Here is a 66878-nt window from a genome sequence, read left to right as displayed (position 1 = left end):
CCTCGTTTCATTAAATTTACCTATCTTAAATTTTCATGAGTATTTGTGTGTGCAAATGCACAATATGTGGTGTTGACGAGGTGCATATCAACTATTACATATGCATGCCACCCATGCTATGATTGGCATGCATGTGTGCATTCATGCCTGTCATGTAAATAAATGTAAGTAGCACAGGCTCCATACAGTGGCCAGAGAGCGCTGCGGAGCAGCACTGCTTTCAGCACTACCGTGGCAGGTATGACGATACTGGGAAGGCGAACACGCTGGCAGCACTACTTGCTCTCAAGTTTTTGCTGCGTTTTGTACATGACCGCCGGCCGTGTTCTTGCTGCATCATGCGCTGTGCTTTCCAATGTCGCAAGTGGCCTTTTCTGGTTTTATGCCTATTAAAGGCTTTTAACAATGCGTTGTTCCCACCGCTCTGAAGGGCTTAATTCAGTTGCTCTTTATTTTATTGCGGAAATTCACTCTTTGGCATCAGTGGAATGTAGGACTCCAATGAGTAGTGCATACCATGGTTGTTAAGGAACGATTATGGTGTATGAAACATGTCAGATACCTATCATCTCTTGAAGGTCTCTTGGTTGCATAGACTCGGCTAACTGTAGTAATTGGCATGCGTTCAAATTGCACTTTTTTGCATATTTTCACGAGGTGGTTAGTGTAGATGCTTGTTGACTAATTCGACACAAATTTGCAGCCATCGCTCTGAATATAAAATAAGATGAAATAAAGCGACAACAGCTAATTTGCACTATGGCGCGGTATGCGTAAGCCGCGCAACACAGGCAAACACTAAAGTTTATGGGACATACAGATTTAAAAAAAGCCCAATTGCTTGGCACTCGATCTAAGCATGCAGCCACAAACTGGAACATGTTCGTTACACTTCCCTGCACGAACTGCACAGTGCACCCCTCCTCCAGCAGGCGAGGAAATCCAGCTTTTTCGTGATTTCGATATTCAGAAAACTTGTGGGCGTCAGTACGTGCTATTGGCAGCAAAGGTTACAGGACGCAAGTTCTCGGATTTAAAAAGAAGTTGTAGCGCTACCTCTTACCCAGTCGCTAGGTAGTATTACCAGTGGAAGGAACGCCCCGTCATGCATTCGTACATTTCAGGTGATATGCTTGCGTGCTGAAATAATCCCACAGTGCTGAAATAATCCCACCCCCTCCTCGCATTACGTTAGCTTCTGATTCCGACAGCACGTACGTGTTTGATATGATCACAAACATCAAAGAAACTAAAGCACGGTGAGAAGCCACACAAACACCGAAAGTGCGGTTAGATGCCCACAATTAGAAAGTAGCTCTAGCGCTATCAAAATTCTAAATGCATGTTGCAGGAGTTGTAACGTGTATGCAATTTGAAAATGTAGCTTTAAATGCGCGGCAGTATGACTGACGTTGAACTTGACAGAGGTTGTTGACTTGACTCTCCGTACTGCTACAGTCCACCTCTCGGTCGTGCAGCCTACCAGAAAACTTGCACATTTTGATGCCAAGCTTCCTGCCCGGCTGTAATAATTCTGGACGCAGCATAACCGGCAGTAGTGTATTTTGCTTCCTGAAATTTCTTAGGTCGTTTCCGCTAGTACTCGCAATAGTTGCAGTGCCGTGAAAGCATCTGAGAGAGTGCTGCAGCACACGGCGCTTCCGCTCCCCCGCCCCACAGTTTTGTGAAAGCTGCGCTAGTTGGCGCAGGGCTCGTGACCAAACTTGACTGTACGGAGCCTATAAGTAGTGAACTAGGCGTGGTGTCAAAATGTGTGTAAAGCAAAAAATTCTCGTGTTTACATGTGCTGATGAGTCATTTTCATTGTAATGGCAAGCATGATTATGTTGAAGATTGCAGCAATATATCAGCACACTATGATTTTGAATGGTCAAATCTTTTGACTTGCATCTGTTGCAGTGTAAAGTACACATTACTGCCAATTAACATGATTAGTGTGAGTGGTTTTATTGTACACTGTTGGGAGTGAGGCTTCCAGTCCATCCGAAGTGCTCTGATGAAAAGTACCTTTTATAATGGTACTTGTGGTTGCTTCATGTCATTGAAACTAAACTCGAATAACAAATAATGTGATTTTGAGCCGTATAAGTGAAAATTATGTGACCGCTTTGTTCATGACACTACATTTGGTTTGGTTCTATCCGCTACAATGATAGAAGACTGTGCTGCTTTGAAACAGCAAAGAGACATGCACTGAAGCCTTGGATGCGCAGCAAGAGACAAAGCGTGCATATTGTTGACCATGCAATGTTGACCCTTTTGTGTCGTACGTTTCCAGCTCCTATTAGTTTTTTTTGCTTAATTTTCTTATGGGCCGATTTAGAAAGCTGCTAAACATGGTCGCACGTCTCAGCTTTAGTCTAACCAGGCAGCTTTGGAGAAAGCGCACATATTTATAATGTTTTGGTTTTATTTTCGTGAATGACACTGCTGTATCAATTTTATTGGCGCTTCCTTTCAATGAGTGTTGATTATCGACAGCTGCATAAGTGACTATCTTATTTATAATGTAAATTCTAACTCATTGTTTTTTTTTCTAGTTTATTCCCAATATAGGCTATTTTTATTTGCGCCTCTTTGAGGAAGATCGCGATGATGATGATGTTAGCGCTCTTAAAGCGTCCCCTACAGTCAGTGACTGAGCTAAGAAGAAAAAAAACAACATGGCGGTTGTTTACGTGTTTGGAATCGCGGTCGGCGGTCGTTGCGAGTGAAGAATTCGCCGGCGTCGCGTCTTTGTGGCCTGTGTAGATTTAAATTTGCCCTTTTTGTTTGTGACCAGCAGACCGCCCGTAGAATGCGTGTTTACCTCCCATGCGCCCTGTGGTATTGTATTCTGTAGTTATGGTTGTATAAACTAGGTGGCGCTAGGCATGCGCCCTATCAAGCAAGGCTGGAAATTAGGCAACGGGGAGTAGGGAGGTTAGCTTTGGGAGCACATGGCAATACACCAAATCAGGGGGTACAGGGTGATATGGGATGGGCGTCTTTCGAGAGCAGAGAGGCTAGCAGTAAGATAGCATTTGAGGAACGATTGAGAAGGATGGAGGAAAAGCGGTGGGCTAGGAAAGTTTTCAGATACCTGTATATAAAGAATGTTGACACGAAATGGAGAAAGCGAACTAGAAAATTGACAAGCAAATATCTGGACAGCAGTAAGGGGGCAAATCAGCAATTATCGGTTAAGAAAAAGGTTAAAGGAACAGAGAGAGCTATGTGGAAAACAGGGATGCTGACGAAATCGGCACTAGAAACATACCGGACCTTTAAACAGGAAATTGTCAAAGAAAATATCTATGATAATTGTAGGGGAAGTTCTTTGTTGTTTGAGGCCAGGACTGGAGTTTTGCGGACTAAGAAGTATAGATATGGTATAGAGTCAGGTACCAGGAGATAGACACTTTGTGCATTGCGTGCGGAGAGGAGGAGGAAACGGCTGAACACTTGATACTTTTCTGTAAAGGGCTTCACCCTACAGTGGAAGGCAGCGGGGCTGACTTACCCAAGGCATTGGGGTTTAGGGATAGTGAAGGGAAAGTGGATTTGTAAGTGGATTTACTACTACTACTAATAAAAAGAGAGTTGGTCGAAGTAAGTACGTGGCGGGTGCTTGACGTGGTGGTGCTCCGGCTGCTCCGGGCAGTCGGACCGGGCAGTTCCCCAACGGTACGGGATACAACAGTTGGCGACGAGTGGTGAAGTAACCGAACGCGGAAGCAATGAGCCTGCATCAACCGCCCGAGTTCCTGCCGACGCCCGGGAAGCCCGCCATTCCTTGGACGCAGTGGCACCGCCTTTTCAAGAACTATCTCCTGGCGTCCGGGAGCGACGCTCACCCACCTGCGCGCCGTAAAGCTTTGCTGCTACACTGTTTGGGTGTGGAAGGCCAACGCTTGTACTACGCGTTGCCGGAGGAGAAATCGTCGACGCCGCCTACAGAAGGAAAGGAAGGAAGCGGTACGAGCGACGAGTACGATGCAGCGGTGGCTACGTTGGACGCTTACTTCACTTCTAAAACGAACGTCGTCGTGGAGCGGCATCGGTTCGGACAACGCACCCAACTGCCCGGGGAGACTGCAACAGCGTTCGTCACGGCGTTGCGTGAGCTGGCATTAAGTTGCGACTTCGGTAAGCAGGCTGACGATTTTATTCGTGACCAACTTGTAGCGAAAACGTGCAACCCTGTTCTTCGGGAACGCTTACTGCTTGAAGGCACTTCGCTCACTCTTGAACGCGCACTGGCTATTGCAAACAGTATCGAAGAAGCCACGAAATACTCACTTGAGCTGCAGTCATCGGCTGCGAGCGTTCAAAAGGTCGAAAAACATCGGATGCCATGCCGCTCAGAAACGCAGTTACCGCGTTCGCAGCAGCCGAAGTCCTGTTTCCGTTGCGGGTCTTCAGGGCATCTTGCAGATTCCAAGACATGCAAGGCGCGGGGTAAAACTTGCAGCAAATGTGGCAAACGAGGACATTTTCAGCGTGTCTGTAGAAGCGGCATGCCTGACGAAAGGGCCCTTGCTGTCCGAGAAGTCGACACCTGCAGTGCATCCGGCGATCTCAACGTGTTGCTTCTCGACCGGCAGTGCAAAGGAGGGATACACACAGAAGTCTTCGTACAAGATGTTCCTATACGTTTCCTCGTAGACACGGGTTCTGCTGTCTCCATTCTGTCGAACGCCACGTATTCAAGGTTGAAACGCTTCCCTTTGCAGCCAACATCAGCGTCACTCTACGATTTCTCTCGCCGCAGAATAACCATCGAGGGGTGTTTCACGGCGCCAGTCATCTTCCAGGATCGGCAGGCCGACATTCTCTTCTACGTCGTCAAGGACGGTACTGACATTCTCGGCATCGACGCTGTCGAAACGCTGCGTCTGCAAATCAACGGTACGTCATTGCAATGCACCCATATTACGCAAGCGCCAGAAGGCCTTGACCGTGAACTGTTTTGCCAGTTTCCGCACTTGTTTGATGGCAAGTTAGGGCTTGCAACAAATTTTGTCCATAAGGTCAAGATAAGAGAAGGAATCACGCCTGTTGTTGCTAAGTTGCGGCGTTTGCCATTTTCAATGCGAGACCGAGTACGCGAAGAGCTGCAGCGCCTTGAGCAAGAAGATGTCATAGAAAAGATTGACACGTCTGAATGGGTGTCTCCAATCGTAGTAGTAGCAAAGAAAAACGGCAAGATAAGAATTTGTGTCGATCTGCGCGAACCAAACAAAGCGATTGTCGTTGACAAATTTCCACTGCCGCACACGGAAGAAATATTGCACAAACTTCATGGCGCAAATTACTTTTCAAAGATTGATTTAGCAGCTGCATATCACCAAGTTCTGCTAAGCCCTGAAAGCAGGGAACTGACTACCTTCATAACCGATAGTGGACTGTACAGATTCAAGCGCGTCTGTTTCGGTCTTGCATCAGCACCGTCTGCGTTTCAGAAAATGATGGCCACTATTTTGCAGAACTGCAAAAACACTTTGTGCTACATAGATGATGTCATTGTGTACGGAAGCACACGTGAAGAGCACTTCAAGAATTTGAAACAAGTTTTGCACTTGATTGCAAAGGCTGGATTGAAGTTGAATGACAAATGCATTTTTAATGTGCAAGAAGTCGACTTCCTTGGTCACAGGATCAGTCACAAGGGAATACGCCCTTTACAAAGTAACATTGACGCCATCAAGGCTGTGCCAGCCCCAACAAATGTCGGTACTCTGCGCTCATTCTTGGGCATGGTAGGCTACTACGGCAAATTTATACCTGACTATGCGGTGGTTGTCGAGCCTCTTCGAGAGTTGCTACGTAAGAATGCCACATTCACATGGAACCCTGCAAGACAAGCTTGTTTCGAGCAACTGAAATGTTCCCTGGCCACAAGATGTTTACAGCTATTTGATCCTGCGGGTGACATTATTGTCACTACGGATGCCTCATCCATTGGCTTGGGAGCAGTGTTGCAACAGACAAGGAATGATGAACTGGTGACGATTGCTTTTGCTTCTCGCAGGCTTACTTCACAGGAACAGAAGTATTCTGTAGGGGAATTGGAAGCCCTTGCTTGCTTGTGGGCATGCGAATATTGGAGAGTGTACCTTTGGGGTCGTTCATTCATATTACGCACCGATCACCAGGCTCTGGTCACACTCCTTAGTACAAAGGGAGTAGGTCGCCGACCGTTCCGGATTGCGAGGTGGCACGCCAGGCTGTTGGCATACAACTTCACGATTGAATTTCACAAGGGTGACAAGAATACTGTTGCTGATGCTCTTTCAAGGATGCCCCTTCCAGGTCGTGTGGAGGAAGAGGAAGAAGAGACTGTTTGTGTTGTCTCAACATGCATTACTCATGAAGAGTTTGTCATTGAAACGATGCAGGACCCGTTGCTGCAGCAGGTTATAAAGTGGGTGACATCGGCATGGCCCGCAGTGAAGATGTTGCCTGCCGAAGCAGTTCCGTTCTACCGGGTGCAAACTGAGCTCTCAGTCGTTGGAGACCTCCTGCTTCGTGGTGACAAATTTGTAGTACCTTCGTCCCTCGAAGCACGGCTTCTTGACGCAGCCCACGAGTCTCATCCGGGAATAACGAGGACAAAGCAGCGACTACGTGAGCAATACTGGTGGCCTGCTATGTGCAAGCAAGTAGAACAATTCATTGCATCCTGCGCGGTATGCCAATCTGTTGACAAGTCTGCAAAACCCGTGACACCACCTCTGCAGCCAGTTGCATTCCCATCTGCACCATGGCAGAAGCTAGGCATCGATATTGTGGGCCCTTTTTCCGAAGTGCCGGCAGATTGCCGTTTTGCCATTACAGCCATCGATTACTACAGCAAGTGGCCTGAGGTTTGTTTCTCAGCAAGGGTGACAACTGCAACAGTCATCTCCTTTCTGCGAAGCATCTTCAGCAGGGAAGGATATCCAGACGAGATTGTGAGTGATCATGGTGCTCAGTTTACAGCCTTGGAGTTTGACAGTTTCCTCAAAGAACGTGGCATCGCTCATACGTATTCGGCAGTCTATCATCCGCAAGCTAACGGGCAGGTAGAGAGGTTTAATCGAGTACTCAAAGAGTACGTTCAAGTCTGCGCACAAGAACATCGGCCTTTGAAGGAAGCTATCACCGAATACCTGGGAGTCTACCGTTTCACACCGCATGCGACCACAGGAGTGAAGCCTTCCGTCCTTCTTCACGGCCGTCATCCCAGAACAAAACTTGATCTTGTAGGAGCGCCAGGTAAAGAGTTTTTTCAAGATCCGCAGGCAGCGATGAAGTCCATCCACAGCAGAGTAGCACAAAGGCAACAAGCAAGTAAGACTTACACTGACCGTCGACGAGCTGCAAAGTACTCTCCATTAACAACAGGTCAACCGGTGAGAGTCAAGTTGCCTGGTCACGTGCCTAAGGGTGCTCTGAGCTACTCGAGTCCATTCACCATTGTGGACCAATGTGGTCAAGATACCTACAAGCTCAATGATGGCCGCACATGGAATCGGAGTCGGCTGGTACCTTGCCCCCAACCAGTTCCACCACTACAGTTCCGAAAAGTTGTTCGCCTGAATCAGCAAAACCACTTGGCGAACCACAGCAGGAGAACCACGACCCACCCCAGCAGCCATCTGTTCAGACGCCAGTTGAAAGGGACGTTCCAGGACTGAGGCATTCGACGAGACAAAGAAGACCACCAGTGTGGTTTAAAGACTATGAAAGACATTGAGTGTTTATTGTGTTTTTCCAGTGTTAGTTGCTAACTCTTTTGAGGGGGAATAATGTGGTATTGTATTCTGTAGTTATGTTTGTATAAACTAGGTGGCGCTAGGCATGCGCCCTATCTGGTCAGCTGACTCGCACATCTGTATATATATTCATCATTGAACGGGAATAAAAAAAGAGTTGGTCGAAGTAAGTACGTGGCGGGTGCTTGACGTGGTGGTGCCAAGGGTGGGACATTCCCGTAGAGCCAATGGGGACGATTTTGAAATGCGACGGTGGCGGTGCCTGGGAGTTGGCGGTAAAAACATAAATTGCTCAAAACTTTGCTCGCTATGCTTGCGCCGGTCGCTGTCGTCTGCTGCCACTGCGCTGCAGCGTTGCCCGCGGCGGCACTGGCGGCGCAGACGCGTTGTGTCATTGACTCCAGCCGCGTTTGCTGCCAGATACCAGGATCGCTGCAATCGTTCCGACCGTGGCGACACTTATGGCGCGGACGCGCAACTTGCAACATGCCACAGCACTGGTGGTGCTCCGGCTGCTCCGGGCAGTCGGACCGGGCAGTTCCCCAACGGTACGGGATACAACACGCCCCTAAAGGTGAGTGAACAGGATGCAAGCGCGTGCCGTCCAGTATTGGCGTCCCAGATCTGGGTGTTTCAAGCTCATTGCGGAAAAGATCTGTACATATAGCTCTTGTTATAATCATCACGATGCAGTGTGTAGGCTGTGATACGTCATCTCATGGAGCAAGGGTTGGAGAACGTTGCAGCATGTCTTTTCTAGCCCGCCCTCTAACAGTCCAAGGCACTGATCTGGACACCAAATGGCGACAGTACCGATTGACGACTGTTGTGGGTGCTTGTGTGCGAAATTGCATTGATCTGCCAGATCGCAGAGTGAAGCAATTGTCGGCAGAACAATCGCAAGGCTTACCCGACTGTAGCTTGCAACCACCTCAGTGGTCCCAATGCTTGGGACAGAGCGAAGAAATAAAGCTGCACAGTGCGAACGCTGGATTATCGAAAACCGTGCTTACGTCTCGTATAGTAGCTATTGGAATTGAGTATTCTGGAATGCACTGGCAATGCGTACTTCTGCTCTTGGGGCCGAGTGACCCGTCTTCCTTCATGGCGCAGGCAGAGTGTACTGAACGCGTGTGCACACGCTGAGCGGCGCATCTGAAAAAGTGAAAAGTGTTTCCATGTTCACTGCACGCTTTCATCGACGTAGGAGTTCTAAGGTAATCCTGTGAGTTCACGTTCTGTTGGTATACAGTCATATTTGGTTTGTGCAATCAGTGACTGCCCACATACTGTTGAAAAGCGAGATTTTTATTGTCTGCCAAAGATGATGTGGTGGAATGTATAAATTAATATAGCATAGTAACAATGTGACACTGAACACTTTTGTTAAGATGTAATAGCAAGTAATTTCGATGTTTGTGTAAGCCAGTGTGTTTGCCTTCATTGCTAAAGAGACTGAAGCAAGTGTTTGGGTGTTTATGAGTGGGGACAGAACTGGTGTATCAAGTAGGTGATAGACAGGTGCCCAGACCATGCATACTCTGATGCTATGTACAAGTGTCGCATTTTGTCAGACTTCAGCTGCGAGTGATTCTTCGTGTCCTGCATCTTTTTGTTCAATGTAAAGAAAGTTGGTAATAACAAAGCAGAGTAGCTCAGAATGGAATAGGCTTGGGCAGGTTGGTAATTCATTGTAACACAGTGAGCATAGCACGGGAAGAACGAGAGGGGACAAGCACTATTCTTGTCCTGTTTCCTCTTCGTCCTGCGTTCTTTCCGCGCTATTCTTACTGCGTTACAGAGCAGCTCAGTGCGGCCAGACTTCACGGGATACCAAGGAGGACACATTAGAGTTGGGTCATAGCGATGATAGGTTACGTCATTCTAATGAAAAGGGGCTGCTTTTGCTGAGGATGAAGCTTTTATAGGCTATAATAGGCCAAAAGGTGAAATGGAAGTGTCATCATCCTGGCCGTTTTTACAAGCAACCTGTGCCAAGTTTTTGAGCGCAGTGCATCAAAGCCAGACAACATTGCTATTCACTTTCTAACAGTAATCACGGAGCCCTTCTCTATGTTTATATCACGAGTTTGAATCGAGTGCTCGGAAAAATTTGTAAATCTGATTTTATTTTTGGTGAATGCAGCAAACATCAACATAACCAGAAGACCAGACGTTAGATGGAGTTGTGCTGGCATGGTCATACTTGCCAGCCTAATTTAGAAGACTGTCAAAAAATGGTCGCGCATCTTAGGGTTTAGTTGTAATCAAGCAGAGTAAGGAGGAAAAGAATCTGGAGTCGCTTTTGCTGTGAATTTCGTGACTAGAGGAAAGGGGAAAAGAGGGAAGGTAGTGCTGAAATTAACTAGTGTTCAGCGTTAGTAAGGCAAGTCAGGAGGCATGCTGGGTGCATTCCGGTAAGTTGCACGTTGTGAAGACAGCTGTGCCAGACTGCACCAAGCGCGCATCAACCCCACTGGCCGCACTGTGCTCTGCTGGTTTTGCACCGGTGGCTGAAGTGGCGGGCTGTGTGATTTTGAGCTTTGTTCGGAACTCCCTACTTGTCTGCAGATGGTATAGCTGTGAGCGAAGTTCTCAAGGAAGCCAGTGAAGTGCGAATGCATGTGAAGGCTGCTGGTGATGCGGTATGTTGTAACCACCTGCTGGGCAGTGGGACTCGTAAGAGCTTTTGCATGGCATGCATGCAAATTCGAGAGCCTATTGCAGCAAGTGCAGGAGGGCGGAATTATGGGAATTTTCGTGCTTTAGAAGAAAGTGTTATATAATGCCTAGCATTTGTGTTTTCAAACCTGTTATGAGCTCTGTGTGCTGTTGTAATGCTTTTGTTAATATTCTGTTATGCTTTTATTAATCAATTGTGGTGTCATCTGGGCGCGCCGTGCCCGAAATTTTAGGCAAATGGACCACGGAGTAGGCACTCCTGGGACTGTATGTGACCTAATTGGCTCTTGCATGGGTTTACACATGTGTAATACTAGGTGTTTGCATGAACCTGACAATGTCGGGTCAAGTTGGCCGTTCAGGCTTGTGTAAATGCTTAGTAATCGTTGGGTCGGGCTAAGTCAACCAAATTGCAAGCAGTTCGTTGCTCAGCCCCATCTTCTTGGCAATGTGCACACAAGCATCGTCAAGTCATAGAGTCAGATCATTCGGAAACTGTTTTGTACTGGCACTTCTGGGACAGAGGGAGCATGCCACAGTTGTGGGTGGCACTTTTGCATGTTCTGTCTTGCTTAACACTGGGCATTACTGTACCTACGCCGGTCCTTACTCACCAAGATTAAGTTCAGGAAAATTCGCCATCAAGTACAAGTGTTCTTGTTGAGGCCTTTTCCCGACTTACCTTGGGTTCCTGTAAACGAAGCTGTAGTAGTAGACTCCTGCCATACTTAGGCATATGCATCATTAGTGGAAACCACTGCTGTATGGTTCACTTGTGTCCCTTAAGGATACGTTTGTTGTTTATAAGCACATGATGTTAGCTTTATATTGGCTGCATCAACGAGATGTTGGCTCTGAATTTATCGTATGGAAGCTCATTTGCCATTTTGCTGGATAAATAATCATGTTCTTAAATGTGGCAGGTTTTGATTGCTGATATTAGCACCATTGCATTGCTGAGTGATAGTAACAAACTGGTAGTCGTGTTTGTGCAGTAACCTTTTCTGTGGCACTGCTGTGCCAGCAATAGCTCAGCAAGTCTAGTAGGCAAGTCTGATGCGTCTTGCAGAATGTTTTAGAAGTTTGCAGGCATCACAGAACACCTTTGTGTCATGCTGGTATGCAGAAGGGTTGAAATGCGGGCCAGTTGGTGCATTGTACCTTGAAAAAAAAACAGTCACAAAAGACAAGGGACAAGAGAAGGAGTGTTCACGCCACAACGACAGGACCAGTCGTTGGACCAGTCGTGAACACTCCTTCTCCTGTCCCTTGTCTTTTGTGACTGGTTTTTTTTCATGCTGGTAGTGTGAGGTGCTGTAACTTCGTACAAGTGAGCCAAATACGGTTTAGCATTGAAGTATTATTAGGATGGTTTTTGTTGGCTTTTCTCAGAAAGGAGCAGGAGGTATTGCACACTTTTCATTTCTACACTTTTCACATACATTTTAGAGCGCCACTCTTTGCCACCCGTTCTTGGATTCCACGTCATAGTCGGCATTACACGCCACCTGCCACGGCAAGAGCGGATGAATGGAAAACTGGAAGGTGGCTGCCACGGGAAGATCCCGGAGGGCGGCTAGTAGCGTAACGCGCCACCTCCCAGCTGTGGCAGGTAGTAGCAAAGCGAAATGCCACCTATCACTGAATCTTGCCGTGGCAGGTGGCTCTCTTAAATTTTGTACCTTAGCATATTGCAAAACTAAAATACATAAACAGCTGCGCTTAAAATTCGCATTACCGACTATCGCAATTGGCTGTGTATACATACAACCTTTGTCCGTAAAGTTCCGAGACTTAGTCCATTAAAAAAAAATGCGTTGAAATCATTGAAATCATTTGTGCAGCACCCCTTCGAAATAATCTCCCTTGCAGTCTATACACAGCTTCCAACGCTTCTTGAGGTCTTGGAAACAGATGGAAAACGCTTCTTTTGGCAGGGCTGCCAGCTCCTATGTCGTGGCGCCTTGAATGGCCTCCCCACTCCCCATCCAGCGACCTTTTAGGGCTCTCTTCACACAAGGAATCGGGAAAAAATCGCATGGGGTGAGGTCAGGCGAGCATGGCGGATGGGGAACTACAGTAATGCTGTGCTTGGCGAGAAATTTTGTCACGCTGAGAGTAGCGGGCGGCCTTGCATTATCGTGGAGAAGGCTCCATTGTCCAGATGCCCATAAGTGAGGGCGACGGCGTCGCAGTGCATCACGCATGTGTTGGAGCACGCGGATATAAAACTCCTGATTCACCGTCTGCCCTTGTGGGACGAACTTGTGGTGTACGACACCTCAGGCATCGAAAAAAACTATCAGCATCGTCTTTGTTTTGGTCTTCTGTCGCTGCACCATTCTCGACGCCGGAGAGCTTGTGGACCGCCATTCGGCGTTCTGCCTCTTTGTTTTGAGGATCGTATTGAAAACACCATGTTTCGTCTTCAGCAATGATGGTGTCGACGAATGCCAGCATCCTTCTCTGCCTCAGAGAGTAAATCAGCGCTCACTGATGCCCGCGTGTCCTTCTGGTCCTGTGTGAAGGAGTGCGGCACAAGTCTGGCATTCAGCTTTTGTTTCCCCAAGTTCTCACATAGAATTTGGTGGCATGTTGTTCTTACTAATGTCGAGAGCATCTGATAGCATGCGGATTGTAATGGTGCGGTCTTGCTGTATGATTTTCCTGATCCGAGCCACGTTGTTTTCATTCTGTGAGGTTTAAGGGTGCCCCTGCCTTGTGTTGTCTTCCACAGACGTTCTCCCCGAAACGAACCTCTTGTGGAACTCGAAAACTTGTGCCCGCGATAATGTCTCATTGCCGTAAGCGCCACGAAGGAGCTGCTACATCTGTGTGGCTGTCATGCCAAGCTTCACACAGAATTATAAGCTTACACGTCCATCTCTCCACATTCACTCACAGTAGAATGTGCAGACGACAAGTGACAACGTATTTACATGTAGTGCCATCTAGCGGCTCCCTCAGCAACTAACATAAATAGCTCAGGTTAGCCCGAAAAGATTGTGCTACACATACGCACCAACATTTGCTTTGGGGAATTATTTCTATAGAAGAAAATAAATCAGTCTCGAAACTTTACGGACAAAGGTATTTTTTGCCCGTGGTTTACTGCTGCTACAATAGCACACATGGCTCAGTCTGTGCACTCTACTGCGTGCTAGCGCATGGTATGCTTCAAAAGCAAGGGTTCGGGCAAGTTGTTTGTTTTAGTTAAAGTTGGTCGCAGAACAAAAAGGGATGACACGGGAACCAGACGCATAGCACTGACCGTCGAAGAGTTGAGTCAGTGCTGTGTGTTCGGTTCTCGTGTTTGTGCTGTCTTTATTCGTTGCAATGTGATCAACCTTAGCTTCAAAAGCAGTCTTCACACTCTGTACAGGGGGAGTGCACATGCAACTGCTGCACAGAAAAGGCCTTAATAAGGTAATAAACATTGTCCATTTCGCGCTCGTGTCTGTGTACAGCACCTGGTGCTAACTGCTCGCTACACTGCACATTTCAATTTAGGCGCCAAATGTACTTCCTTGTGATGCATGGTGTAGCGAGTACTTTTCTACTTGGCATGTAACAAACTGTAGCTGTGATTCAAAAATATCATTGTAATGCGTCAGCATCAGAACCCCCATGTTGGAATAATTCGTCCATCCATCCGTCTGAAGCCTCAGGTGGCAAAGTGGAGAGAGTGGAAAAAGAAGAGAGGGTAGGTGGAGATGGTTGGCAAGCGGTTGACAATCACAGTAGAGGGGTGGGGAGAGTGGATGTGTCAGAGATAGCTGGATTTCATTAGGTGAGTGGAGTGGGCGTGTCACGTGGTGATTGATGGGACCCATTCGTAGTCTGAACCTGTCAGCAGCTGCTGCGCTCCGTCTGGCAGGAACATAATGCTGACGCATACTGTGCCGCATGAGTCACATTGATGGTCTGTGATTTATTTTTAGCCTTAATTGATCAGCATTTAACACATGTACCATTCGTGATTAAATTTTATCGGTTTTCATGCGGCACTGCAGGGAAAAGCTTCGCGACATTCATGCGTATGCCATCTTCACATTTGCTACAAGTAACAAGCTCATGCATTTTGTACTATATTTCATGATTAATTTCAAAAAAACCTAATTAATGTAACAGTCCTTATTTTGACATCACCTTATACTGACACCACAGGCTGATTGTGACCATTTAGATTGAACTAGCGAGAAACTATTTTCTGCAAAAGAAGTGAGATACTACTACACGTGAACAATATTGACAAAGGCTTTGACCCTGCAGGCACGTTTTGTTCAAATGAAAGAAACTTTTCTAATCTTCAAGCATTCCCATCATTATTGTGTTCGGACAATAACTGGAAGTTGCAGCAAAAATGCTGTTAATGAACATGCATTGAACACCTTGTCAGTTGTGCCCATGTGATGTGGGTATTGCAATTAATAGACAAGTTGGTTGTTTGGTTTATGAGGTTTAACGCCCCAAAGCGAATCAGGCTACGAGGGGCGTCGTAGTCGAGGGCTCCGGTAATGTCGACCACCAGTGGTTTCGCACAGCACACGGACCTTTAGCATTTTGCCACCATCAAAATTAAATCACCGCAGCTGGGATCGAAGCGGCGTCTAATGGAATCTATTGAATTTCAACGTTACACACACAGATTAGTTTTTGCTATGTGCAAGTTGTATTTAATGTCTGTACTAGGAAGGGCAGCTTTCTAAAGCCACAGATGGGCTTGTAGGGCATCGTAAACATCCATTAGAATCAATGTTTTTGTACAGTGATCACACAATGGCAGCGTATCTATGACTGCAAATGTTTAAATCAAGCGTAGTATCTTGAAGCTTATTAAAAATAGATCATATGTAAAATTACCTTCCAACTTCTCAGAAGTACCACATTCGTGGAGAAATGCAATTGAAAATTGCCAAAATGCCTAGGAAAAGAAATTTTGGCAGCCAAGAAAGGAAAAGGAGCACTTTATGCGAGGACTGTGGAAGGATGAGTTGCACCCAATTGTGGAAAACGATGAACCCTAAGAAATGATATGTGAAGGTGTTGCAATTCACATTTCATGCATACTGGGCTGCCTTGCATTACGACAACTTGTCCAGGTTGACTGCCACAAGTCAAGGAAAACCCCTGATACATACAACCGCAGCTTTCTGTTAGACATTTTATTTGCAACATTCGTTATCTAGCTGACAGGTTATCAATATCCCGAGGTGAATGTGAGGTGCAGGATGAAACGGGGGCCATGTCTGGATACTGGAGAAAATGTGGTGTGATGAGCCTTGGGAGCCTTCCTCTTCACGTGGCTCCAGGCAGTTTTGCGGCCACATATTACGGTTGACAGTGCTTCATTCTGTAACCTAATACCACAGTTACTTGCATAATGGATGCAGTCTGTGGGAAAAAATTTGAATGGTAATTTTGGTGCATTTATTACATGCTGTAAAACTTGGTGTGGTCAATTAAACTTCCCCAAATTTTGGCGACTGAAGTAGGCAAGGCATTTATTATGCAAGTGCATCCATTATGTAAGTAAATATGGTGTACGAAAGCCTGAAACAAAAATAGAAATAAGTATCTGCATGAGTGGAACAAATTCCTAGCAACTTTGCCACAGCACCATACCTATGACTGCCAAGCAAATTCATTTATAAAGTGCTTTACTATTGTGAGGGAAGGCCATTCTCAACTAGTTCTACCACGGCAATATAAGTCCGTGTGACACATTGCACCAGCAATGTTCCGAAAAATGAGTAATACTGTTTGTCTGCTGCAGCAGTATTGCCTTTGTTAAATAAGATGAATGGTAGTTATGTGCTCCACGATAACTACATATTCTCAACTGTCCTCTAAAAGGGCAGTTCACTGTGACATCACGACATGACAAAGAGGTATGTATGCAGCATGGAGTGCCACTTGATACTGCTTTTCCTGAAGTGCACCACATGCAAACAAAAATGATAGTGAATGCAAGGCAGGTATGAACAAGCAACAGAGTGCACTAATTGCCTAAAGATGAGAAATGCTTGCTAATTGTCAAGAGGTTCTCTGTTGAGCAGCACCAGAGAAAATTTACTCACACATGCAGATTCTGAGTGGGGAATGAGGGGCCTGAAATATCTTATTTTTAAACTGTGGGGTTTATATTTGAGAGCGACACATGGGCTATGAGGGACACCATAATGGAGGTCTCCGGATTAATTTGCACCCCCTGGGGCTTTTTAACGTGCGCTGACTTTGCACAACATATTGGCATTCTTGTATTTTTCCTCCACTGAAATACAGCCGCCACGGCCAGGATCAAACCCTGGGGTAAGCAGTCTAAAGACGCCAGAGCCACTGAGGTGCCATAGCGGGATGAGTTCTCCATTCCTAGGAGGAAAATTTCGGGAAGAAAGAATGACTAGAAAGGAATTACTTGAGGCCTGTAGTGTACCCTTACTGGTGCTGCTTGACATGGGATATCAGTTCCCTTGTTATGACCATGCGGGCTTCAAGAAAATTAGCAAATGGCACTCCTCTTCCCTGCTGTGTTTTGAGCTTGCTATGCTGAAGAACTTTGTCAAAGCAGCCCAGCAACTACCTCACAAAATAATCCTCACCTGAAATCTGCCATCTTCAGTTGGCAGGGTCTACAAACAGCCAGCACATTCAGGTGCTACTTTCTGCATTAAATATTTTCCCTCATCAAATCTGCAAAAAACAAACACAAGCAAGGCAAGCACACAACTTGTGAAAAAGCTACATTTTCTCTAGTCAAGGACAAGTGAGCACCTGTCCCTATGACCAGTGTGGTTCAGCCTAAAATTTGGATGGCTAGTCTGGTGTAAAAATTTAGTTCTCTATAAAAAAGTTTTGCAGCCCATTCTGCTCTGCACACAAAGATACAGCAAGCTTCCTGCAATGCAAGCATGACAAGGACTATGTATTGCTGGATTAAAGCAACAGCATGCATGTGCTTGCACATGTGCGCATGCATTACATGGTCAACACATGTGCATGTGAACATGTGGCAAGCCTCACACTGCTTGCAATGAAGCTCACAGCCACTGCATGATTTGCTAGTCCTTTGCACTGTGTGCTTGAAGTTCACCAAGCTTTGTGACTTTACATGCCACTGGCCATCTCCCACTCTCTCAGTACTGGTCTTACAAAGCTCAATCCCCACTTTATGCCTCCCAAATAGGGCAGATTTGCGGTGGTCTGCTCCTCCTTTCATAAGTGCAATAGCCCTGTTGTAAAGCTTGTCAGACGTCAAATAAAAAAGTACTTTGATTAATTTATCCAGTCGCCCATTTATCTTGCCACCAAAGTGAGAGTACTTCAGTGTCTTGTGCATTGACTCCAAGTGATTATTTGTTGTTAATCCAATGTACTGCCGATAGCAGTAAGCCCACTGACACGCCCTCTTTGCGTATGTTTTTTCAAAATATCTGATGAAGCCATCCAGCTCTTCCAGCTCCTTTGGAGCAAGGCGATTAAGCTGCTGCTCTTTGGAATAAATGCTAAGAAACGCAGGGAGCAACTGTTGAAACTATGTCTCATCTGTGCACTTCATCAGAGTGTGTAGCATGTCCCTTATTGTATCCCTGCAGTCCTTGTTCGTGACCGTATTCAGGCGCGCGCCCCAGTTGTGCAGCACGTGCCAGCTGCAAAGCAGTCGACTCTTCAGGGTACCCATCACCTGCTCCCATGCATTGCCATAAACAGGGGCATCATCAGACATAAATGCCTGACACTGTACTGTTTGTTTTTTCTTTGATGGCCTCGAAAAACCTCACCATGGTGCCCATGTTCACCCTTTTTGAAATCACATAGGCACACGGGATACCAGATCCGTCTTCAGAAATTGTGAGCAGGGTTGTCAGTTGAAATTTGTACTTATTTGTGCCATGGGTGGAGTCAATGCACAGTTTCTCTGTCCCCAATTTAGAAAGTAACTCTCGTTGTGGGAATGTCATTAACGCTAGCTCAAAGTCACCATTATGACTGTTGGGGTCACCCTTCTTCATGTAATACAACAGTGGTGACTCGTTTTCCGCCCTCATTTCTTCGACCCATATGTCAACACTTTTAAAATCGTCTGGATCTCTCTGCTCTTCTTTGCCAATCCTAAACTTATCTGCAATGTTGCGGAGGTCCTTAGTGGTCACAAGTTGCATCCGTGGGCTTGATCCACTTGTGCCTGCTCGGATGTTGTGCACAACGGTTTTTGCGGGCACTCCTTCTGCTAACCGACCTGAAAATTGTACAGAAAAAAAAAACTGTTAGCATCTCTGGTACATTTGCTTACTGCCATTTAATAAAGTGACAGATACTTCTTGTCAGATTCCTTTGTCTTCAGCCTTGTTCCTTTTTTACAGATGACACAAATTACATCATAACATTAATTTCACTTTTGTGGCACTGCACAGCACACGACAAAATGCTTGTTTCACAGCCAGATGGTATTCATTTTATGTGCTTGAGTGTTTAAACATGCATAGAATGCAAAACAGGAAAGTTATATACAGCCTGTTATAAATGCAGGATATAAAAGCTCTGAAAATGTGGACAAGAAAAGAACAAGGACATCTGGTTCTCATTCAGTCCCGTTTCATTCTACATATTCAGAAAGTGCACCAATTGACCTGACTGCACCTTTAAAGGAGTAGACAAACCAAATCTCCGAATGCGTTCTTTGTTTCTTTGGACTGGAGCACAATACTGTGCATGAGGCGCAATGTAAAATCCTGAATAATTTCTAAGTGAATATTTTTCTCAAGCTGTTTCGGCTTCAGCAGCCGAATGACTGCTGCTAAGTAAGAGACTATTTAAGGGTGTGCAAGTTATGCATAAACTGCAATATAATCTGCTTGTTCTTTTTTTTTGTGATTTGAACTCTTGTCCAGGCTTGTGTTTAGTGGTTTTTGAGGAATGGAAATGGCACTGTGGGCACCTGAACGTGCCATGAGGGAAGGCAGGAACGTGGGAGTGAACGAAGCAAGGGAAAGCCGTAGTGGAGGGCTCCGCAATAATTCCAACCATCTTGGAATCTTTGGGCACTGACAATGTGCAGCACATGGGCACCTCTTGCATTTCGCTTCCATCGAAACGCAGCTGTTGCGGCCGCGTTCGAACCCGGGTATTCCAGCTCAGTAGCATTCAAACCACTGAACCACTTCAGCGGGTTAGGCTTGCATAACAAATGCTGCGAATTAAAACGACGAAAGCAGTGACCATCAAATCATCTGTGACGTCACAGCCACCGTTCAGCTGTTGAAACCGTAACAGCATAAGAGAAAAACATTCAGTTATTGTCGCTTGTTGGTACAATTCACATGGTTGTCAATATCTTCTCATGTGCTGTGCATCGTTGCAAAGACTGAACGTACAGCTAAAATTTGGTATCTCTACTGCTTTAATGCAGCCTGTTATAAGTACTCTAAACGGCTTATTAACATGGGTTCACGAAACAAAAATTTTCTGCACGTAGTACAAAATTTGGAGAGGATAGAAATGCAGTTATGGTCACGCAAAGTAATACATGAAAAAACAAAACCTTTAACTGATACCATGATAACCTTTAACTATTTATGTGGCAACAGTGGACACTGGTGTCTCCCACCTGCACAACTTTACAATTTGTGTATAGCTTGTGAGATGGCCATTGCCACTCTAGGACCGGAAATTCCTCATATGAACGCTGCACTGAACTATAAATGTATTATTTTTCTTTTGTGTCATGGTGAAAGCAATATCAGCAGTTAAACTTCGTGCTCATTTCTGACGAGTGATGTTTCCAGCTGGCATTTTTTGGAAGCGACACAATCTTTATCCGGGCTTCCAAGAACATTTTTGTTATATTCCGCATGTCAACAGGAATGTCGGGACCCTGTTTGTGAGTGGATTTCGTAACTGGATGCACACTACTCTGTTTTATGTTTGAAAGTGTGGGCGTCAGTGAGGAATCATTACGATTAGCAATGACTCTGTTCCAGGCATACATTTTTAATGCAACGAAACTCTGCAGCGGCGTTAACCAGCAGTGATCCCAAAAATCCCAGATGATGTCTCTGTGACATCAAATAAAAATAAAATTTCGAAGGTGCAGGGAATTGAGCCCAGGACTTCGAGATTGCAAAGCGAGCGGGGAACCCACAGGCCACAAAACCATGTTGCGTCTGGGCGAGCAGAGGTGAACCAAGTTTATGCGTTACCTTACAAATGTATGCTAATGAGTAGGTGTGTAAATAGAAAGAGAAAAATTTGAAATGAAAAGGAACTGAAATAAAAATGCTTTCACACTCATGTAAGTAGTTTAAGCGCCCTTAGTAATTTTTCTTGGTATTGCATTCACCTAGTGACCTAACAGGTTTTCATTGTTCATAGTTAAGGGGGATCCGATAACCGAGGAGACCTTAGAACTGTTCTTCAGCTTTCTAGACGATTAAAAGCAAGGCACTGAATGATTTGGGCAGTGGTTTTCGAGCACCCTCCACTTTGGTTCTCACAGAGACATTAGATTGTGCAAAGCCAACACCAAAGGAAGCTGCAGGATCTCTAAATGCATGCTCAACCAGTTGGCGATGGTAGGGAAAATGACAATGGGATGGGCTGCTGTAAAGCTTACTGACATTCCTGCGAGCATTAGTAATGAAGTGACAACACAGTGAAATAGTCCGAATTAATGAAAGTTCACTGCAGACGAACCTGTCTTGTGAGAAAAAACATGCCCCTTATACAACCGTTAGCCTGGTAGCGTTGTTGCTCTTATCAGAACAAAATGCCTACGCTTTCGACAGGCGGCCAAAATGGGGGCTAGCATTTAATTTTTTATTTGGCTCTTGATGCTGCAATTGTCATTCAAGACGCATTTCATGGAGCTCAAGCCAAATTCTTGTGGCTGAAGTTTAATGTCAGCCGACTGAGAGACAAACCTAGGATAGTCAATGAAACCAGCAGAAAAAAATTGGCGGTGGTTTAGCTCTGGTTAAACCTGGTGTGACGCGATAGCTACAGCTGGCCGAGTGGAACTCGCTTAGTCGAATTGCAAAGTCAGTCTTTCGCCGCTCCGTTTTGCTGGGCGTTTCATCTTCACCTTCGTCCCACTTGACATGGCGCATGCGCACAAATGTTGCAGCTCGGTTTCGCCTGCTCTGCACCATGTGGCTGGTCAGGTGACGAACCACGTGGCCATGTTGCGGTGGCCATGGTCACGTGCCACCACCACGCTAAAGGCTCGAAATGCTACCGTTATGTAGCTATCGCTACAAAAGAAAACAGACACTGCAGTGGTTCAGTTCTAGACGGCATTCCTAATCATGTTCAATTCGAAAGACTGGACCACTTCCACAAAGCATCTCTAAACTAAACAGCATGAAGTTCGTACGCGCAATGCGCCTGCAATGTGCCATTGTGGATCAATTGTTTTTCACCCTTCCATGCGACCAAGCAAGCTCAAGTGTATTGCACTATAGTCAGATACAGCTCAATAACAAAGTGGCGCATGGCCCTCAAAGAAGACCCTCCATTCAATGGTATCAGCTGATTTTCATGACCCAGCAGTTAAGCCGCAACTAATCCCCGTTCATCTGCCACCATCCTGCAATGCTACTCCTTAGGATTAACGTGACATCATAAGAATTGGTCGACACCACTGCCTAGAAGGCTTCCTTTGAGGGGCATTGGTCACTTGGTTCTTAAGTTGTATCCTACTATAACTTATTCTGCCCCCTCGTTTTGTGGGACATACCTTTTCCCACTTTACAATAGGTGTTTTCATGTGTCGTACCACCTCTTTTGTGCCATGAGTGCATTGCAGGAGAATGAAAATTCATTGTAATGATCACTCTTCAGTTCAATGAACAAATTATTTCCCTAAATTTCTAGTAATGCACTTTTGTCTCACACCATACGAAGGGTTGATAGAGTGTAGCCTCTAAATGTTTTTACATTCTGGTACGGTGAACACTGCATGCACAAACGCTTTGTACAAGAGGAGTGGCTAACCTGCAAGCACTCTGGCCTCATCCTGGGACAGCCTCTGGTGGCAGACTTCATTGAAGTGTCCGTAGTGTTTCTTTTGAAACACTACATATACTTTGCTGTCTTTCTCCGTAACCTCTAGAGTTGCAGAGCAATGTTTGCCAATTCTGCAGCTTCCTTGCCCCCTTTTCTGCCTTTGGCGCTGTTCTATAGGAAGCTCTTTGTGCGTGCCGGAACGGTGGCAATGCAGGTAGCGTTTGAAAACACTTGATGCGCTTTCTTTCCTTCCTGTTGAAGCTATGAAATGACAGCAAGTTCTGCTTTCTTCTCCATCTTTCCAGGTGCAAAATTCTGAAATGGAAAAATTATAAACATAACTAAGCACTCCACACAGTAGAAGTTAATTATTGGTGCAAGAGCACTATTCTGATGCGTAAACACCCGAGCAAGATTTTGTGAAGTATGTGGGTCTGTGCCAAGAGCATAGCAACGGCAGCATAGCAACCAGTGTCATAGCAGCATTACAGCATAGTTATGACGTGATCAAAGTCCATGACTAAAAAAGTAAAAGAAAAAACAGGCCTGAACATACATGTGCTTCATTTTGATAAAAATGTACACAATGACAGTGCATGAAAAATGGCATAAGGCAACATTAGAAAGCCAACAGTGAAGTAACAAGACAAGGCAATGTTCATGCAATTCTGCTTTTGCATGTTTATAGAATTTTGGCAAAAATTCTCTTTTTTTTTTGTGCATCACACCACTTTCATTTTTTTGAAAGGCAAGTGCAAAGTGAAGTTTGCTCTTTTTACATAGACTAATGAAAAATGCAAGCACTATGGATTGGGAACACGGGCAATACTCCCGCGCTACTACTGGCGCTCTGCTTGTGCCAAGTGCACATGACAATCACGGATTTAGTTGACCATTTTTTGCCTTTTGCCAGTAGTGCAGAACTGCGTTTCCCAGCTTATTTTTACTATTAAAAAATTGATCAGTCATTCACTTACGGGTTTTTCATGCTACTGGTGCATGAGCAACAATTTCTGGAGAATATTGTTTAATATACTAGGTTAACTGATTACACGAACTGTTACATAGTCTACCTCTGCAAAGCTCATTCCTGCATGGCAACCTTTTACGTGGCCCTGTCCTTGGACCACAAATTCAGGGCAGCTTTGTTGACTTCCAGAGGCTAGAATAACACTGGGCATTCCTCCTGCACACTTCTGTGTGTTGCAACTGCGATGGCTACAGCACTGCCAAGCCAGTGCATGCCGCGACAATGTCGTGTGTCCTGTATGTGTGTACCTCTGTCACATTGCGGTTGTGATGGAGATATGAAGTGCAGTTCGGTCAAGACATCGCAGGTGCAACAGAGCATAAGCAAGGCCTGTAGCACCGAGTCTTGCTGCTAGGATAGGCTGCACGAGCAGTTTTTTTTCCTGCAGTGGCTAATTTAAATATGAAAGAGAGCCCCTTATGGAGGACCTAGGATACCAAAAAAAAATCTGCAAACACACTTAAGCGAGAATGCGAAATCATTGAGTCACGGCTACGCAGCATGACTAAGCAAACTTTGTACAACCTCTGTACACATTGCATTACTTAAGTGCTGAGTCATGCTATGCTTCATAACCATTATGAGTCGCGGCTATGACTACGCATACTTTACGTCGCTTGTATGATGATTATCGATTTTTATGGCGCAAAGGCATCTATGGCCAAGGAGCGCCATGACACAAGGTATTTTTGACTTCTCAGGGTGGGGTCAAAGACCCCGTTTCCAAGCAGTTCACCCCAGATAAGGCGAGCACCAGGCCAGGGGAAAACTTGTACCCATTGTATCACCGGTGAGTGCCCGGCGGCACTGGGGATCGAGCCCCGCACCTCCCGCATGCGAGGCGGATGCTCAACCACTTGGCCACCGCGGCGGTCATTACGTCGCTTGTAAAGTGCCGAGTCATGATACATTGCAGAATGACTGACTACAATCATGACTTCCATAGGTCATAGTACGCTGCGTTTCAAATTTGACTAAAACGCGCATGTCATCGCGAAGTTTTTATGCGCAAAACCACGTGCATGTTTCACCGGGTGAGTGTAAGCCCGTAAATAAAAATAAAAAACGAACGGGCTTTGTATTAACACACTTCAAAAGCGCGCACTCGAAAGGTCAGTAAACTGCAACTTTTAAAACAGTAATCGAAGCTATAACGAGCGTCCGACTGCCTCCCGCTCTGCCCCTTTGCTGTCGTGACCACTGCGTGCATGCATGCAATAGCATCGACTTCGTTTCTTACCTGTATTAGAGTCGAAGACTAGATTCTCCACTTCTTCCTCGAAGTTGTGTTCGTCCACATGGTGCCGCCGCAGGTCACGAAGAATGACAAAATGCTTCGGACACAAGTCGCACGAGAACGACCGTACCATCATCGTCAGCGCTTCCTCGTCTTTTACATGCTGCAAAGCTCCTTCCCCGTGAACGTTCTTTACGTGTTTTCTTAAATTACTAGTGTTGGAGAACGCCTTGTCGCAAAACTTGCACCACTTCCGTTCGGAATTTTTGCCGGTGGTCGCTGAAGCAGCACCAGCGCTCACGTCCGTCTGCATGCTTGAGGCGAAAGGAAATGGCGGGAGAGAGAGAGATGCACCTTGGGATATGGGCACCTATCGTGCCAAGGAACGCGGCGCAAGCAAGGATTTTCGCAAAGAGTTGAAATTCTCCCTATCGGTTGAAGCACAATGCTCCCCAAAAGTCCCCACAGAGTGACGTAGCGCAGAGCAGTGACGTCTGTTTTCAGTTGGCCAATCGCAACGAGGATCATCTTCCTCTGAATAGCCGCTCCGAATGGCATGCGAGCGCCGCGAAGATCAACGCGAGCGGCGCGAGCAGACAGACGATTTCGCGCCGCACCAGGCTGTCGGCAGCTGTGAGACACGGCGGAAAGTGAGACTTCTGCTCCCATTGACAACAAAGACGCGATGCCCAGCTGCTGCGTTCCTGGGTGTCGGTCGCGCACGCCAGGACAAGAACCGGGTGTCACTTTCCACACGTAAGTATACTGCATTTTGTTTTCGTATTTAATTGACTGCGTAATGAGTAAAATGCATGCTCGCAGAACATAACGCACGACACGGCTTGAACGTGGTATTCGTACCGCGCCGGCCTTATTGGTGGCTCTTTGTCCGAGTGCAGTGAATAGTATTGTTTTCAGACAGGTTTCCGAAAGATCCAGAGCGAAGGAGGCAGTGGACTGAGGCCGTTAGACCAGGCCAAAGAGACTGGGAGCCAGCAAAATGGACCTGCGTATGTTCAAAACATTTCCTGCCCGAGCACTTCGATCGGATGTCGCCGCTCGTAGTTCGTATACGTGCGGATGCCGTCCCCCTTCAGGTGAGGAACCACCTATACATTCTCAAGAGGTTGGAAAGAAATGCTCTTATTGAGAAGGTGCTTTATTATAATTTGACTGCATAAGCATGCGTTCAATATGATGTTTTAGGTGTTCGTGCAAGAAATAGAACGATTTGTGAATAAATGGCTTTAGCTAGACGTTATGATCAAGTAGCGCGGCTACAGTACTCCCGCACTGATAAAAAGTAATTGTGTCATTATACTCCTAAACTGGCTGCGGTTTATATATGGCTCTGGTGAAATTCTGCTTACTGTACATGATAATTTATTTATTTATTAGCTTACGCACTCCATCATTAGAAGAAAATAAAAAAAGAGAGCATCGAGCATACCACAGTTTTCCTTGGGGCATCATTTCCATTTAATTATTACTTGTAGTGTGCAAATGTTTGCGCTTAGCAGTAGGCGGTGCATTTTTTGTTGTCATCTCGGCCATAGCACCTGGGAAGTGTCACTGAGAGAGCACTGTAATTCCTTAAAACTATAGTTCGTTTACAAAGGAAATCACCAAGAAGTTCCATAAGGCATAGAGCACCGTACGTATTTGCTCGCGTGATTTGCGCACGTTTTTTCTTTAATTAGGGCTCCAAAAAGAGGGTGCGCAATTTACGCGCAAGCGAGTTATCCGACTTAAAGGAATCATATTCTTAGCGGTAAGAAACAGACACAACACCAAGCTACACACACACAGGACACCGGCTAGACTTCAACTGTGTTTACTGGACACTTGTACGACATAAATATGTATCACTGAGCACACGCAGGTGCCTCGTCTTCCGCATCAGGTCTAACTATGCCCTCCCCTCTCCTGCAAGGCATACGGTTGCGCAGATAAACAATCTCTTTTTCTGCCAACGCCAGGGAGGGAGTGCTTACACACATGTCGCCCGCTTCTTGAATACGAAAGGCTTCGATAATTTCCCTTTCTTTTTATCGGCTCCCACATGCATCACAGACGTAGCGTCATATACTGGGATACAGTCTTTACAACTTCTGCAATGCTTCACCAATTCAGCTCCACCGGCCTGTGACGAAACATCCCTTCTGTGCTCTCTAATCCTGTCGTTGACACACCTTCCGGTCTGGCCTATATATACCTTGCCACAGGCAAGTGGAATGGTGTACACCACTCCCGTTTGGCAGGTTACAAACTTCATTTGGTGCTTTTTGCTACAACACGGCTTCTTCGTTTCTGTGACTGCTGAACATACATATAATCTTACCAGCTTTTCAGGGGCTGTCAACAGAACACCAACACCACACTTCTGGGCAACTTTTTTGAGGCGGTGGGATAGACTGTGGACGTACGGGATTGCGACCCGCCGCTTAAGCCTTCTTCACCTGCCTTCACTTTGGCACCACCAAGCTCCCGTGGTAAAGCTTCGACCACCACATTAACCGATTCTAGAGGGTAGTCCGCCTTGTCCAAACGGTCAACCTGCTCTTGCAGACTGGCTTCCATGTTATGCGGGCACGACTTCTGCAGAGCCGCACGCAGGCTGTTCATCACAATGCCGCGCTTCACTACCTTCTAATGAGCCGAAGCATAATTTAAAACCTGTTTTTTGGATCTCGGCTTATATGCCCAGCACGTACGCTCACCCGTGATGCATAGGGACACTTCTAGAAACTGGATAGTGCCATTCACTGGAAGTTCATGAGTGAACCTAAGCCCATCTGCACATTTGTGAAAAACATCTAAAAAACGAGATACAGAAGAAGCACTTTCCTGGAGGCTATTCAACTTTACAATCACCAGATAATCGTCTACATATCTGAAAGATTTCACAACACTCTTATCTAAACCCTTAGCAATGCGCTTGTCACAATGGGCTAAAAATATATCACTAAGCATAGGCGCTAAACAAGACCCGATACATATTCCATCCTTCTGAATAAAATAGTCATCTCTGAAACACAGCACAGTTGCTTTCAAATAAAAGGATAGCAATTCCAAAAAACTGTTTACTGACAAACCACAAGCGTTCTGGAAGTCTACCGCGCCCCCGTTTTCTATGAGGTCACGGACAGCATCGATTAGTTGTGGCTGCGGAATGCTGTAGAACAAATCTACTACGTCAATAGAGAATGCAAAGTTACCACATGGTGTTTCGTGCTGCTCTTTTAGGTAATCAACCACTTCCATCGCATTCCTGACCCTAAAAGGATCAACTACTGTTAGAAGCTTAAGCTGTTTTTGCATGAACCTTGAAAGCAACCCTTGCCAGGATCCCTGCTCAGAAACAATGGCTCGAAAGGGCAGTCCTTGCTTATGTGTTTTAACTGAAAAAAAGATTCTTAAACTATTCTCCTCAGCCCTGTCCACCTGTTTTTTCAGCGCAACCAAGTTTAACTCCTAACATAAAACCAAGCCTTCTTTCTTTAATTTCGCAACTCTCTTTTCGAATGCATCGAGGTTCTTACATATAGCTTCTTTCGCTTTTGTCAGAAACATATCATTTGGCAGTACTACAAATCCCCCTTCTTTATCAGCTGTTAGCAAAGCAAGCTCTTTGTTCTTTAGATATTCGGTTGTACTTCGTAGTATTTGTGGAGTGCTCTTAGCAGGCTTCTTTCTAGCTAGTACACAGTCCATGCCCTCTGAAATACACCGCTGTTTCTCTTCAGGCGCTACATTATCTGCAATCTTCCTAACCATAGACACAAGACTTACAGGTTTATCTTTGGGCTCCACACAGAACTTCGGACCGCAGCGCAACACCTTTTCAACATCCTCTGGCAACTCTTCATTTATCAGCAGGGTAACATTCTTATTCTTCTCTTCAGCACACCCATCTTCAGCACACCCTTTCGAGCCATTGTTTCTGAGCAGGGATCCTGGCAAGGGTTGCTTTCAAGGTTCATGCAAAAACAGCTTAAGCTTCTAACAGTAGTTGATCCTTTTAGGGTCAGGAATGCGATGGAAGTGGTTGATTACCTAAAAGAGCAGCACGAAACACCATGTGGTAACTTTGCATTCTCTATTGACGTAGTAGATTTGTTCTACAGCATTCCGCAGCCACAACTAATCGATGCTGTCCGTGACCTCATAGAAAACGGGGGCGCGGTAGACTTCCAGAACGCTTGTGGTTTGTCAGTAAACAGTTTTTTTGAATTGCTATCCTTTTATTTGAAAGCAACTGTGGTGTGTTTCAGAGATGACTATTTTATTCAGAAGGATGGAATATGTATCGGGTCTTGTTTAGCGCCTATGCTTAGTGATATATTTTTAGCCCATTGTGACAAGCGCATTGCTAAGGGTTTAGATAAGAGTGTTGTGAAATCTTTCAGATATGTAGACGATTATCTGGTGATTGTAAAGTTGAATAGCCTCCAGGAAAGTGCTTCTTCTGTATCTCGTTTTTTAGATGTTTTTCACAAATGTGCAGATGGGTCTAGGTTCACTCATGAACTTCCAGTGAATGGCACTATCCAGTTTCTAGAAGTGTCCCTATGCATCACGGGTGAGCGTACGTGCTGGGCATATAAGCCGAGATCCAAAAAACAGGTTTTAAATTATGCTTCGGCTCATTCGAAGGTAGTGAAGCGCGGCATTGTGATGAACAGCCTGCGTACGGCTCTGCAGAAGTCGTGCCCGCATAACATGGAAGCCAGTCTGCAAGAGCAGGTTGACCGTTTGGACAAGGCGGACTACCCTCTAGAATCGGTTAATGCGGTGGTCGAAGCTTTACCACGGGAGCTTGGTGGTGCCAAAGTGAAGGCAGGTGAAGAAAGGCTTAAGCGGCGGGTCGCAATCCCGTACGTCCACAGTCTATCCCACCGCCTCAAAAAAGTTGCCCAGAAGTGTGGTGTTGGTGTTCTGTTGACAGCCCCTGAAAAGCTGGTAAGATTATATATATGTTCAGCAGTCACAGAAACGAAGAAGCCGTGTTGCAGCAAAAAGCACCAAATGAAGTTTGTAACCTGCCGAACGGGAGTGGTGTACACCATTCCACTTGCCTGTGGCAAGGTATGTATAGGCCAGACCGGAAGGTGTGTCAACGACAGGATTAGAGAGCACAGAAGGGATGTTTCGTCACAGGCCGGTGGAGCTGAATTGGTGAAGCATTGCAGAAGTTGTAAAGACTGTATCCCAGTATATGACGCTACGTCTGTGATGCATGTGGGAGCCGATAAAAAGAAAGGGAAATTATCGAAGCCTTTCGTATTCAAGAAGCGGGCGACATGTGTGTAAGCACTCCCTCCCTGGCTTTGGCAGAAAAAGAGATTGTTTATCTGCGCAACCGTATGCCTTGCAAGAGAGGGGAGGGCGTAGTTAGACCTGATGCGGATGACGAGGCACCTGCGTGTGCTCAGTGATACATATTTATGTCGTACAAGTGTCCAGTAAACACAGATAATGTCTAGCGGGTGTCCTGTGCGTGTGTAGCTTGGTGTTGTGTCTGTTTCTTACCGCTAAGAATATGATTCCTTTAAGCCGTTACCAACTAGCCCAACTTAATGTTTTAACGGAGTTATCCGAACACGTCCTAAAAAAAAGGTTGGCACCCCTCGCCCCATGGCAACAAGGTTGACACGTCCCCTCCCCCCCCTTCCACACGCTATAGCTCCCCGCGGGGTGGCATGACATGACGGCACGTGCTTAGCTCAAAGCAATAAACGCGCGAAGATTCAATCGCGAAGTCAGCCGTGGGAGGAGATAACGGGCAATAAAACGGGGCCCTTGCGTGTGGCCCGACTTACTAGCGGCAAACCGTATAGCAAACGGTACGGTAGAGTTTTGGATTCGGGCGCGCGCGCAACTGTTCGTCCGGGACAGCGACCGCCAGGCGAGCAAGTCGGGTAAACGGCACAGTTCGCACCCGCGTACATGCTGGTGGTCTGGCTCAGCATAGTGCGCAAAATGTGCGAGGAGTTTTTTTTTATCGGGTTAAAGGTTTGAAACTTTTTGGGGTGCACAATCTATGTGCGGGCGCAAATTACGCGAGTAAATACTGTAAATGTCATACACTTAAGGAAAAAGGGAGCATGTGACAAAGAAAAAAAGACAAAACACCGGCAGAAAGCTTGGCCAAATGTTTAGGGGAATCCCGTTTTCTTTTGCGAAGTTTCTGTGGAAGCAATTTATAGCTTTCCTTTAGCCGCATAGCTGCGCTTGGGTGGATGCCAATGAGTATAATTATAGCTCCCTTATTATACAGATACGGCAGTTCTGCATATATAATTCCTCATACACATACCATACACACTTCATGGCGTATAGCTGGGTGAACCTGAGGAGAGACACCCCACTCTCCCTTCTCAAAAATATGGTAGACCTGCTGTACTAACAATGCATTTCTCTGCTGTTGCTTTCTTAAGAAATGGGTGCACTCTCGCCCACTGGCTGTGTTCCATATTGACAGTCTCAGATTGGTACATCTGTCTGTTGAATTACATGCATCTTTTTAGCTAAGGCTGGCGTTCCACTGCGAGCATGTGATGCACCTCATTATTCATTTACAGCAGGAACCCCTTTCACAGCAGCCAGGCGATGGCACAGCTGTTGCTGCCACTGCTCTGCATGGCGCCCAGCAAGCACTAACACAAAGTCACACATCTCCAGCGTCTCCACTGCAACAGGTATTTTCAAACAGCGCTGTTTTGTGACTACTACAGCTATTCAAAGCATCACAGTGGCTGTGTATATGTTGGAGTAGGAGCTACAAACACTGCTTCCTGGCACGGGCTCACCAGAAGATTTATCCGAATCCCATGACACACTAGTCATCATATTTCTTAACCCTTCAGACAGCACTCAAAACAGTCTTAAAGTGTGATGCTCCACCTCCATCTTCCACTAGCTGCTTAAAGCTGAACACCTTGTATGCTTGGTACATGATGTATGCGTTAACAGACAAAGAGGGCAATATCATTAGCAATATGGATAAGATATCAAATAACCAAAGAGACACAAATCTATGCAGTAGCCAATGCAATCAGAACGTTAATGAGAGAAGCCGCAGCGCACAGCAATGGGACATCCCGTAGCAGTAAGAGAAGAGGAAGTAACGGAAGCCTTAGTAGGAATGAAAAGCGGGAAAGCAGCTGGGGAGGATCAGGTAACAGCAGATTTGTTGAAGGAGGGAGGGGAGATTGTGCTAGTAGAACTAGCCATCCTATATATGCAATGCCTTGTGACCTCGAGAGTACCAGGAGCTTGGAAGAATGCTAACATTATCTTTATAAAGGAGACGTCAAGGACTTGAAGAATTACAGACCGATCAGCTTACTGTTCATTGCCTACTAAGTATTTGCTAAGGTAATCGCTAATAGTCAGGACAACCTTAGGCTTTAATCAACCAAATAATTAGGCAGGCTTTCGTAAAAGATACTCAACAATAGATCATGTTCACGCTATCAGTGAGTGATAGAGGAATGCACAGATTATAACCGACCCCTATATATGGCCTTCATTGATTACGAGAAAGCATTTAACTCAGTGGAAACCTCAACTGTCATGCAGGCACTGCAGAATCAGCGTGTGGAAGAGTGTTATGTGAAAATATTGGAAGATATTTATAACGATTGCACGCCTACCATAGTCCTCCATATAGTCAGCAATAAAATTCCAATAAGGAAGGGTGTCAGGCAGGGAGACACGATCTCGCCAATGCTATTCACTGCCTGTTTACAGGAGGTATTCCGCGGCCTGAAATGGGAACATTTGGGATAAGAGTTAATGGAGAATACCTGAGTAATTTGCGATTCGCTGATGACATTGCCTTGCTAAGCCACTCAGGACAAGAACTGCAAAGCATGATCAATGAGTTAGACAGGCAGAGCAGAATGGTGGGGCTAAAAAATAATATGCAGAAAACCAAAGTAGAAACAGCAGTTCGCAACTGGTAGCGAGGTGCTGGAAGTAGTAAGAGAATATGCCTACTTAGGGCAGGTAGTGACCGCTAATACAGATCATGAAACGGAAATAACTAGAAGAATAAGAATGGGTGGAGCGCATATGGCAGGTTCTCCCAGATCATGAATGGCAGTTTACCATTATCCCTCAAGAGAAAAGTCTACGACAGCTGTATCTTACCGGTACTCATCTATGGGGCAGAAATGTGGAGGCTAATAAAGAGGGTTCAGCTTAAGTTAAGGACAACACAGTGAGCTATGGACAGGAAAATGACAGGTGTAACGTTAAGAAACCAGAAGTAGGCAGAGTGGATGAGGGAACAAACGTGGGTTATTGACATCCTAGTTGAAATCAAGAGGAAGAAGTGGGCTTGGGCAGGGCACGTAATGCAAAGGCAAGATAACCGCTGGTCCTTAAGGGTAACAGAGTGGATTCCAAGAGAAGGCAAGTGTAGCAGGGGGCGGTAGGAAGTTAGGTGGGCGGGTGAGATTAAGGAGTTTGTGGGAATGCGGTGGCCGCAGCTGGCAAAGGACAGGGTTAATTGGAGACATGGGAGAGGCCTTCACCCTTCAGTGGGCGTAGTCAGGCTGATGATGACGATGATGACATTCCTCCAGAATAAATTTTTTTTTACAGGCACCTATGGATGTCGCTGAAAGCCAGGAGACTTTGGCAGGCCCATCACAACAGGTATTTTACAATATGCAATTTTGTGACTGCATCAAGTCGAAGAACAACAGTGTCTGCGTTTATGTCGCAGCACGAGCGACCAAAAACAGATTTCTGTAACAGAATGCATCCTGGCACTGGCTCAGAGGAAGTTTTCTCTGAATCGCCTCAACACATTAGTCATTTTTATAATCCTTTTGACAGAACTGAAAACACAGCCTAGCAGTGTGATGCTTTTCTATTTTTCAGTAGTTGCTTAGAACTGAATACATCTTATGCTTTGGTAGAAGCATATTTCTCAAGAATAAAATTTTTTTTCACAGGCACCTATGGATGTCACTGAAAGCCAGGAAACTACCAGGCCCATCACAACAGGTATGTTACGATATACCATTTTGTGACAGCAACTGCTAGAAGATTGACAGTGTCTGAGTTTATCTCGCAGCACGAGTCACGAAACGGGTGAATTTTTATGTAAAAGAAAGCTTCCTGGCGCAGGCTCAGAGGAAGTTTTGACCAAGCCACCTCAGCACACCAGTCATATCTTTATTCCTTCAGAGATAACTCAAAACGGTCTGGTAGTGTGATGCTTCTCCACTTTTCACTAGGTGCTTAAAACTGAACGCTTGTTATGTCTCGGTACACACACATTTCTCCTGAACAAAATTTTTTTACAGGCATCTATGGATGTGGCCACAATGCTGGACATTCAGCCAGGGCCATCTCAAGCCTTTCAACTTACGCCAGTAAGTTTCATATCGTCCTGTGTGGTTTCCATCCAGGTTTACTCACTGCATGAGGTAGGATGTCGTTGCAATTCTGCAATGTAAAGTGCAGTAGAACCTGCAGTTGTTTGTCAGGCCCCGTGCTTACCGGAGACAGTAGCAGAGTGCAGTAGGTTCTGCAAAGATCCTTCATATAGGATGGTACCTTTTTGTGGAACCACATAAGCACATTAATAACTGCCACAATATTCTTTCATGTGCCTTCATTGCTTATGTTCGTTACACAAATCAATATAGTCATCTCGTCAGAGTTCCACTACAAATAATCTGTCAGTATCAACAAAAATTTGGCTATGCAAGACATACTCCACCAGGTCAGTGATATCTTTTCTACAAAATTTTCTCACGTTATTCCAAACTGGTTTTACTGATTTTGGACAAGGTCATTGACAGCTATGTAGAAAGTATTCGGTGCAAACTGGCATGCGTGCTACATGAAAAATTTGTACTGTCATGTTTTATTCTTTTTCAGTTGTTCCTTGTATAAGTTTTCATGAAATACTTCTTATATGGGTACATGCCAACCTCTTTAACGTCAGTTCCAGTGGGCATTCAGAAAAGGAGATTGCACGACACAAAATTTAATGCAATAATTTTTAAAGCTGTATGTATTCACGCTTCTACACAGTTGTGCCATTAACCCTGTGCAACAGTTTGAGTGTATAATAAAAATAAAATGTGTAGACATATAACATTACCTTAACATGCTAGGTGATATGAGTTTAACAATGTGCGAGCGTTTTTCTTTTGCAGTGACATCGAAAGGCATTGAGTACATATGCACTGAAGCTGTTGCGTGGCCCAGTAGTGGGCATGCCGAGTAATTTTGTGATTAGCCTCATGTCCTGCTTTCCTTCTTATGCCTTGATGCATGGCGGAGGAGAACAGGGCAACAGGCATTCTAAGGTGGGCTGCATTACTAAACAGTTTATCTTATGCAGAACTTCCGACTTTGCCAACCGCCCCAGCCTCTGTTGGGACGCCACGAAGAAGGAGGCCAGCAATGGTAAATGGACCTGTCAAATGTGCCTATTTCTGAAGCAGAATTCAACACCATGAATGTCAAATGCTTGTGCATATGCCAAGAGCGTATTTGATAGCGTAGTGGCCCATCCACAGCATGCATTATTAGCATAATCTTTAACACAGCATGTGCAGGCACCCAGACTGTGTGAATGGACTTAGCTTGATTTCGCCGTGGCAATTTTTACTAATATCTACTAACTGATCTGCATGGTATATTGTATGCAATGAATTTTTAAGTGTGTGAGTGGCCTGCATATCAAGCTGAGGAGCACATTATGGAATCTTGTTCTTGGACACCTCTCCATCTACCAGAGGAGAATCGGTGAGTCACAGCTTCATTTATTGATCTATTCAAGTACCCTAAGGGTCCACTAGGGGCATTACATAGGGGGAGATGGGGGGGACTCAAAGCGGAACAAAATTGTTTCAAAAACAAAAAAGCAGCGCAGGTACGGCACTCAGGTGCAAGTCGAGAAACATCATTGCCAAGTAAATATTCTTACGAAAATTCACAAAGAAAAAATAAACAGCAGGTGCGAATTAGTCATCTGAGAAATCAAATTTTGTTACTGAAAGTGTGAGGAATCCATATCAGAAAGTGATCCTGACTGAAATAACAAAGACTCTGTTATCATGGCAATCCTGGAAGGTAAATCATTGCATTCTTTCATCATTAAGGTTACAGGTGAATTTTTGTACTTTTCCATCTGGACAAAAACAGGGTTACCCTTGTAGGCATTACCGGCTTGATGCGAGGTGAGGTGCTGGTAAAATATGTGGCAGGGCAAATGATCTGTTGCTATGGTACAATGTGCGAGAAAAAGATGATCAAGTGAATTTTCTGTGCGTTGTGAGTGATGGCATGCTGAGCATTTCCATCAGAGGTGAAGCACTTTGATATTAAAGTAGGACGAGAAGATTAACTGAGCTCCTTCATTCTTTTAATGGAACATTCAGAGTGCTTTGTGTTTTATATGTGCACACTGTTGTAACTGTGGTATGCAAGGCTTGGGTGTGCATTGTTCTAATGATGCATTGCATTTTCTATCTCTCTTCATAGGAGGACACACCCGAAAAAGCTTACTTGAGAGCAAGGGCTGCATGGTTTTCTGCAATGCATGCTCAGTCAAGAAAAAGCATAAAAAGGCTGCAGCAAACAGGGCGGAGACTGCAAAAGAAAAATGCGGAACGAAAATCTGTTCTGTCAGCTTTAACTACGGAGAATATCCTCCTGACAGAGCAAGTGTCTGTTTTAGATGGCCTGGGTAAAGTAAATAAGCACCTACTTGAAAGACAAGTCGGAAAGCATGGTGGAATTGGCACTCCAAAGCAGTACTCCCCTGAACTGAGAACTTTTGCCTTAACTTTAAATTTCTATTCCCCACGAGCCTATCAGTATGTCAGGAAAGTTTTTGACACGTGCCTCCCACATCCCAGAACTCTGCGAAAATGGTACGAGACTGTTGATGGCCAGGCAGGACTTTCAACAGAAGCTTTCAATGCACTAAAAATGAAGTGTGCTGAAACAGCAAGCAAGGGGCACCGAACAGTTTGCAGCCTCATGGTTGATGAAATGGCTATTCGGCAAAACATCCAGTGGAACAAACGCAACTTTGAAGGGCTTGTTGACTTTGGCAGTGGCATTGACAGCGACTCTGCCACAAGCAAAGGCTGCATTCGTTATATTGGCTGTGGCTATTAATGGGCGATGGAAGTTGCCCCTTGGGTACTTCCTAGTTGATGGCCTAATTGGAACACAGAGGGCTAACCTTGTCACCCAGTGCCTTCATAAGGCACATGATGCTGGAGCTATGGTTGCTTCACTGACTTGTGACGGGGCGCCCGCAAATCTGGCTATGTTGCAAGAGCTTGGGTGCGATTTCCAACATGTGGGAGACCTAAAAACAACCTTTCGACACCCAGCTACCCAGGAACCAGTGGCAGCTTTTTTGGATCCCTGCCATATGCTAAAACTTGAGGAATGCACTGGCACACAAGAGGTACTTTATTGACCACTGTAAGGTTTCTGGCGACAGCCGGTGGTCTGATTCAGCTGCGTATTCGGCCAGGACACCTGCAGCCGGGGTCCCTGCACGGCGATAGGCATCTGGGTTCCCACGGCCGGTCCTCGCGAGGTTTATTGGATTCGAGACGGAGGATTCCACTGCCGTTTGAAAACAACATTGTTCCCGGAAGATCGACCGTGTGGCACGGAGGCAGTTAGCGACCGCCAGAACCGAGCAGGGGGTGACTCACCCCTTCAACTGTGCCTGCTCGCCGGCGCCTCGCCCATTCGGACTTCCCGGAAGACGTGTCCGGATGGAGCGTGAGAACTGTCGTTCGGACGCGAAGACAACGCTCTCTCTGGTGGGGGCGATTGTCCAGCGGCACCCTCTTTCTCCGGCGAGGCATGTGACGGGGGCGTGTCCCTATGTAAAGTGGTGTGTGTGTACGACAACGCAAGTTAGGCCACGCCCAACCTGGCGAAGACTTCCTCGAACCTGGGGAATCCTAGGGACCGGACCCTTTTTAAACCGGACGACGAGTGCCGTGAGAAAGCAATCCTCGATCATCCTCAGATGTTCTCAGATCCTCCGACCTTCCCCCATCACCCTCCAATGGGTTCCAAAATCTTGTAAATAATGTAAAATAAACCCCCTGTACAGTTTCCTTCATAACCAAGTCCGACAACGTCATTCGGAGAAGGGACCTGCGGTGCTGAGAGTCAGCTCACTCAAGGACCCCTCGTCTCTAACAACTGGTTGGCAGCAGCTGGGATGGACCGTGCGACATCGTGCTTTCTCAACTGGTAAGCGTTTCGGCATTTTGCTATAGGATTCGCCAGGCTTCAGATTTTGAGAGAATAATCTAGAATCACTGGGAAGTGTATGTCAATTGAGAAAGGGTAATCTCACGACATTTTGAAGATAGCATTGCCAAAGCGGAGAAGGCATTGTCATGGACCTTATGAAATTGTCAAAGTCGGACTTGCTGTTGTTATGCGAGGAACTGTCAATAGAAGTACAGGGAAAAATTACAAAACTTGAAATATGCAAGACAATTGAAAAACACGTAGATGACGATCAGCTGGTAGATACGTGGAATTTGGTACAGGAAGAAAAAAGAAAAAGGGAAGCGGAATGGGAAAAAGAGAAAGAACGGCAAAAGTGGGAAGCTGAAAAAGAAGAAAGAAATCTAAAGCGATTGCAGCTTGAAAGCGAAAATCGAAAAAAAGGCGACAGTTCGAGAGCCGGGTCTCCTGAAAGAGCAAGCGATGTACAATCATATAGAATGAACAGATTCATGCAGCCCTATGAAAGTGGAAGGGACATAGGATTGTACCTGGGAAACTTTGAGAGAACTTGCGAAAGGGAGAACTTTGCTCGCAGTACATGGCCGCAACGGCTTCTGACACTCTTGCCATGTGAAGTAGCTGAAGTCATAGTGAGACTTCGCACACAAGACGCAGCTGACTACGAAAAAGTCAAAGCCAGCCTGCTAAAAAGGTACCGGCTGTCAGCCGAAGCTTTCCGACAGCGCTTCAGGAACGCAATGAAAAACGATAGCGAGGGCTATCCGGATTTCGCGTATGGACTAAAGACGAATCTGCTAGAGTGGCTAAAAGGAGCCGAGGTTTATGAAAGCCGAGACAAAATCATTGTTTTTGCCTTGAGCAATTTTACCAAAGCATTACCCAAGTGGTGAAACTGTGGGTTCAAGACAGGGAAAAAGTCGACACAGTTGAAAGGGCCGCTGAGCTAGCAGAGGAGTACGTTTCGCGCAGAAGGTTGAGCACTGAAGAGGGTGCGTCACACGCTCGAAACGCGATGCGAGATAAAGGGCCTAGCAGAAAGACGCGAAGTGTTAGAAGTTCGGAGCAATCAGAGGCAACGAAGGTAGCGCCAGAAAAGCGTGAAGAACAGGCGAAGAGACGGAGCAGACAAAGCCGCGAAAAAAGAGTTTGAGGCTAGTAGGCCATTTCGTTGCTACAACTGCAATGGTGTCGGGCACTTTGCAGCCAAGTGTACAAAGCCACGTTTGGCGTTCTCGTGCGTCGAGGATAACGACGAGAATCTAGAGCTCCTTAAGCCATACCTGCACGAGCTGCACGTTAACGGGAAACCGTGCAGGGTGCTTCGTGATAGCGCCGCGACGATGGACGTTGTCCACCCGTCTTACGTGTCAGTGGACGATTTTACGGGAGAAGTCTCGTGGATAAAACAGGCAGTAGAAGAACACAGTGTATGCCTTCCCATAGCTAGAGTGATAATTTGTGGACCGTTTGGAGAGCTAATCACTGAGGCCGCAGTTTCGAAGGCTGTGCCACTTCAATATCCTTACCTCTTCTCGAATCGATCAGACCAATTGCTACGCGAGAGAGGCCAGAAACTCGGAAGCGGGGTGATACAAGCAAGATCGAAAACTCGTCAGCTCGCATCTCAACTAAGTCAGATTCCCGAACCTCAGGTAGCCAGAGACGCACCAGCCAGCATATCGTTGCAATCAAATGAGGAGGGAAGTGAACCAACGAGGAATGAAAGCCAGACAGCTGACCGAGCAAATGAGCGACGAGGGACTTCAACCACTAAGTCGGTAGAGGAATCAGAAAACGCTGAAGGATCCGTTTTATCTCCAACATCACATAGTTTTGATCGCCTTCTGCAGGTGAACAGGGAGTCCTTAACAAAAGAACAGAAGCAGGATCCCACTTTGGAAAGACTGCACCTTACAGCTAAAGAGGGCATCGCGAGACGCAACATAACGATGCGTGAGAAGGGAGGCTTACTATACCGACACTACCAGGATAGAAAAGGCAAAACATTTGATCAGCTGGTCGTGCCCGAAAAATACAGAGCGGACATTCTGAGTCTCTGCCACGGAAATGGCTGGGCAGGACATCTGGGAATAAATAAAACAAAGGAGCGCCTATTAATGGAATATTATTGGCCGGGTTGTTTCAAAGATGCAGAACGCTACGTAAAATCATGCGATGCGTGCCAGCGCGTGGGCAAGCCGGGAGAGACATGGAAGGCTCCACTGAAAATTGTTCCATTGATCTCGGAACCTTTCCGCCGGCTTGTAATAGACACAGTAGGCCCTTTGCCTAACACGAAATCAGGCTATAAGTACTTGCTTACTATGCTATGTCCCGCCACAAAATTTCCCGAAGCAATTCCGTTGAAGGACTTGAGCTCCACAGAAATAGTTGATGCCCTTTTGTTAGTGTTCGCGAGAATAGGATTTCCGGCCGAAATCCAAGCCGATCAGGCGACGGTCTTTACAAGCGCCTTGACGACCACATTCCTAGAAAGATGCGGAATAAAACTGTTGCACAGCTCGGTGTATCATCCGCAGTCCAACAGTGTAGAGAAATGGCATTCGGTGCTGAAGCGGGTGCTACGCGCTCTTTGTTATGAGCATAAAGCAGACTGGGAGGATTGTCTGCCGGCCACACTTTTCGCTTTACGAACAGTCCCCCACGAAGCTACGGGGTTTACGCCAGCAGAACTCGTGTACGGAAGAGCACTCCGCTCTCCCCTCCGGATGCTGAGAGAAATGTGGGAAGGGACAGGAGAGGACCAGACAGTGGTTGAGTACGTGCTTAAGCTACTGGACCGCCTTAACAGCACGAGGGAATTAGTAAATCGAAATATGAAAGCTGCCCAGGAGGCCGCCAAGGTCTATTATGACTGAAACGCTCGCCTTCGAGGTTTCACCGCGGGCGATCGCGTGATGATCCTCCGGCCATCGAGAAAAAACAAGCTGGAAGTTCACTGGGATGGTCCAGTAGAAGTGTTGCAAAAACTTTCGGAGACGAATTACGCGCTAAGGGTTCCAGGCAGGGGAAAACAGGTGAGAATCTATCATTGCAATCTGATGAAGCCGTTCGTGGAACGCAGCGGGATCGTCAGTCTGACTCTAAATGAACCAGAAGAGCTGGATAGCGAGAGTCAGGGTTGGAAGGGAGGTGCGGACGCTAGTGACAATGTGGAAAACATTCTGGCTCACTCCGTGAATGCAGATTTCCTAAGCGGGACACAGGTCGACACGCTAAAGCAGTTGTTGAGCGAATTCGCTGACCTATTTAGCAGTCGCCTGGGAAAGACACACCTCCTGACACACGAAATCGAGCTCACCTCTGATGAGCCGGTACGGTCGAAACCCTATAGGGTATCACCGCGGCAAAAAGAAATAATGGACGCGGAAATTCAGCGCATGTTGGAGTTAGGGGTTGTAGAGCCAGCGGAAAGTGACTATACCTCACCGCTAATTCTTGTTGAGGCCCCAGGGAAAGATCCTCGTCCCTGCGTGGATTATAGAAAGCTTAATGCAATTACCAGGGATCAGCTATACCCGATTCCAACATAGAGGAAAGGATAGAAAGGGTGAGCGGCGCGAAATTCATTTCCACCCTCGATCTCGTACGGGGATATTGGCAAGTTCTCTCAGAAAGCGCGAGCAGGTATGCCGCTTTCATCTCCCCAGCGGGCACCTTTCGACTCTTAATGCTTAGTTTTGGGTTGAAGAACGCCCCCTACAGCTTCTCGAAACTCATGGACATCGTACTGAAGGACATGCAGTGCTTTGCACTCCCTTATTTAGACGATGTGGCAATTTTTTCGGAAACCTGGCAAGAGCGTCTAGAACACCTAAAGACCGTGTTTTCCAGTTTACGACAGGCTGGACTGACACTGAAGGCAGAAAAGTGTAGATTTGGTTGCGCACAGGTGACGTACTTGGGCCACGTTGTAGGCCAGGGAACTAGGAGCCCATCCGAGTTAAAGATTGCCCCGATCGCGGCATTTCCGCAACCACGGACGAAAACGGCCATTCGCTCATTTTTGGGATTAGTTGGGTACTACCAGCGATATATTCCTAACTACTCACAGCGGGCTAGTCCCTTAACTAACGCCTTGCGAAAGGGAGCACCTACTAACGTAAGTTGGGATAACCAAAAAGAAAACGCCTTCAAAAGCCCGAAGGAAGCACTCGTGTCCCGACCCTTGCTCAGGACCCCTGACTATGAGAAAGAGTTCATAGTCCAGTGTGATGCCAGTGATAGAGGGCTGGGTGCTGTCTTAAGCCAAGTTGGCTACGACCATGAAGAACACCCAGTTCTTTACATCAGCCGCAAACTGACCAGTAGAGAGGAAGCGTACAGCGCTTCCGAAAAAGAGTGCGCGTGTTTAGTTTGGACAGCGCAGTTGTCGTGTTGCCTGTACGGAGCAAAGTTTGTATTTGAGACTGACCATTGTCATTTAACGTGGCTGCGATAGATGTCCCCCAAAAATGGTCGCTTGCTCAGATGGAGTCTGGCTCTCCAACGGTACAATTTCTCGGTGCGTTATAAGAAGGGTAAACTGCACGGAAATGCTGTTGGCTTGAGCAGACTGATGTAAGCGGGAGAACTAAGAGGAATCTCCTCCTGTGTGAGTGTTTTTTTTTACTTTGTTCCGTGTAATCCGGCTGTGGCAGTTTCAAAAGGAGATGTTTCGCGCTCAGTCGGCACAACATTAACCCCGCATGACAAGGATTATTCACATCCACTAACATTGTACTGGCCTGTTTGGCAGCCTGCATTGGCAAGCTGGAAATCTTGGATGGGAAGAACAATTGGAAAGTGTGGAATTCTACTTCCCTGCAAGCTGTTTTATAAACTTATGGTGTAGCTACGTCTTCATTGCTTCGGAATAACGGCACCCCACAACCATGTAGTGCTCCATGTTGCCACTAGTCGAATACTTTTCATGGAGCCAAAGCAGTTGCAGAACTTTGCAGTGCCCTTTCACCAAAGTTGTCACCTGCAGTACCTGGTTCCAGATTTTCCACAAATACAAGCGACCATATATCATACAGCTTGCCACTGTTCACAAACTGTCACAAGCAAACTGGTCAGCTCTGAATCGAAGACATTTAATGTATGCTGCAGTTTGCTTTGTGGTTCGCATTTCCGGCAGTAAACTTCGAGGAACAGCCAACAACCGGTAACAGACGAGGTAGCAGGCACCTGGCTTGGGACCCATGGAGCTGTGCAATCATGAATGCATCCATCAACGACAAGCACATTGGCAATACCAGGTGATTACAAGGTACAACCCAGTTGTCTGCTGGTCTGCAATTATGCTTACACCAAGCTGCAAATTACTGACAGATGTCCAACACACCTATTGGACACTACGAGTATAGCCACACAGGGGTGATCATCAGTCATTACCTTTCTTGCAGTCTGCACAGACCGTAACCTGGCTCCACATTATGTACAGACTCGGCCAACCCATGCCTTGTGCTTGAGTGAACCATTGCAGTCATAGCCATGTGAGTGCCCTTTCCAGCTCCCTTGTTCAGGCTGATCAAGCGTGAAGTTGTTTGTTCAACTGAGCGATATAGCAGACTTAAACTGCTGCCTCCGCTGCAGCTCTCCAGCCCGCCACATCATCTTTGTAAGTGGCGTCTGCCTCCTGCTGCAAAATAAGCCTAGTATTGCGCCCTTTTGCAATGCTGTGGTGCAGATGTATTTCGTCCAGGCCTATCATTGACTGACACTGTTTGAATCAAGTGCCATGGAGAGCATTGCGTAGTATATTGATGCCTAATGAAAAAGCATCAATGCCTCTGGCAGTCAGGTACAACAGCACCACTTCCTCTTTGGCTCCCTGCACTGCATAGCAGCCTTTCAGAAGATCTTCATGGCTCGCAGCTGGTTTGTGCAATTTTCGCTTTCAACGTTTCAGGCTACAGAACAGTCAGTACTGGACCTGCCTCCAAGAACATGCCTATTCTTAACTTGGTACTCCGGTTGTCTTGAGATTCTTAGGAATCTGTCTGCAAAACCAGCACCACCTTTCATTTGGCGAGCCCAGGATACAAGAATTTCTCAAGGTTAATATGAATCAGGTTCACAAGCATTGTCCCCGTGTCCATTCTGTTGTGGTGCCTTGCATGTCACTGCCTGGGTAGAGAACGAGGCTGGTATTACACTTCTGTTTTTCAGAAAGGGAAGGAGGGGTCACTTCAATTATTGTGACATGTTGCCATGTGATGCGTACTGAGTGAACTTAGTGAATGACTGCACATTTACAACTGTTGTGTCTGTACTGCAACTGTAGAAACTGCTTAAAGAGTAAAAGTGCAATGGTGTGCAGGTGTTACCTTTCATACAAACATTTTAGTTCTGTACATTTCTTGACCCAGTTCCTTCCCTCATGTCTTTTTTGTAGTACAGAGGCAGAAGGGTTAAATAGCAGGGTACAAGTAATGCTTATGGAATGTCAATGTGGGTAATGTTGGTTGAACGATCCTACCTGTTCTGTGTACGTGGCAATGGCTGTTCATCGAGAAATATGACGCTAAGTGTTTACATGTTGAGTGTGTTTCTGCCACCACAGTTTCTGAGCTGCTCTGACTTCTTGGAAAGTTGTATCGAAAACTGGGGCTCAGAAAGGATTTTGTCACATCCAACCATACTTTACGTATTTGTCAGCCCTGTAACATTCCCACTGGTTCTTCTCATGCATGTTTGAGTTCGATCTGCATTGGAATGTTATGCAGCCATTTGCTGTGCATTATAGTTTCCACTGACCACATAGCTCAGAGAGGTGCTCCTATAAGCCTTGCACCCTGTCACACAAAAGTGTGCTTACGGTGTGGAATGGTAAGCGCTCTGTGTGTGTGCAAGCCTATAAAGCAGAGAGAAGGCTTGGAAGGAAAAACTCAAGACGCACTTTATACATGAATGAACAACAAACAAAGCAGTGCACTACACATACACCAAGGTAATGCTACAGAAAATACCGCAGTCCTATCACACTAATGGTCCTCAGGCGTAAACCACAAAGTCGCACTCATACAGTCTTGCTTCCAAACGCGGGTGGTTTGTACGCTATCTTGGACGCGGTATTCGGATAAAAACCCAGGTTGCACCTTGTTTCAAGCGATGCCGCTCTTCCACGAGAGGAGTGTTGAGGAGTATTAGGCGAAGGGAGACGGTGCTGCCGCGTCGCCTTAGCTGGATGTCTGCGTTGGAGCATCCTCGTACTGGTGACGAGGTCTGAGAGGTAGCAACAGCCGCTGGTGGAGTCGTCGATCCAGAGGCACTGACACAGGGCCCATGTTCCGAAGACAGGGTCAGCGTCGCGATCCACAGTACCGGTGCACCAGCCAGTGGGGACCACGCCTGGTATCACAATCGAGCACCTCCTGCAGTAGCTGATGGCAGTGCGCCAATGCCCGCTCCTAGAATGTTCCGCCTGCTGTCCACGCCCATCCCTCCTTTTATACGTCCACTTCATTTTCTTCTACTTCCGTCTTGTTTTCAGTTTTGTTGTCGTCGTCTTCATCTCTTCCAAAAATACCACTGCACTCTCTTTTCTTTCCTGTTCTCTTTCTCTCAAGTGCCATGTGCCAATTAACGTGCCTTTCCTTTGTTCCAGTGTTTTACTCATCCCTCCTTTCTTTTTCACTCATGACACACCCTTACATCTGTGGATTTCAAAACTCTATTAGCAATTCAAACAGTCCAGTAAGGTTTTTGCTGTTGAATTTTGTTGGGCTGCCTTTTATCCTTTTTAAGCTAACTTGTGAGAAATATGACTAGTTAGCATGAAGCACTACAGATGAAAGCATGGCGTAGTCTCCTTGTCATTCTCATAATTTAATATATTTCCATATTAGTAGAGACTCATGTTAGCTCTGAAATGAATTCCCTTTTAAGTGTGACGTTTCTAGTGCCCTTGTAGTCATGCTCCAATTATCGTTGTAATGATGCTATGGCAATGTTGTGCTTGTCTTCACCTGCCCACATTGTGACATGTTCTCAATGTAGTCATTTTCAAATCACTTGGTGCCTGTCGATGCAAGCGCAGAACGGTCTTGGGCACTGCCCATGCTTTCTGCTGATACTGTTTTCAAGACTCCTGGGGCCGTATCACGGAACTGTCAAATAGCAAAGTTGTCAAAAACTTCTCAAAAACTGATCAGTTAGCCTCACTCCTAGTGGTGTGTCGTGGCCGGCGGCCATTTTGCTTTCTTGCGTCATGGGTGGCTGCAGATTACGTCACGGATGTGGCAGAAGTGATGGCGTTGCACACCTAATTATGCAGGCGCAAATTGACAGTTTTTGTGATCATCTCGAGGCGTTCAATTTGACTGTTGCGTTTGTGACAGAAAATGGCGGCAGTGTACGCTGCGATACGACTGAGGCGGCTGCCCCGGCGGGAGCAGCGGCGAAGGAGGGTGCACGAAGACACGTTTGACTTGCCAGACGAGCTGTTTCGGCGCCTTTTTCAACTGTTGAAGCAGACTGTGGAGTGGCTGTAGGACGAAGTCTCCGATGAACTGGGAGGTGCGCGTGCGAGCGCGCTGTCGGTGCGACGGCAGGTGATATGTGCACGGCGGTTATTTGCCACGGGCGGCTTTCAAACTTCCGTTGGTAACGAGGCGCACGTCGGCATCGCACAACCGATGGTAAGCAAATGCGTGCGGCAGGTGTTGGAGGCAATCTGCTAATTTAGTGCGCAGAAGGGGTGGGTTCCCGCGGTAACCTCTGTGCAACAGCTACATATAAACAAAACGGTCTTATGCTGGCAAAGCATTTTATTTTTCCCAGCAAATCGCACTTCGTGGTCGTCTTATATTTCCTAAGGAAAAGAAACAGACAACCACACATCACATACTGCAACACTTCGCCCTTTGGCATTTTGTCATCGATCGTAAGCGCCAAACAAGACAGAAGAAGTTGTCTTCGTCGATTTCTTACCAAGCGCTCCTTGCAAATTTGCTCTGCAGGCATGTAGCCTTCATTCAAATTTTTCTGCGCACTTAGGTCAGCCGCACAGTAGTTTAATTTCAGACGCCACATAAAAAACAATAACACGGCGTGGAATCTGCTGCTTTCGTGCCATGGAGGAAGGACTCCATGTTTCGTGCAACTCTTCAAGCCCACCACTATCACTGGAAGCACCCTTGTACTAGTCTAGCTTGAAGTTATGTTCAGTGCAGCTTTGTGCACTGAACAAATTTCAAATTATTTTTTTATGCAATCGCTTGCAGCTCTCATTGTAAAGGCTTTCACATTTCTCCATGTTGAGCGAAACTGTTTGTGACCATTTGGCAACATACATTGATGTGCGTGGTGATGTTTGTTTATATTTTTTCTGTACTGGCACATGTTGGGAGTGTGTAGCTGTACCCCCAGTTCTTGGTTGCATGTGTGCTTTTGTAAAAGTTATAAATTTTAATTCAGAAACCGTATGTTGCATTCATTCCTGCTACATTGCATTCCATTTGTACAATTCGTCAGGCAGCACCTGCCGGTGCAATAAATGAAATGTAATGGTGCACAACAAAAAAATGGTGCAAATGAAAATGGTTGTTTCATAAACAATTTTTAATGTGCTGAGCCATGTAATGTCTTCAGGACTACATTTTTCACTCATCACTTCCCAGGGTGGCTCTGTCTAGGCATTCATATGAGGCGCCTCTTTTTTCCACTGAGCACCATTACCATCCTTTGAATTTGCCTGATAAGGAGAGGCGCCTCGATTTATCAGGCTAAAGGTTTTGAAGTGCCTGCTGTTCTCCGCGCCAGTGGATTCATTTTAGTGCAGTGTGGCATTAGTTGCAGGAAAATGAAACGGCCTACTAAAAGTTGTGTAAATGCGCACTTACACTCATTTATTTTACGTCGTGAAATGTGGCAGTGAATGTCAGGTTAATATACAGGAATGGGAATGTAGATGTTTTCAAAAACAACTGGTGAAGGGCAAGGTTGAACTGGGGATGGCCTTGCAGATATGCATGCATCTTCCACGGCCAGGTGGGAAGTAATAGAAAGCAGGAATAGGAAAAGGTAGAGAAGGGGGAAGAATTTGAAGGCAAGGTGCTATGCACTATTAAACGCCTGAGGAAATCAAAACCAGTTATTTAGAAGGAGGGCAATCAGGACTGCATGCTTAAATCAGTGCCTGCACAATACAATGAAATCACTGCGTAACATAGTTGTAGTACCGAGAAGCTGCCGATATTGATGACAGCACCACAGAGTATAAATATGATGAAGGCCCTTGATTTGTTTTTATGCACATATATCACTCATGCAAAGTAAATTAAACTGTCCATTTGCATAAAAGTGTGAGCACGACACAGGTATGCCGCGCGTATGGCTGGAGCAATTTTAAACGTTACATTCGTTGCCCAGATTTCAAACTATACAGGCCTAGATTTCGTTCAGCATACATTACACCGCCTCGAAGGACTACGCTTGGCGATGTGGCAGCAAGCAATGAACCATTTACTACGAAAACAAAGTTCTGAAGAAGCACGGACATTAAACCATCAGTTGCATGTTTTCTTATTTGTAACGGTGCTTAGCACACAAGTAGATATGGATTGCCACTTTCGTCCATGCCGACAAAATATTTTGTAATTCTAATTGGTTTTGTAAGCCTACGTAACTTGTACATAATTGCACTAGTCCACTTTGCTATTCGGATGCTGGACAGCGAAACCAGAATAAGAAGAAATTCACTGGAATTATTTACTAGATCTAATCATATTCTACATGGCAGTTTATATTCACTTATGTCATAAGCTTACACAGAACGTGCAGCCGAAATGTGTCTGTACTGCTTTGATGATTGCGCACTTTAGGCCGGTCTTTGGTAATGTGTGGTTTTGTCGAGCATTTTTCGCTCTGTCAACACCGCCATTTAGCCCCAGAGCACTTCCTTTTGAATAATTTGGAAGGGAGCATTTTGCTAGCAAGGGAAAAAGAGAAGCTTCGAAAGATGGCGTCTCACCGGTGCCGTATCAAACACTGCGCGTTTCGCTTGTCGCATTGCCTTATCAAAACCACCGCGACATGAATAATCTGCGTCAGCACTTTTTCAAACGGCACCCGTCGTCTGCACTGGCCCAAACATGGCGCAAACGTTTTCAAACGCCGCGCCAATTATACCAAAACGCAGCTGGGCTAGTGTCATCATCAGCAGCCAAATTTGTTTGCAAACCATTGTGTTGCAAACTTACAAACGTGAAAACGATTTATATAGTTGACCCGCCGCGGTGGCTCAGTGGTTAGGGCGCTCGGCTACTGATCCGGAGTTCCCGGGTTCGAACCCGACCGCGGCGGCTGCGTTTTTATGGAGGAAAAACGCTAAGGCGCCCGTGTGCTCTGAGATGTCAGTGCACGTTAAAGATCCCCAGGTGGTCGAAATTATTCCGGAGTCCTCCACTACGGCACCTCCAATTCTTCCTTTCTTCTTTCACTTCCTCCTTTATCCCTTCCCTTACGGAGTGGTTCAGGTGTCCAACGATATATGAGACAGATACTGCGCCATTTCCTTTCCCCAAAAACCAATTAGTATTATTATTATAGTTGTGAAATCTTGGCCACTTGCGGTGTGTACGTTATTCAGTGTTATCAAAGCTAAAATGCGAGCATTTAAAACTGCTGGCATGCATTTCGACATGTGTTTTTGTTTTGTTTTCAAATATGCTTGCTATGGCAGTACTTGCGTTGATCGCTAGGGGACCAAAAAGCGGTAGACAAGATGGCCGCCTCCATGCAGCTTGTGTTACATTTCAAAACATCGCGAATAGTTCGCAAGACGTCAGCTTACGAAAGGTACGCGAACGTTTCAGGTATATCAAGTGATTCATTGCATACGATTGTTGGAAATATGGCACTGAAGTTTCGTAGCTGGCCTTAAATGACAGGCAAGTGCGTGAGCAACGAGCGCAAGAGTGGAGGAAAGCTATGCTTTTACTTGAACTAAGTACCAGCAGGCTGTTTTTGAAATGGTGGAAGATGAGCAGTGCACGAAATACAAGCCTTTGACGGCACTGATGCTCATTAATTTTAAACGTCAGGTCCGATGAGTTACACCAAGCATTGGGTGTTACATTTCTGTGTGAATTAAAAAAACTGCAGTGAGCCTTTCGTCTTGCCTCTCGCGTCTGCATGCTACTTTGCGCTGAAAGTTGTGTCAGTTCAAGAACTGTGCAGCGAGTCTTTCGCCTTGCCTGTCACGCGTGCCTGCTACTTTGCACTGGAAGTTGTGTGGATGTGAATTCCCGTCGTTCAGTTCCGCTTCAATCTATAATAGTGCCACAGCAAAACTGTAGGATCGTTCACCAGTACGCAGCGTGGACGAGTACGCCAGGATATCGCGGAGAGTTCGGGATATTGGTACGCCTGCTAGTTTTTAGGTTTAGAAATAAAGCATTTTTGTTTTCAATACCATGGTCTTCGACGGCCAAGTCAAAGGCAGCAAGCCTTAGCCTAACGAGGCCCCACTACCCATGTAATTCTCGCTGGCAAATAAAAGTGAAAAGCGCTACGAACCAAAGTACACTGCTAGGTATCACCTTGCGCTTATGATGTCTGTATGCACTTACCGCAGCGCCTTTCTGTCTCAGACATTCCTAGATGACATCATGGGCTCAGTCAACATGGTTTTGCAAACGCAATAATGGGCTGTTTTGTGCTACTGTTTGTGAGGTGCCAGTATTTAAGTGTGCCAAGAACTTCTACTGTCATATCGACTGCACAATGAAGTTTTCACTCTTTCACGCATTGCTATGCGTGGGGATCACATACTTTGTCATTTAAAAAATGCACAGCAATTACATTTGTGCTTAATCTGGCGCCCTTTTATTAGTTAGACTGTAAAAGGATTGGGGCTGATGCTGCTTATACTGTCTCGCCATTTAATTCCTCATGCATTTAACTTCTACGCTGTAGCTGTGCTATAAATTGCTGTGCACCTAGCCAAAGCAATCATTGCCCTTCCGTGGCAAATTCTCAACAAGAGATTCATTTAGACAAAACTTTTACTCACAGGCTTCCAATAAGAGTATTATGTGCGGAGGGCATATACAGAAAGCGAAAGACAGAAAAAAGCAGTATACATGTAGGACATGACTTTTTTAGAGAGAAGCTCTTGAGCGCATGTTCCTACATTCAACGTCTTTGGCACCATCTGCGTAACTGATTGCCCATTCCTCCACTCTTGGCTTGGTACTAGCAGAGCGAAACACCACCTGCCAGAGAGAGAGTGGAGGAATGGGCAACTGGAAGGTGGCTGGCAGCGTAACGCGTCACCTGCCAGTGGTAGCAAGTGGCGTTTGAGGAGCTGCACACAAATTTCACATTACCCACTGTCATAATAGTCTCTCCATTTTTTTTTCAAACTTCTGAAGCTTCAACATATATGCGTTCCACAAAAGGCAAGCGTGTAAGAAAGAAGTTACAGAACTGCACGTGGTGCAGAAAATCATATGTAGTACAATATAAGGCTTTGGAGAATAGTACACAATACATTATATTTCTGCTGTTTAAAGGAACATTTAAAACATGACTAACAAAGTACAAAACAGCACATAATAAACCAAGAAAAGCATAGCAGCTCTTGGTGATTTAAGACTGCAGGGTCATTAATGGACGCGGTGTGATCAGAAATACCATTCCAGCAGCTTATGGCTTGCGGGAAGGCTGTCAAATTAACAGCCGTGATGTGACCGAATAAGTGCCTAAAGCTGCAGTCTTTATAAAGACTACGGGATGCACAATGTGGTTCAGCTAGGGGAAGGTTAGTAGGATGCCTGACTGTGGTTTGTTTTATGTATTAGACAAAGCAAAACAATCTTCGTACGTAACTCTAGTGTTTGTAAGTAACGTTAGTGAGTGATAGCGATAACTTCACATTAGTAACGCTAGATTGCTGTTCATATTTTGTGGTTACAAAATGTTCTGCGCAGGTGTGAATTCGCTTGAATGATTGTATTAAATAGGCTTGGTGTGGTGACCACATGGCTAACGTGAATTCAAGTTGAGGAAGAACAAAAGTCTGATGTGCAAGTTAAGTGGTTAACAGGGCATCTCGAAGATTACGTTTTAGATAGCTGAGAGTACGGCAGTGATTTTAATTATGCCAAGCTTCAAGGTATTTATATGAAGGCACTTATGCACAAAGGTTAATATTGGGCTAGCATGTAAAAAATTTAATTTTTTTCTGCTTGCTACGTTGGCCAGGTTTGGAACTGCCGACTATATTCTGGTCTGACAAAGACGAACCTTTACTGAACATGCATCTATTTCTTCAGGCAAACTGCAGCCCACATTGTGGTCTGACCAAGAGTCTCAACCTCGTTTTGCCATGCAAGCCAGACTGCAGTTGTTCCACTCGGGTATGTGATTGTGTGCGGGGAAGTAGGATCAAGGGAAGGGTGTGTTGCATTTTTGAAACAAAGCGTATCTTCCTCTGTAATGGCAGATGTCCCTGGTGTTGAAGCTGTGCGGTGCAAGCTGCATCTGCAAGAATGTCTCTTACATGTGGACACCATCTACACACTTTAGAATTTTGGAGAAACCTATCTTGGCTCTGTATTATATGCTCAAGCACGTTTGGAAGTACAATTATCATGGCTGGTGACCTGAACCTTGCTGGTGTAAACTAGAACACACTGAATACTGGAAATATGAGAATATAAGATTTTATGTTCACCTTTAGCCTCAGATAGTGTAATGAGTAAATTCTCATATATACAGGCAATTCTCTACTTTACATTCATAGATCACCAGGAGTCCTCATACCCTTTCTGGTGCAGTGGTTAAGCGATGCACCACTGCCGTGATGGCAGGTGCTCCAAGCAGTGGGCCTTCTGCGGCCCCGGTTGCTCTTCCCAGGCAACCAATCATTCATTTAACTGGCCCATGCCATGGTGGGCACTTTGCTCTTTTCCAGTGGACAGGTTGTGAGGATGCTGCAAGGTTACGTAACCTAAGTGGCCCACCTGCCTCCTAGGTTGCTATGTGGGGACCACCTGCCAGAGCCATGCCCGTGTTTTTTTTCTGGTCACAACGCTGACACCAGATGTTCTGGAGAACGGGGCCGTTAACGCTATCACGTTAATATAAAGACAGATAGCAGTAGACAGTTGTTCATTTGAGTGCATTGTTTGCATAAAAGGTAGAGAAAAATGGAAGGGTCACGACTATAGCTGGAGGTAACATTTCAGACTGGCTTCAAATTTATCATGATCAATGGCGCATGCAGTGGTACCAGGCAGTTGATGTCATTGACGAATGAGGTGGAAGAGAAGTGAATGAAAAAGCAAATTGAGGAAAGGTACGTTCGTCTTTCAGTTGGAGATCAATGCAGGTAAAAACATGACAGATCGGCGTGATATGGCACATAGCAAAGGAAGAATGACTATGGTATTATTTGTGAAAAAGGAGGCATTGTAAAATATTTGCTGTCCTTTGAGCAGAGGTAAGCTCAGATAATTGTTTAATTTCTTTTATACTCAGCAATTCTTTGATATAAATTGGACAGACTCATTCTCCAGACTCCGGTTTTGTTAGTATGTGTGCGTCTGTTCAAATCAAGGAGGTACATTCCACTTTGAGGACACTAATGAATTCTACGTTAAAAGCATTGCGTCTGGGTTTCCTAAACCAAGGTTGCATCGAAGGAATCCAGATGCTTTCGGTGCCGCCTTGTTAAAGGGGTCATGGTACCATTTTTCAAACTAAAACTGTTTATTGCATGTAGTTTGATAAGCATATCTGAAAAAGTAGGCGAAATATGAGCTGCTTTGGTGCGGCAAGTAATTTGTAATTAAGTTATCCTGAACTGTGTGGGAGTCAGGCAACACTGGCGCACCCTCAATCTGTGACGACATAAACCAACGGTCACGTGCTAGCCCGCAACTGAACTGCGCATAAAGAGGGTAGGGTAGTGGGTTGTTTATTGCTCACGCTAGGGGTGAAGGGGGATGTTGGTGAGAGAATGAGGAGCCCACACCCCACAACAGGGGTCAAAGGCAACAAAGGCCCGTGTCCTGTTTCATTTCTTGTCTTGGAGACTTCACTGCAGTGTGCCACGGCGGTACTTGAGTAGGTGCTTGCTGTGCTCCGGAGACTTCACTGCAGTGTGCCACGGCGGTACTTGAGTAGGTGCTTGCTGTGCTCCACACCGACTGTGCGTGGCAATTACGTCACTCAGGCTGCATCAATATGGCCGTCACTGCCAGGGGGAGGGGCTTAGAACTAATAACTTCTAATTGCAATTTCTAGCTTTCTAGCTGAAATGTGCGCATAGAGCCGTACGCCTTTTTATGTATAGTTAATAATGCCGTGGCTAGTGGCAGTAACGTAAAATCATGATTTGTTGGTAGAACATGTCATGACCCCTTTAATAATTGTGTCTATGTGATTGTTCCAAGAAAGGTCTGATGTTATGTGAACCCCGAAATACTTGATGGTGGGTACTGATTCTATGGGAACATTGTTCAGAGTGTAATGGCATGGTACGGAGCTATATTGCGAAATTGAAGGGTGTCAAAATCAGAGGCAAGCATAGCTTTTCAGAACCTGTATCAAGCCTCGAGATATCGAACATGAAAATAGCTTCAGAGAGCTCAAGTTGGGTTTTATCGTGTTGCATATCGACAATGTTTTAGAACATAGGTTATGTAGGTGCAATTCCTGTAACGATGCCATGTGAAACGCCCTTTTATGAATATGTAATGCGGGAAAGGCAATTTTTACGAGCTGCTAAATGCATATTTCCTGTGGTCCATATCTCGAATTACAATTCCGTTTCAGAAGTTTTTTAAACTGGGTTTGCCTGCTATGTTGAAGGCCTTCAATTTGTCAGTATAATCTCGTGCCCTGAACCAAAAAAAAATTAAGAGGTTTCATTTATATTGGTTAATACTCGTCATTTCGTTATGTTCTGTTATGTATGTAATGTCCGCCTTGCTGTATAATCAACCTTCATAGACGTACCTTTCGCAGCTTTTCAAATAAAAATCTGTATTGAATAATTTGAAACACCAAGTTTGTGTGTGTGCATATATAAGCGGATGTGTGTAGAAAGTTTCTACAAAAATGCCTAGTGCAGTCATTTCATCCATTTGCATGATGAGGTCTTCCTGTTTTTTCTGTCGCCATTTAGACCTCAAAATCAAAATAAGGTTGCCACTAGCTCACTGCGGCAACATGGCAGAGTTTCTCTTCTGTGCGTTGCAACAGAGTTCAAATAAAGGTCAAAGCATAACTGCAGAACTGCTTGCTGGTCAGCAGAATGACAGCACAATAGTATCACCAATAAAAACACCTGGGCATATGTGCTCTTTTCACACCTGTAAAGCAGACTTGCAGTGGTTGCAGTGTGCAGAAGTATTTTTATGATCATGTGGTCGAGAAGCACGATATCCCGCCCAGTGGTAACGGGAGAAACTTTATGAAAACAGGCAAGAACAGAAAACTTGATGCTGTTGGTTCTGTAGGACGACATGTTTGCTGTCTACACGAATCACCAGCACGCAGTTCTCCCTGGCCTTGTGTTTTCATCACGTTTACATTAAACACTTCTCACCCGAAATCAGTGAAGAGCAGAGTCCAACCAGAAATTGGGGAACTGTGCTGCTAAGGAAACAGAATTATGCTGCTGTCTTCTCTGTCTTATTGTGGACATCCAAACCCGGATCTGTGAAAATAAATATTACAACAAAAATATGTGATCATGCCCTCCTTTATTTGATACTACCAAAAACAGGTCTCTGAAAGGGAGGTCCTGGCAAGGCAGTTATGTTTAAGCACTCTGCAATGAAAAAGAACAGATCATGTAATCAGCACAAATAACTGTGCACAATAACACCACAATTAGGTTAAAAGGAAACAGTGTTAGGAGAAATGTATAATATATACACAGAAAGAGAAAAACGTGAAGCAGTAATATCATATAGCGGCTACAAAACACCACACAAGAACAAGTATACAAAAAACAGCAACAAAATTACCATAGCCAAAAGGAGGAAATAGAAAGTTAGAACGATAAAACAGCAGGAAGAAATTTTGGAATCCTCTGAAACAAGAAGGAAACCAAAATGCATAGAAAAAACAAGGCTGTAAAAGTTTTAATCGGTACCAAGATAATTGAAAATCACGAACTGGTTTGACTGAGGCATTGATTCATGCCACAGCCATATCTCGCTGGCGTGCAAGATAGCCGTGAATATGCAACTGGAAGACAAATGTGCTTAAATAAAAGACCAAATCTGAGAAAAAAAACTTGGAGATGAAGAAAAAATAAGTGATGCCAGGCATTGCACATCTGGTTATTAAGCAGTTACTGCAAGCTACAGAATATCCAAAACTGTTCTGCACTTAAAAAAATCAAAAGGACCGGAGCATAGATATTTAGAGAATTGGCAAAAGTAGTGAAAAATTCCATCCACTTGACTTCACCGGGGCAAGTAGATTTAGGAAAGCCTAGTTTTAGTATTAGGTGTGACGGTCGCACCACCACCCCCAGACATAAGAAATGTCCGCGCCATCACAGCATATAGCATTGTAATAAGGGAGTATTTACTCTTACATATCTACTCCACCTTGAGGGATTCCCCTAAACATTTGACCAGCATATAGCATTACACCTGTTCACACCATGCAATTGGCAACAGTACTAGCAGCACCTCTTGCTCGCATGACAACCTGGCCAGTTTGTGGTACTGGGCTACAGACTGCGACCATGCAAGTGGCACAGCATTGGAGGCATTGCTCACTCGTGTCACCTGGGCCAGTTTGTGTCACTTGCTTAGACTATGAATACATTCAGACCTTGTTATGTTGCCTGTTCATACGCTCAAAATCGCGAACAGCAGAAATTTCTCCTCCTAGAATTACAGACAACACCATGTGACACATTTTCCCAGCTCCTAAATTTAGTTTTTATGAATTCTGATCGTATAATATGTTTAATGACTAACAGTAGCTGTGCAAACATTTAAACTGGCAAAACATAGCAGCATGCAACATGAAAACTAGGATGCAGCAGCAGCCACCTACTGCAGTGGCTTCTGTGCAGTGCCCAAGTGCAGAGCACCAGAAAAGTGACAAAGGTGCTGAAACATGCGAGCAGACCATTTTTGTAGCAACACAACAAGAGGAGGCCGCGTTACGCCTCTGCAAAAGTGCAAAAGGCGGCAGTGTGGTGTGCGATGTTGGCATGTGCTATAAAAACTCCGGGCGGTCTAAACTAATCCAGAGCCCTACAATACAGCGTCCCTCGCAGCCCATGTGTCAATCCACGACGTTAAACTGCTTGATTAAATTACTACGTCTACTTGCTTACAAATGTACTGTCCTGCCTACCTTAGATTATGCTATTATTTGGGACCCGTTCACACAAACTAACATAAATTAGAGAAGGTTCAAAAGAGGGCGGCATGATACATGTATAACAAGTACCAACGGACATCAGTAACATCTTTTAATCCAAGCTAGCTTCCCGACAATAACTGCAAAAATTTATGTATCAATTAATCAAAAGAAGACAGAACGGAGCTTACCGATTTGCTTGTTCTTTCGTCCGGATATGCGACGCCACAACGACACCAGCTAACTTTAACTCTTTTTCAGGTTCGAAATAACTGCTTTAAATACTCATTCCTTCCACGAACTATTTCCGATTGGAATAACGTCACTAACAATGAAGTGCAGCAGCCGTAGCTGACGCTGTTCTCGCAACATATAACCTAGATTTTATTGCATTTGCTATTTCACTGTTCTGTTGTATATGTTTAATTATTGTATTCCCAATGGTACACAAGAGCTTAAACTTGCACTGTTTTGTTTACTTTTGCCTGTTTTGTTAAACTGCTTAGTTTGTGTCCCCACCCTGCTAAAATCCCAACTCCGAGGTTCCAATATCAATAAATATACTACGACGTGCTTACATGCAAGCAGGCGAAGTGCAGAGAAGGCAGCATGAAAAGCAAGGGCACTAAGACAGTCAGCTGCCACAGCGCCACCCTGCACCACATATATGCAAGGACACAAGCCATCTTAGCATGACCAGGAAGAGATTTTGGCTCATTTTACTACCGACAGACCGGATGTCTTGCAAATTTCTTTCCGCACTTAAGACAGTGCACATGTGGACTGATTTCTGCAAGCTCGAGAAGCCATTGAAACCTTATGCAGACACACCAGTCGACATTTCAACGAACTGAAATTGCACCACAGTCACCAATTACATTTTCAAAATTGGGCACTTTGGATCACATGTTTGTCTGGATGTTTTTGTGTGCACATTTCTGAAGTGCATCACTGGGTTACATTGTAGTACACTGTACGAGCACACTATCAATGGACACCGCCAAAGGTAGCGAGAAATTCCGTCAGCCTGACTTCCACTCAGCCAAGTAAATGATGGGGAAAGCCCAGTTTGTTTTAATATTAGGTGTGATGGTCCCAACAGCACCAGCAGACATAAGAAATGTCTGCGCCATCACAGTATATTGCCGCGAAGCTTGCTTTTTGTCTGGAACCTGCTGCTCTCGCTCGCGGGGCGAACTTTTGGCTCAGTCACCCCCCGGCGCTGCTTCGCTTGGGGGATCTTCTTATCGCTGCAGGCACGCCGCATTATCAATTTTCTGGGACGCGAGACGCGACCAGAGTTATCTCGATTTTTCCTAGCCTCGCGCATGTGTGCCTACTATGTTCTGGAACTTTCCTTGCCGCCTTTAAAATCGAGCACGGCTAAGAGCGGCGGGCATTCTGTTCGACGACCGCCGAGCACGCTTGTCGCTTCGCCGCCGCCGAGTGATTCAGTCCATTTTGGGTGCAAGTCAGCCCAATAAACAGTTCTTTTAGAAGACCCTTTCGTCCGTCTTCATCGCTGCTTCGACTGCCGTCACCACTACGTGACATCTGGTGGAGGTGCGGGGTAACTTTCATGTTCCGGACGCCCCCTTCAAGTCGTGAACACAGCCCTAAGCGCTTCACACCCGAGGACGAACCAGCAGCTCAGCGAGCCAGCCGACGTCTCCAGGGAGAGGAGCCTGAGTTCGGGAAACTGCCGGACCGCACCAGACAGCGAAAAGACGCTGCTACCAGCACTGCAACCTCGCCAAAGATGTCGACACCGATCATACTGCAGCAGCCGCGGGTGCCGCCAACTTTCAATGGATCCCTAGGCGAAGACCCTGAAGAATGGTTGGACCAATTTGAGCGCGTGGCGTCATTCAACAAGTGGGATGATGCGGCAAAGATTGGACACGTTTTTTTCTCATTGGATGGCTCCGCACGCACGTGGTACGAAAACTACGAGTCGTCCCTTACGACATGGGAGCTATTCAAGAGAGAACTATTGAAGGTATTCACCAGTGTCGTGAGGAAAGAAAGAGCCGAACGACTCCTCGAGTCCAGGATCCAGCTTCCGAATGAGCCCGTCCGCAGTTACGTCGAGGAGATGAAGCGCCTATTTCGCCGCGCCGATCCCGGGATGACCGAGGAAAAGAAAGTTCAGCTTTTAATGCGTGGCGTAAAAGAACAACTCTTTGCAAGCCTCGTCCGCCAGCCGCCAAAAACAGTCGAGGAGTTTATGCAAGAAGCCTGCACGATTGAGAAGACCCTCGACGTTCGAGCTCGGCAGTACAATCGCCCTTCCTCTGCCTGTGCAATCCGTTCGGACACGCCGGCCACCACCAGCGACAGCTTGCGGGAAGTTATCCGCGAAATCCTCCGAGAGGAGCTACGCCGATTACTGCCATCTTCCCCACAGCCACAAGCAGCGACTCTGATGGATGTGGTACGGGAAGAAGTGCAACAGGCACTTGGCACCCCGACGGCCACAGAACCCCAGGCCATGACCTACGCCCCTGCAGTAAGTACTGCTCAGCCCCAGCAACAACCCCCACGTCCTCCCCGAGATGAGCCAATCGTTCCACAATGCCGCCTCCCAGCCCGCGCCCGCCCAGCCTATGACCGACGCTCAAGCCGCAGGAAATGCGACGCCTGGAGGACTTCCGACAACCGGCCGTTGTGCTTCCATCGCGGTGAGGCCGGCCATATTCTTCGTCACTGCCCGTACCGACGTATCGGTCTTCGAGGATTTGCCGTTAACGCCCCACGACCACGCTTCGGACAACGTCCGCACGAAATCGACGAGTACCTGCGTCGAGAAGAGTACACGCCGAACCGCTTTTCGCCCTCACCATCGCCGTCAACCTCGCGCTTTGCGTCGCCACGCCGCAGCTACGCAGCCGCGGTACGAGGAAGGTCGCCCAGCCCCCGTAGGGGAAACTAAAGGCAGCAACCTCTGGAGGTGAGGTTGCTCACGAGCTAAACGAAGATCCTCCACCGACCACGCCCCATGAAGACGCTGCACCGACGCCGCACACAATGAGAACCTCGACCACGACGCAAGCTACCTTGAAATCGACGCCGCCACCCAGAGGAGCTTCGACCACACGCCCAACCCGCGACTCGCATACGCGACGAAGCCGTGACCCGACGCCGAAAGTTACGTGCAACGCAAGAGCAAGGACTTCCGATCTAGAGGTGACTGTCGACGGCCGAAACGTTACTGCTCTAATCGACACGGGAGCTGACTATTCCGTGCTGAGTGGTTCCTTCGCCGACCGGATCAAGAAAGTGACGACGACTTGGGATGGCCCGCAGATACCCACAGCAGGCGGACACCTCATCACGCCATCAGGAAGGTGCACTGCGAGACTGACTGTCAACGGACACACATATCCGACAGTATTCGTCGTACTTCAGAAATGTTCCCGTGACGTCATTCTGGGGATGGACTTCTTGACACAGCACCGCGCAGTCATCGACCTCAAGTCCAAGTCCATCACGCTTTCGACGGACGAAGCTTTACCTCCGAAAACGACCCCAGAGCAGTCAAAGGCCCTCAGTGTTCTCGATGAAGAACTAACCATCCCACCCCGGTCCAGCGTCATCGTCCCCGTCTGTGCAAGAAATTTCGAAGACGCCGAAGGCATCATCGAGGGTAACACGCAGTTGCTCTTAGACAGACGACTTGGCGTCGCAAGAGGCATCGCTCATTTGCGGCATGGAAAATCCGAAGTACTGGTCACGAACTTCAGCGAAGAATACCGACACCTCAACAGAGGCACTACAATTGCGTTCTTGGACGAAGCAACTGATTTACTGGACGCCTTCATCATCTCCGACGAACCTGCAAATGACAGCCTAAAGCAAGACCATGCTCCCACGTTCGCCATCAACCCAGCATTACCCCGGGACCGACAAGAGAAAATCACCCTTCTTCTTCAAAGTTACAGCGAATGTTTCGCCTCGTCATCAAAGGTGCGACAAACGACGATAGCAAAACATCGAATTATAACCGACGAACACACCAGACCTCTCCGCCAAAGCCCTTACCGTGTGTCGCCGCGAGAACGACAGGCCATCCGGGACCAAGTAGAGGAAATGCTTCGCGACGACGTCATCCAACCTTCGAAGAGCCCATGGGCGGCACCGGTCGTTCTAGTGAGAAAGAAAGACGGTGCTCTTCGATTCTGCGTCGATTATCGGCGACTGAACAAGATTACGAAAAAAGACGTCTACCCCCTCCCGAGGATCGACGACACTCTGGACAGGCTCTGCCACGCCAAGTATTTCTCGTCGATGGATCTCAAGAGTGGATATTGGCAGATTGAAGTCGACGAAAGAGACCGGGAAAAGACTGCCTTCATCACACCGGACGGACTGTACGAGTTCAAAGTCATGCCATTTGGGCTTTGCTCCGCACCCGCAACTTTCCAAAGGGTAATGGACACAGTGTTGGCAGGCCTCAAATGGCAAACCTGTCTCGTCTATCTAGACGACGTTGTAGTCTTCGCAGCGAGCTTCGAGGAACACCTCCGGAGGCTGAAGGCCGTACTCGACGCAATCAAGTTATCCGGACTTACCCTGAAGCCTGAAAAGTGCCGGTTTGCCTACCACGAACTATTGTTTCTCGGCCACATCATCAGCAAGGACGGCGTGCGCCCCGACCCGCAGAAGACAGCCGCCATTGCCAATTTCCCGCAGCCTCATGACAAGAACGCGGTCCGCAGATTTCTGGGATTGTGTGCTTATTACAGACGCTTTGTGAGGAATTTTTCGCGCGTCGCGGAACCTCTGACCAAGCTCTCCAAGGCAGACGTACCATTCACATGGAATTCGGCACAAGCGGAAGCCTTCAACGAACTTCAGCGTCTCCTGCAGTCTCCACCGGTGCTAGGGCACTTTGACGAAAACGCCGAGACAGAAATCCATACCGACGCAAGCAGCTTTGGTCTAGGCGCCGTGCTCGTCCAGAAAAACGGAGTCGAAAAAGTAATAGCATATGCAAGTCGTTCATTGTCGGAAGCAGAAGCGAACTATTCGACCACTGAAAAGGAGTGCCTTGCGATCGTCTGGGCTACATCGAAGTTTTGTCCCTACTTCTATGGACGCCCGTTCAAGGTTGTGAGCGACCACCATGCATTGTGCTGGCTGGCTAACTTGAAGGACCCCTCTGGCCGTCTCGCTCGATGGAGCTTGCGCCTCCAAGAATTCGACGTCACGGTGGTCTACAAGTCTGGGCGAAAGCACTCCGACGCTGACTGCCTGTCACGAGCCCCTGTCGACACGCCGCCAAAAGACGATGACGACGACGCTTTCCTTGGACTGCTAAGTTCCAGCGACTTCGCACGACAGCAGCAATCTGATCCTGACCTACAGCGCCTGTACGAGTATCTTGAGGGGAAGTCTCCTTCACCTCCTGCCCTCTTCAGGCGTGGACTATCGTCCTACTGTCTGGAACAGGGAATCGTCGTGAAGAAGAATTTCTCACCGAACAAGGCCGCCTACCTTCTCGTCGTCCCGAAGAGCCTTCGGGAGGAAATTCTGCAGGCTTCTCATGACGAACCAATGGCTGGCCACCTCAGGTTTACTCGCACCCTCCGCCGAATCCAAGAGAGATATTACTGGCCTCGTCTATCCTCCGACGTCGCGCACTACGTTAAGAGTTGTCGTGAATGCCAACGCCGGAAAACGCCACCGAAAAGACCAGCAGGGTTCCTGCAGCCGATTCGACCGCCATCAAGACCTTTACAGGAGGTCGGTATGGACCTACTTGGCCCCTTCCCAACATCAACGACGGGCAACAAGTGGATTATTGTGGCGACCGATTATCTCACCAGGTACGCCGAAGCAAAGGCCCTCCCGAAAGGCACAGCAGCAGAAGTCGCCAAATTCTTCGTCGAATCCATTCTTTTACGACACGGCGCCCCCGAAATACTGATAACAGACAGGGGGACAGCGTTCACGGCGGAGCTAACCCAGGCCATTCTGCAGCACAGCCATACAAGTCACCGGAGAACAACTGCGTACCATCCGCAGACAAACGGGCTTACAGAACGCCTCAACAAGACCATCGCCGATATGCTTTCTATGTACGTAGACGCAGAACACAAGACATGGGACGTCATTCTTCCCTATGTGGTGTTCGCCTACAACACCGCTGTGCAAGAGACCACCCAAATGACACCATTTAGTCTCGTCCACGGGAGGGAGGCCACGACCACACTCGACGCCATGCTGCCCGACGTTACCGACGAAAGTAACCTCGACGTCGCCGCCTACCTGCAGCGCGCAGAACAAGCTCGACGACTTGCCCGTGAGAGAATACAAGACCAGCAGCGCACCGACGCCCGACGCTACAATCTTCGAAGACGCGCAGTGCAATACAAGCCAGGCGATAGAGTTTGGGTTTGGACGCCGATTCGCCGCCGCGGACTGAGTGAAAAACTTCTGCGCCGCTATTTCGGCCCGTACAGGATTCTTCGCAGACTGGGTAATCTGGACTATGAACTCGTCCCTGACGGAGTTACAGCATCCCAGAGACGCCGCACACGCTCAGAAGTTGTCCACGTCGCCCGTCTGAAGCCTTACTATTCGCGCTAATGACTCTTTGTGCTTACATTATGAGTATTTATTTTGTATGTTCTGTATCTTTATGTCCGTTATCCCTGTTTTTAAGCATCGGGTCGATGCTTCTTTAAGGGGGGAGTAATGCCGCGAAGCTTGCTTTTTGTCTGGAACCTGCTGCTCTCGCTCGCGGGGCGAACTTTTGGCTCAGTCACCCCCCGGCGCTGCTTCGCTTGGGGGATCTTCTTATCGCGGCAGGCACGCCGCATTATCAATTTTCTGGGACGCGAGACGCGACCAGAGTTATCTCGATTTTTCCTAGCCTCGCGCAAGTGTGCCTACTATGTTCTGGAACTTTCCTTGCCGCCTTTAAAATCGAGCACGGCTAAGAGCGGCGGGCATTCTGTTCGACGACCGCCGAGCACGCTTTTCGCTTCGCCGCCGCCGAGTGATTCAGTCCATTTTGGGTGCAAGTCAGCCCAATAAACAGTTCTTTTAGAAGACCCTTTCGTCCGTCTTCATCGCTGCTTCGACTGCCGTCACCACTACGTGACAATATACTGTTACACCGGTTCACACCATGCAAGTAGCAACAGCACCAGCAGGGCCTCTCTGGTACTGGGCTACAGGTTGCGACTGCACGTTGCGTGAGCACACCGCCACTTGAAAGCCGGACAACCACTAGAAGCAACTTTTACCTTTGCGCAAGGTGTAGTACCAGAGACTTCTCATGAACTAACACACTCTAAATGGCTGTCGCCCATTCACACTGCACAATTCATGCCACACAAAAGCAAGTGGTGCCAGCGCTGGGGAACTCTCACTCATGTACCACCCAGGCCAGTTAGTGCCACTTGGCTGCTGACTAGAACTGTACACACTGTGAGCACACCACTGGAAAGCAGGACCACCGCTGTAAGCAACTTTTACACTGCAGAGCCCACAAACACCTTTTCACAAGGCACAAACACTGCTGGGACCGGACAGACTTTTCATGAACAGACACACTAAATGGCTGTCGCCCATTCACACCACACGAAAGCAACTTGAGTGCAAGTGGAGGCAGCACTGGGGATACCTCTCTCACGTACCACCCAGGCCATTTAGTGGCACTGCCTACATATCTCAGGTCAGCACACTCATTAACGAGTGCACTCATATCGCGTGCATGTGACATGAGTGATAACGTGAGTGTGAGTGGGTGGTCGTGTCTGTGAGTGTAATTGAGTGGATACGAGTGAGTGTGATTGAGCTGCCGTCCATGACGACGAGGTATGCATAACATCAGGACAGTTACACGCCTTAACTTTTTTGAGAGAGCCCCAGACCAGGTCTGGACACAAAATGAACAGCAACATTTTCCCAATTGCACAAACCGAATTTAATTTTCAACTGCTGCCTGGCTAGCCAGCTGTCAAACATATTCCCAGCCTTAGTTTAAATGACAGCTTAGTTTACTGTATTTTTTGCTTTCATATATCAGTGCTGGCCACCAAAAGATGAGCTATCAAACAAATGCCACACTCCACAAGTGTGCCTGAAATCTTTCCAAAGCCTGCATTATAATTTATAGTCCCCTCCCTCTAATAATGCTTTCCTTACCATGCTCACAGCGTGTAGGTCACTGGTGATTCATAGCTGCTGTGCCCTACTTTTAGATACCTATGAATTTGCATACTTGTTACACGAAAAGAGTAAAAAATTAGGGCTGCGCAAATAATCAAAAAGTTGAATAGTTGGCCAAGCTGCCGCGGTGGCTCATTGGTTATGGCTCTTGGATGCTGACCCAAAAGACGTGGGTCCGATCCCGGCCGTAGCAGTTGAATTTTGACGGAGGTGAAATTCTAGACCCCTGTGTACTGTGCGAAGTCATTGCGAAAAACCCCAGTTGGTTGAAATTTCCGGAGCCCTTCACTGTGGCGTCCCCCATGGCCCGGGTCGTTTTGGGACGTTGAACCCCCCATAAACCACAAATAGTTAGTGAATATCATTTGCCATTTGATTCGCACCACACTTTAACTGCTCGAAGTATTAGAACTTCCTAAATGCTCAAACATTACGAACTCGTAGCCAAACATCGCAACACATCCAAACGACACCCGCCGGTTAGAGTAACCCATGCTTGACACATCAGTTAGCTTGCCATTTCCTCATAAAAAATATACAGCCAACATGTGATTAAGATTAGGTCTTGTTTAAAACAAATATGGGCAAGTAGCGGCTGCACAATAACCTCAGCATGCAAGGCGGCATTGAGTGGAGCTCTGATTGGGGGAACAAATTCTGAATAACTGATTGGGGCAGCCAGGGGAGCTTCAACGAGTTAGATGGCGAGCAGATGGAAGCACGTCTGCCAATTGCTTGTGAATGGTGTGGCTTAACTCTGGGTATAGATTCGTGAACACATAGTAGTAGCCAAACGTGCCTCTTCACCACAGAGTATATATTTCAGTGTCGAAAAGGGAACGAAACAAGCTTTATCACATGAAATGATTGTAATCCTAACTGCTAATTTAAAACTTTTCCTTTCGTTTTTGTGGCCTCATATCATACAGGGACAGTGTACTATTGGAGAAGAGTAGACATGTTGGCATATTCTTGCAGATCTCCCCGCTCCGGTGGCTTAGTGGTTAGGGCATTCGATTACCGGGCTGGACGACTCAGCTTTGACCACAGCCACAGCGGCGGCTTTTTGATAGAGGCAAAACACATGGCACCCGTGTACTGTGCAGTGGGCGTGAACATTAAAGAACCCCAAGTGGTTGAAATAATCCGGAGCCTTCCATTAAAGCATCCGTCATGTCATAGCCAGAGTCGCTATGGGACATTAAATCCATAAACCAAACTTTCTTGTACATCTTTCCCTACGATGACAACAGCAAGGGGAGAACTTGTGATTTTGGCAGAAATTTACATTCTAAATTGACAAAGAAACCATGCCAGAGCAAATGGTTGTGCAGTGCTGCCTTAAAACCTTGTGGCTTTC

General features: G+C 46.5%; 2 protein-coding genes across 3 annotated transcripts; one reads left to right on the top strand and one right to left on the bottom strand.

Moving 5' to 3' along the window:
- Window positions 1-18160: 18160 nt before the first annotated feature.
- On the bottom strand, window positions 18161-25370 carry LOC144116334 (uncharacterized). The gene is made up of 3 exons (XM_077651080.1): window positions 24716-25370; window positions 22434-22760; window positions 18161-18681 (listed from the first exon to the last, which is right to left on the bottom strand). Exons 1-3 carry the CDS (start codon window positions 25023-25025, stop codon window positions 18161-18163), a joined length of 1158 nt encoding a protein of 385 aa, XP_077507206.1. The 5' UTR covers window positions 25026-25370.
- LOC144116333 (uncharacterized) lies at window positions 25338-47520 on the top strand. 2 transcript variants are annotated; one of them, XM_077651079.1, is made up of 11 exons: window positions 25338-25468; window positions 25635-25809; window positions 31297-31413; window positions 33326-33379; window positions 33682-33733; window positions 34036-34104; window positions 35085-35149; window positions 37239-37978; window positions 43128-43259; window positions 43396-43485; window positions 43902-47520. In XM_077651079.1, the coding sequence occupies exons 1-8, from the start codon at window positions 25398-25400 to the stop codon at window positions 37497-37499; spliced, it is 864 nt and encodes a 287-aa protein (XP_077507205.1). In that variant the 5' UTR covers window positions 25338-25397; the 3' UTR covers window positions 37500-37978; window positions 43128-43259; window positions 43396-43485; window positions 43902-47520. The 2 variants fall into 2 exon arrangements, with proteins under 2 accessions (XP_077507205.1, XP_077507204.1); XM_077651078.1 differs by lacking the exons at window positions 37239-37978; window positions 43128-43259; window positions 43396-43485; window positions 43902-47520 and adding exons at window positions 35407-35491; window positions 36230-36585.
- The last annotated feature ends 19358 nt before the right edge of the window (window positions 47521-66878 follow it).

Source organism: Amblyomma americanum, chromosome 1 (genome assembly GCF_052857255.1).
Source record: "Amblyomma americanum isolate KBUSLIRL-KWMA chromosome 1, ASM5285725v1, whole genome shotgun sequence".
Classification (NCBI taxonomy): Eukaryota; Metazoa; Arthropoda; class Arachnida; order Ixodida; family Ixodidae; genus Amblyomma; species Amblyomma americanum.
This window is presented reverse-complemented; position numbering and strand designations above follow the sequence as displayed.

Bases quoted from the DNA above. Each gene is read 5' to 3' on its own strand.
- LOC144116333 (XM_077651078.1), top strand. From the start codon at position 25,398: ATGCCCAGCTGCTGCGTTCCTGGGTGTCGGTCGCGCACGCCAGGACAA. The intron at 25,810-31,296 runs GTGAGGAACCAC...ATTCATTTACAG, and splicing joins CGGATGCCGTCCCCCTTCAG to CAGGAACCCCTTTCACAGCA. The intron at 31,414-33,325 runs GTATTTTCAAAC...TTTTTTTTACAG, and splicing joins CAGCGTCTCCACTGCAACAG to GCACCTATGGATGTCGCTGA.
- LOC144116334 (XM_077651080.1), bottom strand. From the start codon at position 25,025: ATGCAGACGGACGTGAGCGCTGGTGCTGCTTCAGCGACCACCGGCAAA. The intron at 22,761-24,715 runs GTAAGAAACGAA...TTTCCATTTCAG, and splicing joins AGTCTTCGACTCTAATACAG to AATTTTGCACCTGGAAAGAT. The intron at 18,682-22,433 runs GTTAGCCACTCC...TACAATTTTCAG, and splicing joins TGAGGCCAGAGTGCTTGCAG to GTCGGTTAGCAGAAGGAGTG.